Source organism: Manacus candei, unplaced genomic scaffold (genome assembly GCF_025592945.1).
Source record: "Manacus candei isolate 608988 ecotype Guabito, Panama unplaced genomic scaffold, ASM2559294v1 h1tg000069l, whole genome shotgun sequence".
Taxonomy (NCBI): Eukaryota; Metazoa; Chordata; class Aves; order Passeriformes; family Pipridae; genus Manacus; species Manacus candei.
The window spans coordinates 70,663-131,610 of NW_026138117.1; the positions used below are offsets into that span (position 1 = coordinate 70,663).

At 40.8% G+C, this 60,948-nt stretch overlaps 2 protein-coding genes across 7 annotated transcripts; both read right to left on the minus strand.

Annotated features, from left to right (window-relative positions):
* Positions 1-20,880: 20,880 nt before the first annotated feature.
* ASMT (acetylserotonin O-methyltransferase) lies at positions 20,881-37,688 on the minus strand. 3 transcript variants are annotated; one of them, XM_051806847.1, is made up of 8 exons: positions 35,091-37,688; positions 33,588-33,762; positions 32,300-32,429; positions 31,397-31,465; positions 30,750-30,868; positions 29,879-30,019; positions 28,595-28,717; positions 20,881-21,278 (listed from the first exon to the last, which is right to left on the minus strand). In XM_051806847.1, exons 1-8 carry the CDS (start codon positions 35,160-35,162, stop codon positions 21,067-21,069), a joined length of 1,041 nt encoding a protein of 346 aa, XP_051662807.1. In that variant the 5' UTR covers positions 35,163-37,688; the 3' UTR covers positions 20,881-21,066. The 3 variants fall into 3 exon arrangements, with proteins under 3 accessions (XP_051662807.1, XP_051662806.1, XP_051662808.1); XM_051806846.1 differs by lacking the exon at positions 20,881-21,278 and adding an exon at positions 27,243-27,819 and having other exon boundaries at positions 35,091-37,685; XM_051806848.1 differs by lacking the exons at positions 20,881-21,278; positions 29,879-30,019 and adding an exon at positions 27,243-27,819 and having other exon boundaries at positions 35,091-37,687.
* Positions 37,689-45,654: 7,966 nt separating this feature from the next.
* On the minus strand, positions 45,655-53,690 carry AKAP17A (A-kinase anchoring protein 17A). Of its 4 annotated transcripts, none has more exons than XM_051806972.1 (6): positions 53,578-53,690; positions 53,173-53,248; positions 52,030-52,772; positions 49,893-50,041; positions 49,029-49,269; positions 45,655-47,542 (listed from the first exon to the last, which is right to left on the minus strand). In XM_051806972.1, exons 3-6 carry the CDS (start codon positions 52,702-52,704, stop codon positions 46,646-46,648), a joined length of 1,962 nt encoding a protein of 653 aa, XP_051662932.1. In that variant the 5' UTR covers positions 52,705-52,772; positions 53,173-53,248; positions 53,578-53,690; the 3' UTR covers positions 45,655-46,645. The 4 variants fall into 4 exon arrangements, with proteins under 4 accessions (XP_051662932.1, XP_051662930.1, XP_051662931.1 ...); XM_051806970.1 differs by having other exon boundaries at positions 53,113-53,248; XM_051806971.1 differs by having other exon boundaries at positions 53,220-53,248; positions 53,578-53,636.
* Positions 53,691-60,948: the final 7,258 nt, after the last annotated feature.

Below are 60,948 nucleotides of genomic sequence, written 5' to 3' on the forward strand. Positions count from 1 at the left end.
CAGATAGGCAGCCTTTTTTTCTTATAACCCGTTCAAAAGAGTAGTTTCATGCAATGGCATGCAACCTCACTGTGAAGCAAAGTCAGAACAGACCAGCATCCTGTTTTTACTAGCCAGTTCTTTACTGTTTCTGAAGGTGGTTGAACTTTTTCCAATAAACACTCATTTGAGGAGAGCTTATATTTAAGTAAAAGGTTTTTTTACATCACATTTTTCCAGGAAAATGAAAATCAATGAAAATTGAATTTGTCATCTTGATCTCTCACATCATATTTTTTCAGTAATAGTAAAGTACTAGAGAAACAGACAAACAAGGTGAAGGGCAGAAATCGGTGTGGAAAACAAAACTCATCTTCTGTAAAATCTCAGCTAAAATTTTGACTGTGTGAGCAGTCATTTTCCAGACCTGTGGAATAAAAGAGTTGAATATTCACAACAATTTTTCCTTATTTTTTTACTAGATCCAAGATTTAGATTCTCTGGACCTTTGGCAAAAAATGAGTTAATTCTCGTTTGCGTATAAGCAGTTTCAACTATAATTAGGTGTATCCCTCAGCCTTTTTAAATGCAAATCATATTTGTTATAAAAGAAAAACTCATTCTGCAGTCAAAATAGCCTGAAAGACAGGCCAGGTATTATTACAAAATTACTTCATTTTCACTGGAAATGGTTATGCCTGGAAAGTCAAGAATAGATTTTGTCAAGAAAATCAGTCTATTCCTAGGTCTGTGAGAAAGATATATATTTCCCTTTTTAAAAATCTTTTCAAAAGTCATGTGATGCTGGTAAATGATTTAGAAGCAAAACATGGTAAAGTCAAACCAAACTGGCAACTGCAGAACATTTGTGTGCCCCGAAAAGTGGAGAAGGGCGTTGATTTCCCCAAGTCAGCTACTGACCTGGAAGGAGGTTAATGCAGTCCATGAGATGTGCTGCATGAATGAATAAGCTATCCCAAGAAGTCGGGTGAATTAGGCATGGTCAGCACTGTGCTAACTTGTCTACCCTTGAGACTGGTGCTGGCACCTGCAGAGCATTGTCCTGCAGAGTGCAGATGCATTATATAGCTTGCAGCTGTCTTGGGAATGCTACACAATGCTTTTATGTATATGCCAACCAACCTCAGAGCTGCCCAGCTTTCAAAATACATATATTCAGCCATTTCACTTGAATTTTAGAACTCTGATGTGATACCACAACTCTAGTAAATCCTAGTTCACTCAAAATTACATGTACATTCCTGGTTTTTAACATACCTTTCAGTAAATACCTCACTGGAAAAATGGATGTTAAACCAGAAAGGCACAGGCCAAAACCTACAGATTTTATATCTCGATGGAAATATTTTAACCAACTCTGTGTTCCTCCTGACATATGCATGTCTGTGGTGAGTCTGGCTGAGCCCGAATTTACTTCCCCGTAGTAGCTCTGCATTGGTAGCTAGAGGAGTGTTGATAACAAACCCATGTTTTGGCTACTGCTGGGCACAGCACTGTAACACTCCCTCTTCAATCGAGGGCGAGGTTCTGGGAGGGGACACAAGTAGGCCAGCTGACCCACACTGACCAAGGGGACGTTCCAAACCATATGACATCAAAGATAGGAAAGCTGAGGCAGGGAGCTGAACTGGAGGCACTCATTGTCTGTGATGGTGCCTGCTGACAACCATTACGTGTGCCGGAGCCCTGCTTCTCGGAGAAGTGGCCGACCATCGCTGCTCATGGGAAGTAGAGATTAACTGCTGGCTTCTGCTTGGTGAACGTACACGCTGCTTTTGCTTTCTTTTTTTGCACAGATATGAACTGCCTTATCACAACCCACGATTTGTGTTGTTTTCTTTTCCCACCTTACTCTCTCCCCTGTCTGGCTGGGAAGGAGAAGGATAGAGCGGCTGGGTGGGCAGCTGGCGTTCAGCCAATGTGAACCCACCAAAATGTCTCAGCAATATTCATACTTTTTCTTAAATTTTATGTTTTGACTAAGAAGAATACCATAGCATTTGCCTTCGGAAACGTCAGAATATATTTGACACAGAGAGCAGCAGCTCCAGCCCACCCAAGTGTTCCTCACTCTCCTTTCCTTAACACAACCCTCACAGGGCCAAACAAGAAAAATAAATTTACATAAGGATCTATTAAGTGTATTCTCTACCAACTACTGTGTCTGCAGCTTCTATAAGTGACAGTCTCAATAAGCAATGTGAAACTCTGCAACTACAAAAATGTGAAAGCAATTGTAATACATCGAAATGGAGGTATTCTGTCAGGTTTCACATAGGCCAGGCTGCTATGCAGTGTCCTTAACCAAGAGGACATTATCCACTGATGTACTTGGGATATCAGTGGGTTTCCCCCTCGGTTTATTTACAGACTGTTATAGTGAGGAACTGAGGGTGCACACGCAATTTCTCTTCAGCAGCCAGTCTCCTTCATAAGCCAGAAGGACTGCAAGGAGTTTCTGGGGTAACTGTTGAGTCCTCCTGAAGCTACCTTTCACATTTATTTCGGTGAATCTGTATACCCACTCTAGCATATCAATTCAGTTTTCTAGGCTATGTAAAGTCTCTTCCTAAGAAAGAATGGATCTGGAGCGTTTTTCCTATCTACTTTTTCTACTTGCTAAATTGTAGCAGCTCCTTATATCCTGCAGGGTGACATAATTTTGCATGATCCTGATCTTGTCCCTTGAGACTTAGAAATACATCTTTTGCATTTGTCCAGTTGTTTTCCTCAAGACACCAAGACCTTATTGTTGGAAGGGACCCACAAGGATCATCAAGTCCAGCTCCTGGTCCTGCACAGGACCATCCCCAAGAGTCACACCATTTGCCCGAGAGTATTGTCCAAACACTTCTTGAACTCTGTCAGGGTTGGTGTTTTGACCACTTCCCTGAAAAGCCTGTTCCAGTGCCTAAATGGATGAGAGAGTGACAGCAGTACACACAAAAAGATCTGATGGAATGAAGAGAAAATCCTCTATTTTCTCTTTTCTCCCTGTTGCCTGTACATTTTCCTTAAAATTGAAGTGCTTTGTGCCTCCTCTTACTAGTATGGCATAAAATAGAGTACAGGTCTGAGATACAGAGCTATTTCAAACCTCTGAGCTTGAAAGTTCAGTTCATTCTTGTCTGTTTTGAAAACCATATTTTTCAAGAAAGACGGAAAATGTTCCATTCTTATGATAAAGACGGGAATCAAGAGAAATATCTGCTACCATCCTCTGAGCTTTCCTTGTCTGATGAAATAGCATAAGCCACAGAGTGTATGAACAAATTCAGAAAGATAAACTATTCTTCACTCTTTTATCACAGACTATCCTCTGGCTTTAGCATATGGCCAGGATATCACACAGAACAACAGTTTCTTATTATAGATTAGGAAGAGCACTGAGCCAACTGCAGTTTCAAATCCATCTGCCCATGCAAAAATAGTTTCTCACTGGGATCTTCCTTCTAATGCTGAATTATTTCTGCCCACAAACCCCTTCTTCCCAAATGACTTAGGAAACAATGCCCTTTTAAAAAATATGATTAAAAGGAGTGGAGAGCTCCCCCTACCCGTGTCCCTACAGTGGCCTGTCATTAAGCACGAGGCTCACAGTCCTCCAAGGTCCTGTCAGGATAACTTTATAATGCTTATTGCCATTGTGTTGATTCCATATTCTGTGGATATCCACATGCAGTCTTTCTCCTGCAATCAGACTTTTCAGAGCATACTGTAGTATCCATGCAGAGCCCCTCTGTAGTCTGTGCATTCAGCATCATTGCAAAAATCTCTGGCCTTCCCTGCATCTGCATCCACTGGGCCATTTCCTAGTTTTCCATTGGTCCCTATCCAAGATTTCTGTTTTTAAGGGAAAAAAATGTGCTAGCTTTTTTTGGGTGCTGTTTTCTTTTCCCCAATCTGACTACTTTTTAACTCTGCGGGGTTTTTTTCCAATTTTCCTGTTAATCTTTCCAGTCTTCTGATTTTCCTGTCCCAAATTCTTTTTTTTACATAATAATATATGTATTGTTATGTATTTTCAGTCTTGTTTAATCGTTATCAGCTCAACACTAACTATATTTGCTTGCAACAGAAACAAGACTTCTGCAATTTGTCCTCAGTTGAAACATTTCTTCTTTAAATTGTCTGATGCAAATATTACCCATAGTTGAAATATTACCCATCTATTACACCATAGATGAGGGTGTGGGATTAAGCAGTTTAACACAAGTGCTTTCTCTGTTGCATTTTGAATTCAATACTGCAGATCAGGCACTGCACTGCAGCATGCTTCCCAAAACTCACAGGAGCCCAGCTCTCATCTCCCTTGTTTTAGCTGTGTATTGGTTTAACTCCACTCAAATCTATGATGTTATACCAACAGAAAGTTAGGATGACACACTGGAGAGTCAATTCTGTATTAATTTAATTTTTATAAAGCCAAATCTTTTTCTGATTCTGTTCAAAACATTCAGAATTGTTTCTTGCTATTCTGCCAAATGATTTGCTTCATTTTGGAACCTGCTGCTGAAGTACCTTGTATACAGCTCAGCCCCTTCTGTGCTCTTGTTGCGTTTTAGTAAAATGCCTATTGTACATCACTTCCAGAATGGATAAAAACCTTTTGGACAGGCAGAAATGAAGCTGTATAAATGGCTGAAGTGGTTGTACAAAGTTTCTTACTCATAGGTGAGGAACTAGTAGGAAATTGAGGTGGAAATCCAATACTACATTAACAAGATAACAGCCTATGTAAATCATAGCTATGTAAATCACACATTTACACAAGAATATCTATTACAGAATCCTCAGACTTTCAAAAAAAAGTTAGAAATTAATCGATGGCTCAGAGTGCTCACAGTGCTTTTTGGTAAGTAAATCATTGTCTAGATACACATTATAGATACATCAAAGAAGAACGAGATTTATGTTTTCCATTACCTGTTGAAAGGGTCCATTAGATGTTCTTGGTCACCAGAAGGAAAACTTGTAAATAAAGGTAAATTGCTGCAGACCGTAACTAAAGATATCAAACATTTAACTCTTCACTGAGTAAAAAACTTGTAGGATGTCCAGGCCCAGAGAATGGTGGTGAATGGTGTTACATCCAGCTGGTGGCCAGTCACCAGTGGTTTTCCCCAGGGCTTAGTATTAGGGCCAGTCCTGTTTAATATCTTTGTCAATGATCTGGACAAGGGGATCGAGTGCACCCTCAGTCAGTTTGCAGATGTCACTAAGTTGAGAAGGAGTGTTGATCTGCTTGAGGGTAGGAACCTGTGCAGAGCAATCTGGACAGACTGGATTGATGGGCCAAGGACAGTGGTATTAGGTTCAACAAGGTAAAGTGCCACGTCCTGCCCTTAGGTCACAACAACCCCATGCAATGCTATGGGCTTGGGGCAGAGTGGCTGGAAAGTGGCCCAGCAGAAAAGGACCTGGGGCTGCTGTTGACAGCTGGCTGAACATGAGCCAGCAGTGTGCCCAGGTGGCCAAGAAGGCAAATGGCATCCTGGCCTGTATCAGAACTAATGTGGCCAGCAGGACAAGCCATGTATTCAGTGCTGGCGAGGCTGCACTTCGAGTACTGTGTCCAGTTCTGGGCCCCTCACTACAAGAAAGACATTGAGATGCTGGAGAGAGTCCAGAGCAATGGAGATGGTGAATGGTCTGGAGCACAAGTCTTATAAGGAGTGATTGAGGAAGTTAAGAGTGGTTAACCCAGAGAAAAGGAGGCTCAGGGGGAACTTTAACTTTCCCTGGAACTACCTGAAAAGAGATTGTAGTCAGGTGGGCGTCAGTCTCTTCTCCAAGGTAACAAGTGAGAGGACAAGAGGAAATGCCCTCAAGTTGCACCAGGGCAGGTTTCGATTGGATATTAGGAAAAATTTCTTCACCAAAATGGTTGCCATGCAACAGGTTGCCCAGGGAAAGTTGAGTCACCACCCCTGGAGGTATTTAAAAAATGTGCAGATGTGGCACTTGGGGACGTGGCTTAGTGCTGGACTTGGCAGTGATGGGTTAATGGTTGGCCTTGATGATCTTAAAGGTCTTTTCTAACCTAAGCAATTCTTTGATTTTTATTCTGGCTTGTTTGGTTTTTTTCTTTAGGGCTTTTAACTTAAATTTGAAAATGACATTTCACTGAAAAGTTGTAACTAAAACAATTATTAAATATTCTCCATGTTGGGGACATGTCCTGAGATAATTGACAAGGCATGATGCAAGGCCATGAATGATGTAGAGGAGTTTCCATGTACTCTGGGGTGTTGTTTTTCCATTCAGATTTAATGTGTTGGTCTCAGCCTCTCTTATATTGGCCTATGTAATTAACAGACATTTTACAAAGAGATGAGAATGGAAGACATTTTCCTCTGTCTTCTATTCCTCTCCATAAGAACTGAAATGTGGAGGGTTTATGGTGACAACTTGAATCTAAAATACACTCTAAAAAAAGGCATCAAACAAAAATGTCCCAAGTTTCCCAACTTCCCCTCAAAACAGCTGAAAACATAATAATTTTAGCCCCACTTCCCAAAGAAATGAGGATAAACAATCATGTGTCCTATGTGCTGGATGTCAGATAACCCTTTCACCTACTAAGTACTGACTGCAGTTACCCATGGTAAAAAAAATTATTTAGGGGAAAAAGCCAGAGAGACATTTTATTCTTACAAATGTAAGAAAATAGGCAGTCATTAGATTGGTGGTGGTGATATTCAGTGCATCAGTATTAAGACAAACATTTCTTATTTTTTTTTACTGTGAGAATTTACATAACATAAAGAGTGGAAAATTTTCCACTGAGAATCTTCCACAGTAAAACCAGCAGAAAATATACTTAGGTATGTACATTCATGGCGAACACCAGACTGAACTCAAGAGCAAAAGTGGGTTCTGATGGACACAGCAAGGAAGAGACTGGATCACTGTCATGCAGGTGATTAGCTATATTGCTACTGGATTCAACTGGAAGAAGCTTTCAGAAGGCTTCAGTTTCATGACTTATCAAGTACTGCAGTCTCCCAGGCTACACTTAGTGAGTTTTAAGTGAGAGATCAGGAAAGCCATTTGTTTAGGAAAATCAAGGTAAAAAAAAAAAAAGAGAAAATAGGTAAATGTTTTTGCCTTAAAACTTGTGTACAGAGTATACAGAACCATCCTCTACAAATGCAGTTTACCCCAGTTGACAATACTACAACCATTTTGACCAGCCTTTCAGTGTTTTCTATAAAATTCATTCAATTAAACACTCTTTCCCACTTTTCTAGCCAACCAGTAATTTCTAAGATACTCATCTTTCGCCTTTGTGATTAAATCCAGTCATTAATGAAAGATTTGCCAGAATAAGAAGTGAACAATTACTGATCTGGACAAAAGTTAACAAAAAAATTCCTTAAAGAACTAGAGTAAAGTACAGGGGAATTGTAACTATCAGCCTTCTGAAAAATAAAGATCATAGAATCATAGAATCAACCAGGTTGAAAAAGACCTCTGAGATCATCAAGTCCAACCCTTGATCCAACACTACTGTGGTTACTAGACCATGCATGGCACTAAGGGCCACATCCAGCCTCATCTTAGAAACCTCCAGGGATGCTGAATCCACCATCTCCCTGGGCAGCCCATTCCAATGGTTGATTACTCTCTCTGTAAAATATTTCTTCCTAATATCAATCTAAACCTCCCCTAGCAGAGATTAAGACCATGTCTTGTCCTACTACTGGTTGCTTGGGAGAAGAGACTGACACCCACCTGGCTACAACCTCCTTTCAGGGAGTTGTAGAGAGTGATGAGGTCTTCCCTGAGCCTCCTTTTCTCTAGCCTAAACAACTCCAGCTCCATCAGTGTCTCCTCATAGGACTTATGCTTGAGTGCCTTCACCAGCCTTGTTGCTCTTCTCTGGACCTGCTCCAGCACCTCAATATCCTTCCTGAACTGGACACAGTACTCGAGGTGTGGCCTCACCAGCGCTGCGTACAGGGGAAGAATCACTTCCCTGGACCTGTTGGCCACACTGTTCCTGATACAGGCCAGGATGCCATTGGCCTTCTTGGCCACCTGGGCACACTGCTGGCTCATGTTCAGCTTCCTGTCAATCCAAACTCTCAGGTCCCTTTCTGCCTGGCAGCTCTCCAGCCACTTTGTCCCCAGCCTGTAGTGCTGCAGGCTACATACAGCAAGATATGCACTCTTGCCCATTTTTAATGGGAGGTCTGAAAGAGTGATACAAAGATCAAGGTTTTCATCTAGGTTCTTATATTCCCTGTATGCTTGCTTTCCTTCATTTTCCTTCTTTTGGTACATCTTCTCTGTGTGAGGCCGCTCCCCCCTCGCCTCACTGGCTGCAGCGCTGGCACTGCTTCAGGGGAGCCCTCCACTCTAGTATCTTCCCAGCCTGATTCCAGCTGTTTCATCTTTCTCTTCCTCTTTGTGTCTCCAAGTATTCATAATACCTCTTACTCCCGGGGCTATCTGCATGTTCTGGTTGCTTGGAAACCATTCCTGAATGGCTACATAGGATTTAAGAGAACTTGTCTTCGATAATTCTCCCACCTCCTTTCTCATAGTGGAATACTGTTCTAAGCACCGCAAGTAATTCTTTTTACTTTCATTCTCATTATCTTTAATGTGGTTTTTAGTTTGTTCTCTGTTTTTAAGTGCACCGTGCTTTCTTTTTTTTTCCTTTCCTTTTCTTTCATCTTTATCCTCCAATGTAACTTTTAGTGCCACGATTCTGTAATATCCTTATAATGCAACACAACTGAAAAAGTCATCACAGCCAGAGCCCTGGAAGCAGGATTTGTCTGGAGGTACAATGCAAAATCACAAAGAAAGTCTACTCCTGAAAATGTCATAGGAGCTGCTCCCTTCATCCGTGCTAATGTGATGCTGCTGTCAAATGAGGAGGAACTGCAGGGCCCTCCCAGGCTCTTGTGAGGCTAGGAAAAAGAAGTGTGATGAGGTCTTACCTGATTAACACCTGCAGAAAGATCAAAGGCTAAAATAGGTAGCAGAGACAAAATGAGGGCAGAAAAAAGGAAAAAAGGCTCTTTGTCTTCATAACTATTTAAATGGCCAGAGCATAACTCACAAATAGCACTGTAGCTACACTTTATTTTTTATGAACACGTATGTTTTCTGCATATTGATTTTCAATATTCTGATATGGAATAACTAGCGTTATATGTTCAGCATGAGATTTTCTAATATACCATATTAACTGTGTGGACAGAGCTAATGTTTTCAAAAAGACAATGTTTCCTTCACTTTTTGGAACTCTTGAATCTATACTCACATTTCCTATAATTCTCTGAGTCAAATATAAAATTCTTTTGTAGTACTAATAGGTGTCTGAGTCTTACAGATATTCTATCTGATTGTCTAAAAAATTGTATGAAAAAGAATACAATAATTCGCTGTGAATGACTAGCTATTTTGATTGAACTAACATGTCCTAGGTAACTAGGATCACAGATAAACTCTTTGATAGTTGAGTAAATAACTGCCCATTTAAAATGGTTGTGGAAATGTTTCCAGTTAAGACCCGGGAATAGGCAAGTGACTATTCATTTGTCACTTGTGCGCCTTACTTATCATCCTAGCCTGGAGTCTGACCTTCCTGGCACAGGTCATTCCCTGGCACTCTGTAATTATAAGTGTTGAAGTGTTTGCAGACCAACAGATTAGAGTGAAGGTACCTGAAAATATATGGTTGTACTGTGGGCTAGTGCAAGTCAGGGTTAGAACTCCCTTTCTTTAATGAACACCAAATTAGAGCAATACAGTTAATTAATTTTCTTAGTGATGTTCCAGAAACGAAACTGCTGTGTCAGCTGTAGCTTCAAGAGCTCAGAAATCAGTTTTAGATAATTTTAAAAAAATTAGTTAGAAAAATGAAGCTGTTGGTGCTAAAGCCAGAAGTATGTTTGGCACCTCTCAGTATGACTGCAGAGACTATATCTCTGCCTGGAGGCAGCTATTGCTTCAAGTGAAGACGCAGCACATTAAACAGTCATGAAGAGTCTCCCAGACTTCACTTGTGTCACCATGTTTTCCTTCCTGCAAGATATGCATCCATAACCTACAAGAAAATTAGAAAGAATGTGACTCTTCTGTCCTTCCCCTGGTAAGTCATGTATGTCTTGCGCTGCAGCAGAAGATCAGACTAGCCCCTGATACAGGAGGAATGCCCTTTTCCCTGCCATCTGAACCTAAAAATCTCAGAAGCTCTGAAGAGTCCTTATTTCTAACACTCCTCAAGTGATTTTATTGCTGCATCACACCCCTGTCTTGAAAGTGATGTTTTTAATGTTAAATATATAATACAGTCAAAGTTTGCTATGCAGCATAAATTCAGTCTTTTAAATTTGTTCATAAGCACCAGTTTAAAATCAGTGAACTCTTCAACAGCTCTGCGAAGATTCAATGATCGCCATGTTGTTTTGGCCTAGTCCTGTGATCCTCTTATTTCTCTTACTTTGCCCACTAACATTTTGAAGAGCAGCTGAATGATTGCATCTTAGTGTCCCATATGCCGTGGAAGGAGGGAGAGGGAGGGAAAACCATTTATTTTGCTGTCTTTATTCCCATGAGAACCACTAATCACGTGGGAGTAGAACAACAAGTTCTGCTAGGCACACAGAATCTGCTTATGAGACATCTCTGCATGCTCTCGAGGTTTCATTAGCTTTAAGTGGATTTTTTCCACTCCTCCAGATTATTGTTATTTCAAATACAAATTTATTCAAACCAGGGAAAGACACATCTCCTCAAGTATGCCAGCTTCAAACTCAAGCACAAAATGCACTGTATGTATTTTTTTAAACAGTTCAATGATTAAATATGCATCATTTACAATAATGGGTTTATGGCAAACTCGTACTTTCCTGCTGTAGGGAATGCTAATAATTAATGTGATTTCTGTCATCTTCCTAAGACACCACTGAACCTGAAATTATTACAGAGAAATAATTTTTCTATATGGGCTGTCTTGCAATAATAACCAGTTTGTTATATGATCATCTAGAGAGAATGCAATTGTAACACAATAGCTACACCCAATGGCAACCTCATTCACTGCTATTTTTCTAAACAAAAATGCTAGGATTTTCTTAAAGGGGACTTATCAAACAAGGTCAAACATAAATACTTAGGCCAGTTTTAACAGTTGCTTTTTCATGAAGATAAGTTTATTTTTAAATGGCAACACATTGAGTAATCTTTCATAATTCAATATTTTCTTGCAATTTATCTTTTAATGATTTTTCCTATTGCAAAGTTAGAAAATGTTCACGGAAGTAAAAAATTTCCATTTTACTTTCATGAGAATGAAAAAGCATACTACAAAATTGCTCTGTAGATACAGAATTATACATCTTGAGTAAAAGTACATTTGAGAGCTTTTCTACCAATTGAACTGGTTTAAAAAAAAATAAATAAATTGAAGAAAATAATATTTTGAAGTTTTAGAGTCAGCAGTACATGGGAAACAATTTTGACATCATGAAATGAGTGTCACAGTAAGAACTGAGAAATAAGAAATAAAGAAATGGACTTGCAACCAATGCTTCTGGTGAAAAGCAGAGACCTCCATACTACAACTTTTTTAAATTTTATTTTTTCATCATGGCTACTTTAAGTTTCATGGATCAATTTTTGCTTCAGAAAAAGTGGCAAAGTCTCAATTTTCAGTTATTTTTCATTACTGAGAATTTAGGGGTAATTCCTATAAAATTTAATAGATGAAACATAAGAATTTGCATATTTCCTTACAATACCTGAACTTGTACAGTTTATAGATGTATTTTTCAGTCATTTTCTGCACTGATAGAAAAGAAAAGTGATTCATGAGCTGCATCATGCTTTCAGACTTACAACATACCATGAAACTCAATGGGTAGCTGATTCCAGTCACCTGCTACCCTGAGCAGTTCTGTTGCATGATATGTTGCTTATACATTCACAAAACAAATCATCAACAATGATGCTCCTTCTACACATATAGCAAGAGTTAATCCTCCTCTGGAGCAGCAAAGACTCCAAGATATTAAAAAATATAAAGGCAGAGAAGGTGCAAGGAGATCTTAGGTATGAGATCAGTGATGGAAGGGGAGGGAAGAACTCTATCCATAAGAAACATCTGCATCCACTGAAGCAAACTTCCATCCCCAGCACAAAGTTCAAATTTGGGTATTGCCTTCACTGCATAGCCATCATCCAAAACTTAAAAATCACTATACTACCACTTTCAACATTAGTAGGTGGGTAAAAAAATCTACAAAAGCTGATTTACTTCTCCAGTTCCACTGCTCTAGGAAGAACCCTGTCAGATGACAAGAAACCCAAAATGACACAGAATGAATGGGCACAAGTCATCACTCAAATACACTGACATGTTTTATAAGCTTCACCTGGATAGGCTTAGAGAGGCAGCAAAGCCTCTGCTAGAAATATGTGGATATTTTCCTCTGAAAATACCTTCATCAGTGTAAAGAAAACCTTCATCATTGACTATGGAAACGAGACACTCTCACTGACACAAGGCATTCTCTCAAGTCTGTCTTACAGAGGATCTTTCCGCACACAGCTTACCATGTTTGTCCAAAGGCTGGCACTGCTATTTGGCTTCACAGGTAGAAGTTCAACCCAGCTGAAAATTCATCATGCAGAAAACTTAAATCCAAAGTTAATTGCTTATTAGCTGAAATGCTCTTAGTGAGAATCTGGTTTATTGTACTATTCAACCATATGTAAGAGCCACATCACATTCCTCAATCAAAGTTCTGCTAAAACTAGTTATATTGATTGCAGTTTGCTTAAAGGACAGTTAAAGGCTGCTGGGAGGATGCCGGTGTGTCTATTGCTGGAATATATGCATTAAAAGACCAATGACAGGCAAAATACAGCTGAAAGACTCCAAATATAAAAAGGTGTCACCATAAATCTCTGTTGGAGCATGGAAATGATAGTGTAAACAGAGTTTTTATTTCCCTGCAGATGGCAAACCACTTGTTACACAGGAAGATCCCTGCAAAGGAGGGTTTTCCTTAAGATTTATCACCAGCAGAAACCTTGCCAAGCGTGGCTGCTCCTCACACAACAGTGTCCTCATAAGCAAAAGAAGCAATTTGGTTCTGTTAAGCATGTATGTATTCCCCATGTGGGGAACAGGTCTTCTTCACAGTGTTTGTCATTTATCAAGAAAAATGGGAAGAGTGTCTGATGAGACTGATGACACCTCAATGCCTCTGTCTTAAACACGGAGCACCCAGGGGTTACCCTGTCACTGATCTGGCCAGCACAACTTTGCTTCAGGCTCTTTCAGATTCTAAATACTGGAATTCCTGCAGAAAAAAAATATAAGAAAAAAACAATAAGCATCTTTTTAAAGGAGAGGTGGGAGAGTTTTAATTTATGTTCATCCATCCAAGCTGATATTTATCTTCCCTGTAAAGATGCTGATGCCTTAACAGCAGAATAACTTCAGCATCCAAAAGAACAGAAAGGACTCTGAGCTCACTCTGTAGAAGTTTCCCGGCAAAGACACCATTGTGGTAAGTCCATGTCGCTGTCCTTTTCCTGCTATCATGAGTTAACTTACAGAAGCACTGCACTTAAGCAATCAGGTCTGTTAAATCAAAATGCCCTATTCTTGCACTTACTGAAGACTGACTCTAAGACAGGAATTCTTTGACTTATCAAGCTTCAATATCAGTTTATATACATAGCTGTAGCATATTGCCTATGACTAGTCTATTTGCTGACTCAGGGAACAAAGCAGCAACATGAGCAAATGGCAGTCCACAGGCACACCGTGGTATTACCTCCTTTTCTGCCTTTACTTGCTTGCACACCTCCAGGTTCATCCTAAGAATCCAAGGTACCCTCTTTCAGTTTTCTTACATGCCTTTTTACTCACAGTGTAAAGGTCTTCAGGACTGAGACCACATCTTGAGATCAAACACTTTCTCTTAAGTTGCAGCAAACCATGGGCATGCAGGGTGTTTTACAAGCACCTGAAGTGACAGCTCCATATCTTAAATATCAGATGTCTTACAGTGTGCTTCACACAACGAGGACCACAAAAGGCAATGGCAGGGTTGGAAAGGGTATAAGAAGATGGGAATTACAAGTGTGGAAGACACTTGGGATGGTCTTGATGGGCTTGATGTTGTGTGTCCACTATGGGAAGGAAGTGTGTGGGAGACCTTGCAGGCACACATGTAGGGGATTATTTTTTTTCCCCTACATATAACATAGGCTGATTTTTGTAGTGCTCCTCAGTCAAGAGTAAATTAACCTTTCCTTTGCAAAAACTGCATAGGGTTCACATTTAGCCATTTAATTCATTCACTTAAAAGGGTAATTAATTCACAGATACCACCACATCCTTCAGGGTACTTTTTAGCATGAAACTAATATTACTGGTACCATCAAATAAGCAAAATAATTTCTCTGAACTGTTTTACTTTTAAGGTGGTGGTGGAGAAATTGACAAAGACCTGAGTCAGCCCCAAAAGTCCCTTCTGGCTGTTAGATCAGCCTCATTCCATTATTTGTGTTCGTGCCTGGCTGCTGCAGGATGTAACACCTTGCTTTGTCTGGAAAATGAGCAAGCATTCAGAACACATTACTCACAGACTGCAGCTCCTGGTAAAGTCACCTTCATGCCACATAACTCACAGGTAGGGAACACTGCACAGGGATTGCAGGCTAAGAGGGAACTCGCTGAAAGCACTTGCCCCAACTCCTGCAATATTCTGCTGATAACTACGAGGCGAGATCCTACTCAGGCATAAGTGGGTCACGAACAGGCCCTGTTACTTGTTAGGATAAGAAAGGCCATTACAGTCTTGTGATTTAATTTTATGCCTATCACAGAATATGAAAATGGACAACTTTTCCCTCCTGAGACCTGCTCTTCCTGTGACAAAGGGAGAAGGCTGTAAGTGCAGATTCCTTCTGTACCTGATTCATTTGATCTCTTCTGACTATAATGAGAGCCCAGTAAGATTAGCCCCACTGGGGGCTAAAAGCGTTAATAGCTTTTCTAAAGACTTCTTAAGCATGTTTTGTTGTTCATTACAGTGAGCTCAACAACTCACTGAAGTGAACATCCATTTCAGAACAGCATTTGTTCTTAAATTAAATGCACTACAGATAAGATCATTTGATGTCTCTGGATCAGCCAGACATCCTTACTTCACTTTCTAGTCCTTGTAGGAAAATAGGACATGTAAAATTTTTGGAACATTGGAAAAATGGTACCTGGAGTGCCATGAACATAAAGAACCATTTTCAGAGGTTCAAATGAGATGAACCTCCACCTCAAACAATGATGAGTATACCACTGCTTCTCTGCTTTCATTATCCCTTAAATTTTATTTTCCTTTTTTTTACCTGGTTGGGGAGGGTTTTGGATAGTCAGAGAATCACAAACAAGTAAAATACCTTTCAATAAAAGAGAGAGATAGAGAGGCTTCTTGCCTGTGTATCTGTGCAGAGACGCTCATAAACATGAAAAGCATGTCCTAGAGTTTCATAAATGTGGAAGTTTAAAATGTCAATACACTTTTAAAATAAATCTTATGATTTGCAGGCCTTCCTAATCTTTGAGCAGTTAAGGTTGACAGCACTGTAAATAACAGCTTCTGGCCAAAAACAAAAAGCAAATTTTAAAATTGAATGCAGAATGACACTAAAAATAAAGATGATCTGAAACTTCTGTCAAAAAGTTCATAAACAAGGTAATCCATTCAGGAGAAATGTCTGCTTACACCATAAAACAGTCTTTCAGATCCACAAGGCAAATTAGGAAAGAATAGCAACACATTTCCACTATCTGCCCTGGTGGAAGGAAAAGAGAAATACAAGACTTTGTCAACAGATCCAAAAGAAACTCCAGCCTTGTAGTCTGTACATCAGCTAAAAGACAAGAATTTAAGTCTGGGCTGAGTCTTCAACAAAGTCATCAAGCCATTATCATGACCAAAAACCTCTTGCAGGCAAGTTCTCTTTGCAGCCAATCATTCCCATTGACAGCCCATTTTCAGACCCACTCCACCGGGAGCTGTAGGCTCTTCTTCTCTCAGCCCAAACATTATCCCTAGCCCAAACCCTAAATGAACTGAGTAGACTACCCCGTTTCAAACCCATACTTCCACTCCCTATCCGCTTTTTATTACACCATCTTTGTGCAGATAGGATGTATTTCTTCCATGAAGGAGCTGGGAAAGCAAACTGCAGCATGTCCAGGCTCAGCTCTGTATTTCAATTGCCCCATGATACTTACTTGTCATTGGCCTGGCCTTATCTGGCACTAGACTCCTTCACGATGCTTATACTGCCACCCTCAGCAGATCCTGTGTGACTCCTTCTTGTATTGTCTTACCTTCCAAGGTTCAAGCTCCAGGTGTGTAGGATCAGTTCTAGAAAGTCCCTGATGTACATCCAGGTGCTCAGAGAATTAGATGCTTCAGTCAAGGTTTTAAGACAATGGGACTAGCTTTAAGGTTCATTTACATAAATATAAATAGCTCATCCTGAGAAGGTAGGCACGGGGGAAGTGTTTTCAAACTCACACTTTGAAAGTCATTAATTACTTTCACCAAAATCTTGCTTTAGAAGAATAAAAGATTTTTTTTCTCTTTTATTTAGCATTGGCTTGTTATTCATTAGCATGTGCCTAGACTGCATTTTCAGGACTTTTCCCTGGAATAACGTAATTAAAAGATATTTAGAAATTAAGCAAAGTTTGTAATCACTCTACAAGCCTGAAATTTAACATGGTCATCATATGCACAGAATAAAAATGTGTCTTCCTAATATGTGCATTCATTTACAACTCACAATGAAGGATCAGAAATGAAAGAAATGGAGAAGATATTTTATTTTCAGATGCAAAACATTGATCTTTCAGAAGTTTACTTTAACTGGCAATACCAAACCATGACCTTGAATCCCAATGGAATTTTCTTTTAAATTGGTATACTGGTTGTGTTTGGGATGGGGTTGATTTTCTTCATAGCATCCTGTATGGTGCTATATTTTGGCTCTGTGATTTAAATGGTGTTTCAGTTATTTCTGAGCAGTGTTTGCACAGCCTCAAGGCTGCCTCTATTTCCCACTTTGCTCTCCCAGTGAGTAGGCTGGACAGCTGACCCAGATTGACCAACATGATGTTGCATGACACATAATGTCATGCTCAGAAATAAAAACTGAGGGGTGGATGGTTTAGGGAAGCTAGTCATTGCTTGGAAACTGGGTGGGAATCAATCTTGTCGTGGGAGGCAGTAAGTGACTGCCTTTACATTACTAGTTTGTTTTTTTGTTTCCTCTTACATTACCTTATTAAACTCAACTCATGAGTTTTCTCACTTTTTGTCTTCATTTTCTCTCTACTGTCTCACTGTGGGGCCAAATAAGCAAGCAGCTCAGTTGTGCTTAGTTGCTAGCCAAGGTCAAACCACCATAGTTGGGATCAATTTAGTGGCTTCGTAGTCTCCACCTCCAATTATGCTTTTTGCTTTCAAAATATGTCAGAAATTGTCCAAAAGTAAAAAAGTTCTGGTTTCTATATGTTTGTGATGCTGTTGGATGCAGAACCTGACCTCAGCTACTGTGGGAGACAAAGTCTTACACACAAAGCGTGGACTCGGGCACAAGGTGAATCCAAAGACATGAGCAAATGATGTTCACTGTCTGCTAATCACAGGCTACTATGGGTACAAAAAGTTGAAGAAAAACTTGTAAAAGATTCCAGTTGTATCACATGGGCAACTGTCTACATGATGCTGGCCAAGTGGGCAGTGAGAAACTGCCAGAGTGGTGGCTGTGGTCACAGGGAGGCTGATGAGAGAGGCCAGACCCCACAGAGGAGTTGGGGCAGCTGTGCCTGGTGAAGCAGCCCCTCAGGAAAGCCAACAGAGGCCCAGGGATCTCAGGAATAGGCACAGGAGGGCACCAGTCCCTGCAGGGAGGTAGCAAAGGCACGTCCTGCACGAAGAGACAGAAGTGAGGGCCATGAGAACTGCAAGGACGATGGGAAAGCTTTTCAAGCTGATGGCTGCCACAGGTTCCCCACTCAGCCTGGGCTAGGCAGTGATCCACACCAGGACAGGTCATGACCCAAGCACCCAAGGCCGAGGAGAGCAGTGAGCCATTGATGTCTCTCAGTGTCAGAATGGGACCCTGGGGTCCCCATGTTGTGGTTTGTCCCCCACCAGGCAGCACTGGCTGAGACCCATCAACCCCATGGTGTAACCTGTCTCTGCCCTTGCAAGGATGCTCTTATTCTCAGAGTAATGAGAAGAAATTAAATGTAAAGGCCTTGTACCACAATGTTGGTTTTCCTGTGGTACTGTAAAAGGGCATTACAGTCCAGCTCTGTCAGATGGGCAAAACCTTCTATGGAGAACGGCCCTGTGTCTGCTCCACAGTGTGGAAGGACGGGCTCACATTGTCGATGCCATCACTGCACACAAAGAAGGCTTTGCTCCTTCTTGCACACATGAGAGCTGCGTGACAAAAACGGGTTTGCATTTATTGAGAGCTGGGTGCAGAGAGTCTTTAGCCACTTTTACCTTGACCCCCAACACCTAAACCATGTAATTTACATGGCATTTTGTCTGTGACTGCAAATGATCGAGCAGAACTCGCTTCTCTCCCCTTAATCATGGCAGATGCCTCTTAGCAAACAAGCACAGCAACAGCAACATCTAGTGGCAAGTGAGATGGTGGCTACAGCAGATCAGAAAACAATTAGCGGAGTAAGCCAGGCACAAATGTTCGAGGTTAGAAAGTAGCAACAGATAACTTTTTCTGTAATAAATTTTATTTCAAAGTTTGATCATGTTTACACATATATATAATATATAGAAAATATATATCTCAAATATAAACTAGTCTTAACTCTTCCTTTGCTTCACATGCCTAACACTCATTACTTCACATACGAATTGATTTGATGACAATATGTTTGTATCCTACTTAGAATGCTTTGATTTTAAACATGCAGAAGTATAACAGGAGAATTTCAAGGGAGATTATACATATAATTATGGTTTTGTTACGTACTCAGGCAATGAACAGTATGATGCTTTAGGCATGACAGAAACATTAGATGTATAATAAGACACTCAGGGTTCCTGCAAGGACAGGATTCTGCTTTGTTTTTCCTACACGAGGTGCAAAACAGTACTTTTTTCCCCTCTTTTTTGCTTCTGGCACTGGTCCTGTGTTTAGTGTGTTGGACATCCATTTTTCAAGACAGATGATTTTTTTGTTAAAACATGCACTTGACCTATATCTCCACTGTACTGAGTCTAGCTGGGATGGAGTTAGCTAAGTTTCCTCACAGCACTCGATACAGTGCTCTGGTTTAGATCTGTGACCAAACCAGTGTTGATAACACAGGGGTGTTATGTCTATGGCTGAGCAGTACTTGCACAGCATCAGAGCCTTCCCTATTTCATATTTTGACTCTGCATCAAGTAGGCTGGAGGTGGGCAAGGAGCTGGGAGAGGACATAGCAGGTAGAGCTGACCCAAACTGACCACAGGGATATCCCATACCATGAAACTTCATGCTCAGTGGTAAAAACTATGGGTAGTCTTTCCAAGGCAGCTGCTGCTCAGAAAGTTGCTGGGCATCAGTCTGCTGGTGGGAAGTGGTGAGTGATTGCCTTTGTACCCCTTGGATTGTTTTTTGTTTGTTTGTTTGTTTTGGGGGATTATTTGTTTGGGGTTTTTTTCCTACCTCTTTCTTTCACTTGTTAAACTGTATTTGTCATGATCCAGAAGGTCTTTCTTGCCTTTTCTCATTCAGTTCTCTCTCTCACACTGCTGGGGGCAGGGAGGGAGCATGCAGTGGGTCTGTTGCTTGATTGCTGGCCAGAGTCAACTCATCACAACCAAGTATACTTTACTTCATACAGTGTTCTAAATATGCACATTACACTTTGTCCAGAACTACCAAGAGTGATAGCCCATATATTGCTGCAATATTGCTGTGAAGTTCTATTTTCAGAAGTTAAGCTGTATTCTAAAGGAAATACAGTATCATTCTTCATATCAGCTTACTCTGGACCTTTCTGGTGTCTTGGCATCTCCATGAATACTAGACACTGCCTTGCCCTTGAATTGATCACTTACAACCAAAGTTTCCATCCCCTAAAATTACAACAACAAAATTCAGCCTGGACTTCTTCCTCCAAGTCCATTCCTCATCCATGAAACTCTTTCCATGAAGCACATTTTCCACAGATGAGATAATCCACAGTAAAAGATCACCTTGTGCCTCTGTTCAGTTTCTATTAAGAGAAAAACTGTATTCAGAAGCAAGTTTCCTCTTGAAATCAACAGTCAACAGTTATATGTTGACTGTTCATATCCAGAAATCCAGTGCTTAAATCTGAAGGAGAATATGCAAGGAGCATGTTTACTCCTCTAATAACAAATCATATTGCTAACCTTGTCCAGGTCTTGTGTAAATGTTGCTCTATACCTGGTACCAATGTGTGTCACAGACTGTAGCAAAGGAAGGAGAAATATTTCATTTGCTGGGTTGGTTTTTTTTTTTTAAATTTCCTATATCAATGATAATTGTCTCTCCCTTCACTCCTATATTTTAGGACAGAATTACAGGTTCAAAAGTGACTCATCAACAAGGAATTAGAATTTTCTCTGTGCTATATCAGTCCTCAGGAAATTCGAAGAAACTGGGCACTCATTATAGTGAGGAGTTTTATTTTCCAGGAAGCAAACAGAGTACAAATTAAAATTTGTCTTTGTCAAGTACTGTGTTAAACTTGGAAAAAATAGTGGTAAAACCTGAAGCAGAGACTGTGAACAGATAAGAAAGTATAAGCTCTTCTTGGTACATTTCTTTCATGGACAATTTCTTATGGAGTAGGTGTTAATTTATTTTTCCCACACTCAGACATGCAATCCCTATGAGCTCAACAGTCAGTGATTCTACTGACAGTGCATCAGCTTAAGAAAGTGTTGACTGCCTTAACTAAAAATCAAGTGGATGGCTTATTTCATTTTTCCACTTATGTATGCAAGACAGAAGAAGAGAGAATTATTTCCTTCCTAGAACAGCATCATAGAGTTTTCCAATCCTCTTGACTTGGATCACTCCAAAGCCAGCTGCCTCAAGGAGCTTGCTGTACTCTGCTGCTGTTCTCTCTTTTCCTTCTGTCTGGACCAACATATTCATTGAATACAGTTGGGTTTCTAAAGGCCCACTTTTATCTTCATTCAGAAGCGATTCAACCAGCAGCACTCCACCACCTGATTGAATGAAGAGCAATGAAGAACATGCTGAGCTCTGAGAAGCTGAGCTATTTTTGAGCTGTTACTAGGACAGATCCTAACCTTTAGTTTCAGGAAGAAGCAGTCTCTACATTGAGTCATATTTCAGCATCACAGAAGACAATGAAAGAACAAAAGCATTGGACCATGTCTCTGCTTGGCTATGTAGGTATTGACATAACAAGACTGAAGGGGATGCTGTGGCTGGGACAGAAGTTTCCTCCAGCCGAAATCCACAGGAGTTTACTGATTTTGCTGAGAACTTGGCTCTGTAGGCAGTGCTTTTGAAGCTCTGAGGGTTCAATGTAATGCTTAATGGGACTTTTACTATGATATACGTCTCTAAGGACACAGTGTTATGGCACATATCTGATATTCCTTGTCAGAGCAGTTATTTTAAAATAAAATACCACAAAATATTTAAGTGTTAATCCTTCTTAGAAAAATGCCTTTTAAGGAGTCCACATAAAGAAGGTACAAACATTGGTAGAAGCATTATCTAACCACTCTATTAGATTTTATTATCTTGAATAAAAATAAGCTAAAAGAGATGGCAGTTGAACCTGCAGCACAAAGACACTGCAGAGTCTCTTCCCTTGGAGGTGGGAACACCTCTGAACCTCATCCGAGGTGTGCATGGAGCCCTCACAGCCAGACATGCAGACACAGTGTTGATGACAACAAAGAGACAAAGGCTAATGAGAGGTAAGTGAATGACATCACCTCCAGCCTAGTGGTAACAGTCTTAGTGGCCTCTGGGATCCAAACACTGGGAATCTAATCACGACTGTGGTATTTATAGTGTGAGAGGAGTCACTGCAGACTAGCCTTCCTTGGCTTCCTCTTTCCACGGTTAGAAAGCTGGCAAATTAGAAGCAGAGCCACTAAACCAGGAGTCGAGAAAGCAGTGATGAAACCCTCAAGGGAGCCATATGGCTCTCGTGAATCCTGACAGCACTGGGACAGCAGTGTAAGAGGTTGCAGAGAGTCTCTCAACCTAATGGAACTGACTGAAGAGCAGAAGGGAAAGTCTGGCACCAGAAAACATATCAAGCAAGGCAGGAAAAAATGACAAAGCTTCCATGTACGCAAGGGGATAAGCCCCTACTCACACAAATGAGACTGTAGAGAAAAACACTGCACTTCCCAAAGCTCTCACTACCTTCACATTTCTTTTTAACCCACCTATGACAGTAAAATTCTCCCTTTATTGCTGACAAGATTATGAGATATATCCTGCTTTCCAATGCTGTACCTGTCATACATTATAGGAGTTATTTTTTCTTCTCATAGCATGTAGAGAACTTTTCAGAGCCTTGTTAAAGAAGATCTACTGTCAGTCAAATCCCAGGTCACAGACCTGCCTGAAAGGGGAAAAGATCAAATACGGTAAGAATACGTGTAGCACATTTACTCTATACTGACTTCTGACCAGCCATGAATTTCAGCATTTCTTTTCAGCATTAGTTTAATTTGAAAACATTCATTTTTATATCCTTCTTATATTATAGAGCCCAAAGCTGCACATAGTACTTGAAGTGAGACTGCACTTATGCTGGGTATAGTGGGCCAACCACTTCCTTTAACAGCTTAGTTACACTGTGCTTAATACATCCAATGAGACAATTGTCCATTTTGGACACCATGGCAAACTGTTGGTTCATACAGAGCTTACCATTACCCAAAACTCCCAAGATCCCTTTCTTCAGGGCTGCACTCAAGCCTCTTGTACTGCAGTCTACAAGTAATCCAGGATTACACCATCCCAGGTGCAGGATCTGGAATTTGTTCTTCTTAAATTACCTATGGTTGGTGATTGCCCAGTTCACTAATCTGTCAAGATGTCTCTGTAAATCCTCTCTACCCTCAAGGGAATCAATGCTTCCTCCTAATTTAATATCATCAGCTACCTCATTTCGTACCACTGGTAAATGACTTGGTAACATCCATGAGAGAGAAGACACTTTTACCTTCAGTAAGAACGTGGTTGAGATTGCTTTTCAAAAACATGACAAGAATGTGAATTTTGAAATCGCTGTAGATTGTTAATGAGGAAAATTAAAACTGAAATTGAATAGAGGAATTTTATGCAAATGCACATACACACAGGAAAACAGCATCAGCAAACATTAAGGAAATTGAAACTGCTCCCTGTCTGCCTTAATGATATGCTGTCTGGAAGAGAGTCATTATAAGACACTCTGTATTCACAGTCCCTTCCATCCGAAGGGACATAATATACAAATGTTATCAAACTCAGCTGTCTGCATGGTAAATTAGGAAAGGGAAGAAATAGTTGAAAAATCTTGTTCTTCGCGTGGTATAACAAGGGGAAAAAAAGGCAATTGAAGTCAGCTCTCTGTTTCTCAAACTCCAGAAATGAAAAGTGGGAAGAAATCTCACCACTGAAGAACCTTCCACATTTGAGGTAGGCAGACAAAAAACCCTCAGATGTAAACCTCTATGTTTTTAAAACATCATGAGGCGGCAACATCTACTTGTCCAAGCTTCCAAAGGTCAGAGGGGTCTCAATAAATGTTAGGTCCATCCTGAGGGCTAGATCTGCCCTAGTTGTTTGCTTTTGGTTTGTTTTTTTTTCCCCTTAGACTTTTATCACGCCTATTTCAAGTCCAAAGTCGGTTTAGTATTAGGATGCTTTATTGTGAACTATTTGCCTCTAGGGAAGAATGCCCTTGAGCATTTCAGTCTTAGACATCTATACAAGACTGAGTTATATGTCTTACCTTTAAGACTAAATATCCACTGCTGTATTGCACAATGATTTGAGGATAGTCAAGGTCTTCTGTGGAACCCATCTTCTTTCTGGACTGAGACACAGATTCTCTGGCCCTCTTAATTTAAATAAGCTTCTTTCCACAAAGCACAAAGCATGCCAGCTGATCCACTTAATCTTATTGCTTGTGAAAAACACACTGGTTACAAAATGTGTTAGATGAGTTATATGGCTTTGATGTGTTTTTCTATCAGATATTTTTCTTCCATCATCAAGTATAAGTCTTAAGAAGCCGTGTGAATTAAAGCTTGTATTGTCAGTTTTTCAGTCAGTTAAGACACTGGTACTTCAGAAGCACTCAAAAGCTTGTAACAAAGAAAACAGGAATCAGCACAGAAGAGCATCGAGGACCTGAACTCAGTGCGATGCACCAGAGTTCATAAACCAAAGCGGAGTCTTACCTGGGACTTGTTCAAAAGCAGCTCTACTCTACTGATCTGGCTTTTGATGCGGGAAGGTTTTGCAAAAATGAAACAGAAGGTAGCAAGGGATAGAGCTTAATAAAAAGAACATCTCTATTGATCAGGCATGCAGCTTGGCCAGAGAGGTGTCGAGCAGCAGCTTGCAAAACATGATCAATACATTTTATCTCACCTTTTTTCTATTTCACTGGGATGGTTCTTCCCCTACCTTGATTCTTCAATTTTCCTGCCTTTGGTCCTTTCTCTAAGTATTCCAAGTTTACCACAAGCCCCACAGTAATTCCCACAACCCCACTTTAACTTCACATGTTTTCTCTCTCTCTTAAGCCCTTTAATAATTTCATTTCTGCCCTTCTTCTCAGTTAAAAATGTCTGGCTAAACCTCTTCAGGGCTTTTTGGGCTTCCTCCAGTGGTCCTCTACAGAGGGGTCAGGGAGTTCTGATATTTGGCACTGTGCTTCTCAGTGCCTGTTTGCTAGCTTTTGTACATAGGTGTGGTTTCTTACTGCTCCTGTTTCTTAACTTTGTCTGTTAGGCTGATTACCTTAACCATTTGTCTTAAAAAAGATGTCCCTACATTATGGACATCTACATATCCTTAACATTCAAAATGTTCTACTATATACAACTCAGAAACAGTACCTCTTTTCTGATTTCTAATATCACAGGGTCTCCTGTGTTACCAGAATACTAGGTCTGAATATGCAAAAGTTAGAGTAAACGTCAAATTGTACAACAGTGTGTGACTCCTCATCCTGGACAACATAGCCCAGAATCCATTCAGCTTGCATTTTACAATACACCATTACTCTGAAGGAAAGGCCTGGACAACAAGTTTCAAGAACACAGCTACATTCATAAGGGACGTCTTCCCCTACTATCCCTGCCTCAAGGATAGTGCACAATCTCAGTTTCTCTGTAGTGTCTTCCATCTGCATGTGCACTAAACGAAAGCTTGAAAACTTCATTCACTTGCCCAAATTTAGACCACCATTTAGTGAACAAACTACAGCTTTTTCAGTTCCTCAGATCCATTCTAAAGACAGTTCTATGGAAAAGAAATCTCAAAACATTTTCACTTTGACTTTTACCAAATAAAGTAGGAAACATGGACATCACTAGCACTTTCTTTTACCATACAATTCCTGGGACTTCTAGCCTTTATGTGACAATGGTGATTCACAAAACTGCAGGGAAGAGTTGGTCTGAGGATGAAATATCCTTGATTAGGCACTTGCCTGGCAAGTAGAGATTGCTGGCAAGGGTAACTGTGGTGCTACTACACCATTATCTGTCCACATTGTCCTACAAACAGCCTAGTTCCAAGGACAGCACTGAGCATCCTATCCAGAGTAGGCTGAGTTCACTTTGCAGCTGCCACAGGACATATGTCATTAGCTTAGCTAAAGATAAAAATAGAGTTCCAGGCAGGCAGACTTAGTCCTGAAAAGTTTTAACCTACAGCTATGGCAAGGCATTTGCTTGAGCTAATCTACAAATTCATTGTGAGGCAGCAAGAGATGTATAGAGAGGATAAGGCATGTGAGGGGATACCAGGTCAAACGGATTTCCTTTGCTGTGATTAAAGATAGAATGTTGCATGCAACTTCAAATTAGCCTCAAGAACACAGTACCATATAAAGTATAAAAATATAGAGGCACATTTCCTTTTAACGATAATCAAAAATACTCACACATGTACAAATACAAGGACCAGTGGTTTCCATTCTGCACACCCAGTTCTGAACAAATGCAAGCACTGAATAGTTTGGGTTCATCACTGTTTTACATTCTCCTTAGAGGCATCTCTGCAATGGGATCACACACGGACAGCTGAACTAGGCTGTTAGACAAGTCTACATGTATCCAAATTCAGTCTTACATTGTTTCTATCCACCTGTTGAAGTTATCTGAAGTGGATCATGTCTGATTTCAATTTGTACTCCTGGGCCCTCTGGTATTCTGGGCCCTCTGGTACTATTTACTTTGCTTGCATGCAGCAAAGCACTTGTTTCAGGTCCTTCTCACAGTGTTTGTTATTTAGAAGGAAAAGAACCCAAAAAACCAACATTCCAATCATACATGCTGTCCCACCGTGTCTCTGTAATTGTGATAAGATTGAAACCTTATTTCTGCATATGTATGTGTATTGAGGCTACTTTCTCCCAGTGCTCTACCTACAATGATAGTAGTGGGAGGCTCCTTTAGATGCCTACTGAGAAAACTGTCTCAAGCTTCTCTACTATCCAGCTTAATGGGCAAACACAATCAGTGCTCAAGAAGCAACTGCAGAGAATGACTTTCTGTTGCCTTCTCTAAATGTTTCTCACTTTGGTAATCTCTTATTCTGCTTCCAAGAACTGCAGGGATAATGGTGGTCTGTGCTTGATCAAATGATTTAAAGGAATAGCAGGAGGCATGCAGTAAGGACTTCCCAAGTGCATAACAGAGTGACTTTGTTGCACCATCCTCCGGGCAACCCTGTAAAGAGAATCCCAGGGGTTCAAACAACCACTAAGGTACAAAATTGTTTTTCATAAATGAAATCAAAATCTAGAGGAAATTGAAAATTAATATCATTATTTCATGCCAAACTCCTCAACACTTAGACAGGATTTCTCATAGGACTCTGAAAAGACTAACCACAAGAAGACATAAATTTGGTTTGGTTTTATTATATAAATTCCTTAGGAATAAAAATTCAGGTAAGAGAGTTCTGTACAGGAATCAGTTTTATTTTGCAGGAATTCAAGTACAAGTTCAGCTCTACTTTTGTCAGATACAGTGTTAAAATCAGAGAGAATGATAAAATCTGAAGCAGACACACTGCACATTTCTTTTGTGGGTTTTCTCTTGTGGAACAGATGTTGATTTCTTTCTCTCTCTTCCAGATCCAAAGGCAAGCCTGGTCAGGCTGCCAGACTTGCAGTACGTGCACATTCAAGTTTTGTCATTAGTGATTCTTCTGTCAATATATCAGCTTACAAAAAAGTTGGCTGCCATAACTAAAAGCTGCATTGATGATTCTCCTCTAAGAGAATAGCATATTTCCCCGCTTATTCTGTCTTGTTAAGTACATAAAAGGTGTACTATTATTTCCTTCCTAGAACAGCATCATAGAGTTTTCCAGTCCTCTTGACTTGGATCACTCCAAAGCCAGCTGCCTCAAGGAGCTTGCTGTACTCTGCTGCTGTTCTCTCTTTTCCTTCTGTCTGGACCAACATATTCATTGAATACAGTTGGGTTTCTAAAGGCCCACTTTTATCTTCATTCAGAAGTGATTCAACCAGCAGCACTCCACCACCTGATTGAATGAAGAGCAATGAAGAACATGCTGAGCTCTGAGAAGCTGAGCTATTTTTGAGCTGTTACTAGGACAGATCCTAACCTTTAGTTTCAGGAAGAAGCAGCCTCTACATTGAGTCATATTTCAGCATCACAGAAGACAATGAAAGAACAAAAGCATTGGACCATGTCTCTGCTTGGCTGTGTAGGTACTGACATAACAAGACTGAAGGGGATGCTATGGCTGGGACAGAAGCTTCCTCCAGCTGAAATCCACAGGAGTTTACTGATTTTGTTGAGAACTTGGCTCTGTAGGTAGTGCTTTTGAAGCTCTAAGGGTTCAGTGTAATGCTTAATGGGACTTTTACTCACTCCGCAGGAGTTAGCAGCTTCTTTTCTCTCCTTCTCAGGCTGCCCAAGGTCTTTTAGTGGATTCCTGCGTTATCTCAGAGCCTCTGGCTGAGCCGCTGTTTCAGGGCCTCTAACTGAAACACCTGTTTGGTTCCCTACAATGCATACACCTATCTAAACAATACCCAAAATCCTCAATTCTTACACCTTAATGTTTTGAAAGAGGAGTCCCTGTAGAGGAGACAAAAACTGGAAGCCAGACAAAGAGGTCTTAGACCTGGCCCTATTTGGCTCAGTTTCACATGGATGGCTTAGGAAAGCAAAAGACCAAACCAAGAAGCCCCTGCACTGAAACTCTGCCACCCCAATTGAGAATTAAGACTGGTGTGCTTTCCATTACTGATAGGCGAGAGTCTCTCTGCTCTTTACAAGCTCACACCTACCAGGTTTGCAAGCTTTGTAGACTTTTGTCAGCAGTTGTTTGCATTTGTCATCATCCCAATCATGCAGTATCTTGGATAAAATATACAGTTCAGCTTCAGGAATTGAATCATTAAAGAAGTCTCCTGTAAAGTAAGAACCCATAAGTAAATATTTTCAGTTCTGTCCAGTTCTGGGCTTGCCATGTCTATCACACATATCAAACAACAATGGAATTACCAGCTGGAGTGCAATGTTGCACTGCATAGGGAATTTTACTCTTGTTCAGCCTCAAGATATGAAACATTTAAAAGCAGCAGCTCACCCTGAAACAGCCTTTGAGGCAAAGGAAAGCATTTGAGTTTAGGTTTTCTCCAGTGATATAAATTCAGATTCATAAAGCACTAAGGAACATGTTTTCATGATTTCTGTCATGAAAAAAAGGAAAGAATATTCCCTTATCTAAGAAAATTTTCAAAGACCTTCAGTAATCAGAGAGTCATCTCATAAATACATAAGTAAGAATACACACCTCTCACCTCCTAGCACTAGCTTCATTATCATGCCTTTTATTTAGCACCTGGTGTACTGCATTCAGATTTTTCTCTCAGCATTTTACTTTACCATTTCTTCTCCCTTTTTGTTGCATCTTTGTTTTTATACACTCCTTTCTTTCCTCAAGGCTTCTTTTCTCTCTCTGAGCATCAAGCAACATTAAGCCATTCCAACACTTCGAAGGCTTTTGTAAACATTAAAAATAATATCTCCCTACACGCATTTTCATCATAGACGAGAATGAAAAATGAGACGATGAAGGACCAATGGACTGGGCAAGAGGAATATGAGCTAGCTCATTCACTTTTATGGTCTGAAATGTCTTAGGACTTGAAAGTAATTATGATGAGACAAGGAAAACCCCTTGCTCAGAGCAGGCCTGGCATCCCTCACATCTGCCAAAAGGTTTTCACAGGAGGAAAGGGAAGTGTAAGGAAAACTTATAACAAGGCATGGCAGATTTCAAAACTGCAAGATGCTTTTGTTTTTTAATGTACCCTCATACTGAAAAAAAAATCAAATAGTTATGTTCAGGAATAAAGAGCTTCTGTGTTGCTGAACAACTGAGTTGTGCCTCTGATAGCTACAGATGCTTATCTGGGACAGCTGCAGACCTGGGCTGGGGAGGTTGCAGCCTGGGACACTCAGCCCCCATAAGGGGCAGCTGGAGACATGAGCCTCCTGTGTGTTACCTCTGAGCAGGGCCTTGAGAGCAACAGCTGTGGCAACACTACGCCACTGTCCACACCCACCTTCATGGAATGCGATCTGACGCTCCTCAGGGAAAATAAATTGCTCTTTGACCACTTGCACAACTTTTGGTAGATCATAAATTGTGACTGTGGAATTGGGATACAAAGAAACGCACTCCCGGGCCAAAGCTCCTCCGCCTCCTTTGGGGAGAGCAAAAGAAAGTCAGCACTGACACAAAACCAACCTGTTCAGCAACACCCCCATGAAACCACGCAGGCAATGGTGGATTCAGCCTCGTGGAATCTGACAATGTACATTGCTCCCCACGTGTTGCTGAAAGGGAAGATGGAGGGATGGCAGAGGCCACTGGTGCCTTTTGTTCTGGGTCAGCCCCACCCCTTACAGCTCTCACACACCCTCCCAGCCAGACCCAGTTCTGGGTGCTGGAAAGTGAAAAATGATAAACAGCCACTAAACCGGGTGCTGGGGAAGTGATGGAGGTGGATCCTGACCCATCCCATGAATCCTGGCAGCACTGAGCAGTGCTTGGACAGCAGGGTGCTGCAGGACAACAGGCTGTAGGCAGTATATCAATGACAGTGACTGAAGAGGAGGAGGGAAAGAGCCTGGCACTGGAAGAATGTATCAAGCAAGGCATGAAAAATTGTCAAAGCTGCCACATACACAAGGGAATGGCTGACTGCTCACATAACTGAGACTCTGTAGAGAAAAGCATTCAGCTTCCTTGCTCTCATCACTCTCACATTTCTGTCTTTAACCCAACCAAATCAGTAAAATGTTCCTTTTATTGCTGAAATACATCCTGCTTTCCATTGTTTTGCCCATCATATAACATAGAAGCTATCTTTCTTTTCAAAGCTTGTAAAAGACAGTTTAGAGGCTAGTTAAAGAAGTTCTACTGACACTAACCTCCCAGGTCATAGATCTGTGTGAAAGAAGAAAGGTCAAATGCAGCAAGAACATCTCTGCCACATATACTCCATACTGAGTTCTGGCCAGCCATGAATTTTAACATTTCTTCTTCTGATCTAGTAATAAAAAAAAATAGCACATAGAGAAGGTTACTTACTACATTCTTGATGATTCTTATCATATAACTTATTAAGAGTTTTAACATAAATACTAATCTCTGCTTTTATCGACATGAAATATGTTCTCTTTGCACATAAACCTTCATTGAATTGTACTGTATCAGGAGTGTACAGCTATGAATTCATGCATTTAAATAGGGAATCAAGACTAGTGAAATCTACCATTTAACATGTATTTTGCTTCTAATTCTCAGGCTTCCAAGGGATTTTTTTTTCCTTCAACTACCATTGCCTCTGTCAGAGATTTGGGATATGTTTCTCAGATTAGGAAATTATATACTTCTATTCGAAATATCGGACAGTGTCTTGGTAATTGATACTGTTGAGAAAGGAAAACATTGCATGACAGTTCTGATGAGAGGGATTTTCCTGTCAATATATTTAATTATCCTGAGTCATAATTAAAAACATTATTTTTATCTACAATAAGAAAAATAAAATTTCTATAAATATACTAATAGTTACCTGTACATTGCTCCAAAAGGATCTTGAGATGAAATCCCAAAAGTTCTTTCATATTGGTTTCTTCCTTCTCTAAAATAGCAGACAAAAATGCATATGAGCGTGGATATCTTTTCTTTTACCCCAAATACACCTCAGGGCTGTAGTTTCAGCTAGAGCATCACTGTGGAAGGTGCTCAGCTTTGTACAGAATATATGTCAGTCTGTTTGCACTGACTCTAGAGGCACCCTCACTTACCGTGCCAAAACATGCTGATATATTTCTCAACCTTTCACAAGAATGATTGGTTCTTTTCGAGGTCACATTGGGGTGACATTTTGAACAACCTGATCTAGTGAGTGGTATCCCTGTCCATGGTAGGAAAGTTGGAAGGAGATGTTCTTTAGAGTCCTTTCCAACGTAAAACATGCTAGGAATCTGTAATTTATAGGAACACAACTCAGGTAAAGGTACAAGACTGGTGCAATCATCACCATCATACACACCATTTTTGGTCATCAGTTGCATGGACTGGAACAAGTAAAACTTCAGACACATATTAAACCACTCCTATAAACCTTTGCAACAGAAGCATCCTTAGCCATCATTACTCATCATTTACTTTGGTGATACATCCTCGGGTAAGAACCACTGTAATGATAAAGTGTTTTCCTGAAGGTGAAATAGACAGAAATCTGATTTCTAAATCATCTCTATAATCAGAGGGAAAAGGAAAACAAGAACACACACAAATGGAAAACAAGGGGGGGGGAAGAACACATATCAGCCGTGTTAACAGCTGAAATTACCTGCTGGTTTTAACTTCTGAGAACAAGCCAGCATCTTCATTGAGCCCTTTCCCAGAAACACACCACTCAGAGCAGCCAGGCAGGCTGCAACATACATCACACAACACTCCTCCTTACCTCACAGCTTCAGTCAGGTGCTGCCAGCACAAGTAGACTGTATTGGAATAATACATCATCATATGATACTGAGACTTTGGGCTTGATTTTGTAAGGTAGATGTTGGAAATTTCTGTGTTTCTGTAGAGGGCTAAAGGGTGAAATGAATATATTTACTAACATGTGTGATATATCACCTTGCCAAGTCTATTGTACAGCATGGTATTTATTGCCAGAAGACACAACCACATTACTTCTACAATCAAATCCTTCAACTGCAATGAGCAGTGGGTGAGGTCTGCTGAAATTTGTGTTGCCCCATTTAGCCTGAGTAAACAGTATCTCCCTATACTCAACTGCAGAACCAAACATTTCTTTCCAGAAGTGCAAAAAGAATACCTTACAAGTGCCGTTATCTACCTACAGGCTTCTGTGCTCAGAGGAAGATTTCAGTGTGCTCTATCTAAATAAGAACTCTTTGCATAGAAGTCTTTTTCTGATCATCAAGGTCAGCAATTGGGAGACAAGTCCCCAAAACAGCATGCCAGCTACACCTATCTTCTCTCAGTTCAAAAGGGCAGGACCTTCTGCAGACAGAAGAATGCCTAAAGGGCTCACAGAAATCTCCCGTTTCCTCCAATGCATCTGTGACAGCATCACTCACCCACAGGACTGGGATACCAAAGGAATATAAAAGACAGATCCTGCTCTCCCTAAACTCACTGGGCAACAGCTATAAGCCCTAACCAAGAGCATGGCAACACAAGCTAGAGCAGGGGACACAATTTTTAAGACTTTGGATAGCCCTGACCAGCAGGCTGGTGGCCAGACAACCCTTCTGTTCAAGTGGAATCAATGATTCTCATGCAAGCACAAACTTATGTTACCTCTCAGTTTTGATCAAAATAGTTTATACAATGGTAAATACTCAAAGAAACCCAAAACCTGTTGCCCATCCACCCTGGGATTTTGTTTTAAAGTTTAAAATCACACCCATACCTCAGAGATTTCTTGAGACCAGCTCTGTATAGATCCTGAATATTGCCTCCAAGGTCACATGAGGCTCTTGCACAAAGAAGTTTAGGGATATAGAGCCCTTCACCTGGATTTTACCTTACACTTGTGATTATGCTGACATTTGTCACTTCTCTTCCAGCTGAAGTGTGAATCCCAAGTGATTTCCTCCTTCTTCCAGCTACATTAACTTACCTAATATTAGGTATCATCTTTGCCTACACATCTTACCTCATTTAAAAACCATCAGAGGTTTAAGTCTTTTAGTTTATTCCCCTTCCTCTGCCTTTATTACCTCCTTCTTGTGTCACCTCTACTGCCAAGAGCTTCAGTCCCACACAGGCCTCCAGCAGTCTTTCCATCCCAGTGATGCTGGTACCCAAGCATGAAGCAATGGAATCTGAAGACAGAGGTTCTCCTGACTCCAGCAGAAGATCAAACACCCCCAGCTCACAGGCAGTGAACATAACCTGGGGGTAAGGAAAGGTGGGACTGAGGGATCAGGTGAAATCAGTAAAGCCTACTGAATTTCTCAAACTGCATTATTGGAGAAAATATACACAAAATAATATTTTTTCCATGTAAAATTTTATTTCATACAAATAAGTCCAGTTATTAAAATGTAGTTGATCTGAGCACCAATATAACATACAGGGCATGCAATGCACTTTTTGTTCTTTTTTTTTCTTTTTGGGTGAAGCCAGTCAATGCTTTTGGCTCACATAAGTCCACATTTAGAGAGGAGGTTTTGGGTGTAAATATTCCTTCCTCTTCCCTAGTTTTGGAGCACATTTTCACAGTATCTCTTGCTTTTTGCCTGGAAAGAACAAGGGTAAGACTGGATGGTGGTGGTTGTTCTCTGTTTATGTTTTTGTTCTTTGACTAAGGATCTAATGCATGCTCCACTGAACCGTGGAGTGGGGAATATCCCACTCTATGGACCCTGTTTTCAGGGACTGATGTGAAGGTGGTCTCCCAGAAGTAGGGAGTCTCCTCTCAGCCAGAAGAACTGCTTCATTTAGGCCAGGAAAATCACCCTGTCTTTCCATAGAGAAAGTGTGAAACTTCTCCAGCAACAACCTGCAACTTTCAGACAGACATAGCTACTATACATAAGAAAAGCACCCTTCTTAAGCTGTACACAGTCAACTTTACAAGTATTACTCTGGTCACACAAACACTCCTGAGACAACAACAAAGGCATTAACTCAGTTGACTGCCTGTATATACGATTTGATCTACAATGATACCTTATGCAAAGAAGCTCTTTTTACTCTGAGTAAAGCATGGCTTAATCAAAGATGAGATCGTTTCTCAAAAACATAGTACTACGTTAATTTGGAAAGCATTGGGTGCTCCTCTTTCTCAGAAAGTAAAGTAATTTTTCATTATCTGTTTTTCCTCTCTTCACTGTCAGCTCCATCTTTTAGGAGCATTAAGATGCAATGGTATTTGCACAACCCAAGGAGCATTCCTTCTCTTGCTGTGCTGGCCATAGGTGCAGAAAGGAACAATAAGAAAAGTAACTAAATAGTACATTAAGGAAAAAATTTGTCCATTTCACTATATATTATAATTTTATGCCCATGTGCTTACACACAGAGAAAGGCAAATAACATATGGAGAATGGAATTACTAGTTCTACCTTTGTGCCGTAATAAAATGCTGGTTGGAAAAACAGTCATTATACCAGGCACTTTCTTTCACTTTTTCCAAAGATTTACATTCAGGACCTAAAGTGAAATCCTTGAATATTTCTGTCAGCATTCTCTTTCTAAGACTGAGTTATATTTCTTACCTTTGAGACTAAAAATCCATTGCTGTATTGCACAATGATTTGAGGATAGTCAAGGTCTTCTGTGGAACCCATCTTCTTTCTGGACTGAGACACAGATTCTCTGGTCCTCTTAATTTAAATAAGCTTCTTTCCACAAAGCACAAAGCATGCCAGCTGATCCACTTAATCTTATTGCTTGTGAAAAACACACTGGTTACAAAACACGTTAGTTGAGTTATTTGGCTTTGATGGGTCTTTCTACCCAGTTCAGCTGTTTCTTTGGATCTTCCATCATCAAGTATAAGTCTAAAGAAGCCATGTGGATTAAAGCTTGTATCATGGTTCATCAGTGAGTTAAGATGCTGGTACTTGAGAAGCACTTGAAAGCTTGTAATAAGCAAAACAGGAATCAGCACAGAAAAGCATCAAGAACCAGAACTCAGCACAATGCACCAGAGTCCATAAACAAAGTCTTACTCATGACTTGAAACTTGCTGTGAAAGGCACAGGTGCAGGGGACCCTGGGGCTGGCAGTAGGGTAGACCCCACCCCTAAGTGTAAAAGCAGCCAGTCCAAAGAGAAGCTGGAAGAATCTGTTTGCTGCTTTGTTGCTGTGACTAGTTTGCTCTGACAGTGATCACTCAGGTGAGGCCTATGAGGAATTAAGTCTACTCTTGTTACTTTTCTGTATTTTCCAGGTCCCTCCCCCCATAACAGCTTAGAAATCAATACCTGTTTGATAGCAACACCACAGCAGGGGTGACCTACTTGTGCTTTGCTGTGTTTTGGCAGAGCAGGGTGCTGAGGGATGACAAAACATTTTCCAGCTGGCTGCTGCAGTCTTCCTCACCTTCTCTGCAAAACTAACCATGGGCATGCAGAAGGCCCTTGGGAAGAAACAATGAAATGACTGCCAAGTGCAAGATGTGGTGTAGACTTCAACTTCATGCAGGACATACCTCATAGGTATTTCATCAGAAAATTAAACCCCTGGATTATTTTTCTGAGATCTTTCTGTCCTGCTGTCCATCTCTCCAGCTTGTAAATGCCTGAAGTCTTGGCCATCTTGACTTTTTGGGCAGACGTTGCAACTATCAGGTGAGAAAGGAGCCTTTCCATCAAGGAAAAGACTTACAGTTTTTACATCATATATTTAGAGATCCTTCAGGCAACAAAGCTAAATGAGACTTGACTTAGCTAATACAGTGATGGCAAAATGTTACAAACCAGCATTTTTTCAGTGCTGGCTTTCTCCATGCTTCAGTGTTTAACGGGCTAAACTTCAGCAATACAGAAGATGTAGCTCGTCATTTTTTGTGCATCAGCTTAGTATACAGTTAAAGAGTGCACTTCATGACTTCATCCCAACGCAACTTTTTCATATTATCTTCCTTTCCTAGGAAATAGGCCTGTGTTTATATAATGAAGCTGAAGGTTAGTCCTGTGCTTCTCTTTTGAACCTGCCTCATTCTAGAAGAAAAAGGCCAGTATAAAGTTGTCACACATTCTTTCTGACCATTTTGTGAATGCAGTGAAACGTTTTCAACTGAAAGATTCCACCATATATTCCTTCTGTGAATCTGAATTTTTCATTCAGATCCTTGCATTTTAGCCAAAAGAGGTTCTATTTCTTTTAGCCAGTGGTGAAGTAGCAACTTACTTGGAGAGTTAGTTGTTAAAGTTAGCCAAGAAGATGTCAGCCTTTTTCCCCTCTGTACACAGAAACAGTACCCGTTCCTCCAGCTTTAACACCTCAGGGTCTTCTGTGTTACCAGAGTAGTAGGTCCAAACATACAAGAGTTACAGCAAACACCAATCTGTAGAAACATGTAGAGCTCCTCATCCTGGTCAACACAGCCTATAAATATAGGGCTGTTTTCTTGCTAGTGCACCAGACTTCACTGTTCAGTACAGCTTAGACACTAATATTCTGTGTATTTTGTACTGCGGAGATCACAACACACCTCTCTGCCAGAGTGACAGGGAATCTGTGCAGCTTGCATTTAACAAGACACCAAAGGTTTCAAGAACACAGGTACATTCATAATGAACACTTTCCCCTTCTATCCCTACCTCAAGGAGAGCACAGGAGCTCAGTTATTATTTAGGAACTGCCATCTGCATATGCAAAAAGCTAATCTGAAGAGTTCATTCACTTGGACAAATCTAGACCCTCTCTTGGTGAACACGCTACAGATTTTTTAGTTCCTCAGATTCATTCCAAAGACAGTTCTGCAGGAAAAGAAACTTTAAAAATTTCTCATTAAGTCTCCACCTGTATGAGTAACCAAGTCAACTTATTTCCCTCAACAGCTTTCCCTCTCCTCCAATGAAAATAGAGAAATAAATAGTGTGATTATTCACACATCACTAGCCAAAGATAAACATTGTTAGCCAAAAAGATTAGAAAGTTGTAGGAAAATAAAAACAAAAATTCTCTGCTAAAGTCATATTCTGCCTGATACTGAGAAACAAAATGCAATGCTTGCAATTCCATGCAAGCCAAGAAATTTCCCACTCCTGCGATCATAACAACTATTCAACCCCAGACTATCAACCATACTGGAAGCAAAACTTCCCCACACATTTCTCTTCTGCTGAGCTAAACAAAACAAGTCTAAGAAGAGTTAGATGCTGTTCACTAGCTTACAGATCACTTTCCTCAAATGACTCAGCCACAGAGGGTAATCACATATTTCAGTGACATTTAGTACAGTTGCATTACAGATTCATAAGTACAAAAGTGCTCAACCCTTGATTCTTGTTGTTTTGACTAAATAACAGACTATTATGTGCACTGTTGCAGACTAGCACACCTTAACTGGCCATAAACACATTCACTTAAGGCAAAGTTATAGGGTACAAGGGTCTCCAGTAAAAAAATGACCACCCAATTAACTAAACTCACTTGAAGTTCTTTCTCACTTATGGCTAAATCTCTCTGTTGAGAACACCAGTCATAATCATCTAATGGGATTACTACTGGTAGTGAGATGTAGGGGTGGAGGGTTGCAAATAACCCACACCAGACTGATGCAAAGCCACATGCAGTGTGTTCTGTTTCCAAGTAAATTATCAGCGAGGCTTAAATTTTAAGCTCCTTTTAAGCTACAAATGCATTCATGAAGATGGAATTGTAATGGCTTGCTTTCTCTGAAAACTCCATGTGCAGGTTAAAGCCGTTACTTTACCTCTACAGTTCTATTTTGGTGACACATTTTCCTTTGCCTAACTAACTCACTACAGACAAATGCTACACAAAAAGAAAACCCAACAACATATCATTTTGGCATAACATTTGAAAGTAAGAAATTATCTATGAAAAAAGGACAACTGTGCCTCTCTATCATTATTAAGCTTCTAAGTATGCCCAGATTATAAGAGATGGCTTGGAAATACATTAAGATGATACAGTTTGTGGCCTTTTTTGAAACAATTCTAAAAAGCCAAGATGCTTAGTTTCATACTTTTTATTTGAAATGCAAAGTCTAGTTTTAACAAAATGCTCATATTCTTCTTTGCAACTTCTAATTCTTCTCACATTTTACAATAGATGTATTTTCCTAGTAGTATAACTCTCTCTTCTATCATTTTTTGACACCAATTAATTTCATTCTTTTCCTGTTTACATCACATATACTACTTGCAAATACTTGGAGTGGGCAGGAAATCCTCTATTTTAGCTCATTTTTTAAGCAAACACTCTCTTCTATTCAGTTTCACTTTCAGTAAAAACTCTGGCTGAGAATGTCTTTTAAAGTCCATCTTAAGCAATCCAGAGTTTAACTTGCAATAATCTCTCAAACTGCAAATAATCTCTCAACAAATAATTCAACCTAATAGTCATTGAGATCTCTGTCAGAGGAAGGCGGCAGTATAGAAGAGGCATAGACTCCCTGGGGATAACCAAGTTCACTAGGAAAAAATGGTAGATGCTTTAAAGAGAGAGAGAGATGCAAAAAGAAAACTAAGATGGATAGCAGCTAAGGTAGGCTCTGATTTCAGAAACTACTTGTGCTCTATCAAGCATCACAAAGGAAAACTCTGGACAAGCGATTGCCTTGCACAGGCCATTTTAGAGGCTCAGCTTTCCTCGAGATGAGCCAAACACCTGCATGCTCATGGGAAATGGTGAATGAATTCCTTATTTTGCCTTGTTTGTGTGCGTAGCTTTTGCTTTACTTTAAACTGTTTTTTATCTCAACCCACGAGTTTTCTCACTTTTACCCTCCCAATTCTCTCCCCCACCCCACCAGGGGGGAATGAGTGAGCAGCTGTGTGGAGTTGCTGGCTGAGGTTAAACCATGGCAGCAAGCCATGTGCAATTGCAGGGAAAATCTAGTCTGAAGGTGATTAATTCTTTTTCAGACACTTTGTTGGCAGTGTTTGGGAGTGACATATTACTTCATATTGTCCTACAAATAGTCCAATTTCATGGACAGCACCCCTGTATGTCCCATCCAGAGCAGGAAGAGCTCACTTTACAAGTGCCATAGTGCACATGCAGCCAGATTAGGTATCAGTTAGAGAGCAATTCCAATCGGCCTTAGCCCTTCAAAAGTTTTATAACATATTACTATGGCAAAGCATTAGCTTGAGCTAATCTGTGATTTTTTTTTTATTTTTTTATTTTTTCTGTGAGGCAGCAGATGTACTTGGGGGTGCAGAGGGAATCAGATCGAATTAATTTTCTGTGCCAACTAATGGTATTAAAGAAGAAAGGATGGTGGTGCGTACCACTTCTAACAAGCCTCAAGAACCCCATATTAGATTAAGTAGAAAAAAAAAAATTAAAAATGGAGGCACACTTCTTTTTAACAACAATACTTGTACATGTAGGAACATAGGTTACTCCATGATTCTCTTCTGTGCACCCAGTTCTGAAGAATCAACTGCAACTAAACCGCTGCTTTATAGAAACACTAGAGACAACTCTGCAAATTTATCGTGAAGCAGAAAAAACACATTCTGCAAATAACATGTTCATGAGGTTGGGGAAGGGCCAGATCCACAGAATGCAACGTAAGCTTAATGAAATAGGTGTTGCATCCGGAATAACCAAACCTCAAAGGCAGGATACCAGTTCAAAACACAGATATATATTTCATCTTTAGTATAATAAAGACAAATTTGCTTTGTATAGTAATACAAGACATGAGTGGTCAATTTTTCCCACCCATTTACAAATTAAGGAATTTGCCAAACTACTAGGCTGAATTACTGTCTTATATAAAATCTAACAACATCTCTACCTCTGCTGTCAAATATGAGCAGCCACAATAGTCTGTTACGTGATACCATACATGTTCAAGAACTGCTCTAAAGCTGACACTAGTGTGATGACCAGGTGTTACAATTTGCTTAAATGTTGCAGAAAGAACTTCAGATTCGAATATTCCCTTTGAGCAAAATTAAAACTTACACAAGATATCTGCTGATGCCGAAACTGATTTTATTGATTGCTAAGAGATGCAAAGAGAAAGAGGAAAAAATAAGAAAAGTTGGAAAATGCTAAGATTACTTCTAGAAGCAGAGAAAAGATACCGCCAAAACTACCTTTCCGCTGAGCTGGCCTGTGGGGGGCGGGGGGTAGAAGCTGTTTCTGCCTTTTTTTTTCTCTGTCTCTGCCGCTTTTCGATGTTATCTCTTTACTTCGGGGGTGGGGGGGGGGGGTGGGGGGTGTCTTAACAGCTTTAGTTCTCTGGAATGCAGCCAGGATGAGTTGTTTCGCCACTCAAGCCGAGAGCTGTGTCCCAGGCTGGCCGTGCAAGGGTCCCGGTTCAGCCGCACCTTTCAGCCCTCAGAAATATGGTCAGGGTGGAGGGATAAGATATAACTCGCGTATGTCGCACGGTGATTCTCAATCCTCTCCAGGCCGGCAGGGTTCCAGTCTCCGGTGATAGGTGGGCAGTATGCAGTGGCAGAAGAAAGGTGAGCGGAGAGGTGGGGATAGATTCTCGGCCGCAGTAGCCAATTCTCTCTCCCACGCCTCTATCCCCTAGTTTTCCCAAATTTTTCCTCTACTTTTATAGTGTTCAAAGGAGGTTGTATGTGATTTCTTGGCACATAGCCCTATTCAGATGTTTGAAGAGATATGATAACCATAAACAATAGCAGGATCTTTTGGCAGGAAAACTCCAGCAGGAAGCTCTAGTGAGAACTTCTGGTAGAAAGCTGACAGAATTTTTGGTACGAAGTTTTGACAGGCAGAAACAATGGCAAAACATTATTTTTGGCATTTCTGTGTTATCTGTCTGTTACACCAGGTAGTCCTGATCAATAATCAATTCTCATTAGTTTGTGTTTATAGCCTCGTGGCACTGAATCCTGCTCTCACAATTTTGGAAGCAACTGCAAAAATTCCCATTTTATCTGTCAGTTTTAAGGATGACGCTTCCAGATAACTTATCATATGTTTTTTATATGCATAGCTAATTATGCCTATGTCCTTATTCTAGGTCACTGAATAGATTACAAAGGTAGAGCCAATTAGAAAAAGATTATGGATATGGTCACAGCTTTGGTAATCATTTGTTACTAATATCAATTACTTCCAGCAATTTGACTCAAACGTTATGAAAATTACTTTCCCAGAGCAGACAGTAAGCAGATGGAAAGCATCACAATAATCATACTAAAGGGCTTTGCCTTGCTTTTGTGGAGAAGCTCTAGCTTGAATAAGCTGCTTCCTGAGTCACCTAGTGCAGGCTGAGGCCAGGAGACAAAAAGAAAATTGCAGGCCAAAAGTCTGTTAAATACAGAGGCTCACTGGCCCTCACACAGATACAGGAGGAGACATTTTTCTTTAAGGACAAGAATAGGAATATGTGGTAACACTGTCCATAGCAGGAACTTAGATGTCTTACCCTTTTGAGACTCATGTTCTTCTTTGCTTCACAAGGGCTGGAGGAAAACCACTCCTGGTTGCCACTGCCAATAGCCACAGTGAGACAACCATGTGCAAAAAGTGCATGCATCAGCTCCTGCACAGCACAGGGAGGCTCAGGAGCTTTGGCCCACAAACCTCTTACCCTCCAGCTCAGACCTTGCTCAAAGCAGTCTGTGATGAAGTCATGCTCCCTTGTATCGTTAGATGATTAATACACTCCAGAACCCTACACAACCTCAAAAGCAAGGAGGTTTCCCACTCGATCCTATTCTCCTGGCACCTCTGCAAGGACAAAAGGGATACATGGTGACAGATGTGAAATCTCTCCTGGCGCTGAGTGCAACAGGAGAGGTGCATCCTCACAACTTAGAAAACTCTCCTCCTGCCTCCTCATGTGATTTAAGACTCAAGAAAGGAGGCAGAACACTGAAAGAAACCCTGGGAACTTCTTGGGACCCAGTATGTGGAATAGGGCTCAGGTCTCTTCCACAGCTGCCAAGGCTTTCCAGCAGGCGTGAACATACTGCTGGAGCATGAAGTTGCCCAATCCATGGCTTAATGGAATATACACCTTGTATTTATACTACAACAGTCAATGCTTATGGGGGAAATAAGTTAAGAGTTAAGAGTGAACCTAGGCCTTCCCCAGCAACAAATCCTGATTTTAAAGTAAGCTTAAAGTTGACAGGTATGGCTGCCTGACACAGGGCAAGAAGCTGTGAACTATTTGAGTTCTTGGCTTTGCAATGGCATAGGAAGACCTCCAGATTTTGAAAGCAGGACACAAAAAAAAAATTAAGTCAAATGCATGGGATAAACTTAACACTTTCAGAGGAATGACAAGTACTGAAGTCTTCTACCATCATCAAGGATTTGACTACCCTATACCCTTGGGGCTGCCATCCATTCAGTCAAGATCAACACTGATATTCAGGCTTCAACTTTTCAAACAATAGTCAATGGAGAAGTAACAAAGACTTACAGTTACAAGAAGAAACACCAACTAATTTTATCTCCTTTTAGACAGGTCCTGAAAGTCAGTCGAGCAAATCCAAGCAATCAGGTAAGATTTATGCAATTAGCACCTAAACATGTTGTGACCCACCCCAGAATGCAGAAGGTAACCCACATTCTTATTAATAAATCCCTTGGGGTGGATTAGAGTGAAACGACACCAAAAAAATTGGTATATATGTGGGGTTTATTTTAGAACAACTTTGTTTCAAAGGTAAACAGATATGTTGCCATTTTGGGTATTATCATCTGTATCTGTCATGTATAGCAATATGGCAAAAAAATAACCTTTAGGGAAAATGCATAAGGGAGAGAAAGGGAAAGTTAGGATAAGGGTAAGGGAGAGTAAGGAAAAGAAAGGATAAGAGTGGAAAAATATATATAGTCACCACCCACTGGATTCAGTGATGGAACTTGGTAGTTGTAGAAGCGATGGTCTTGATCTGCTGGGGGTGGGGAAGGGAAGCCCACACACTCGAAGTTATGAGTTATTACATATTTCCAGAACAACTTGTACCTCCCCAGGGTGGGGAGTTTTACCATGGAATAGTGTCACAGGCCGTGCCACAAGCCACTTTCTAACAGCAAGTTCTTCTAACATATCCCTTTCTTGGAGTGTGTATGAGGAAACTCCTCCCTTGGGTCAGGACGCCCCTCGAGGTTACTCTTCAAGCCTGATTCCCCCATGGTTGTTCGTAACATTAATCTCTACCTGCTTGGCTTTTTTGCTTGAACATAATTGCTTTGATACAGTACACTATATTACACTATACTACTGTACTAGTAGTTTTAGCTTCTGTACTGTGTAGTAAATAATTCTGATTAAGATATTCTTGTCTAATCATTTATTACAATAAATAATTTATTTTTATATAAATATATTTGGTTTCCCATCCTTAATCCTGTGGGACAAAGTTGTACAAAGATTCATAATTCCTTAGACTTAAACCATTGACAAAGTCTGGGGCTAAGATTGGATGCAGCTGCACCTAGGCTCCTCTCTGAGGAGTTTAGAAAGCAAGGGAGTCCTTTCTGCACCTTGTGACTCGATGGGAGGGCTTCTCTAGTAAACTGTATCTGAAGCTCCCACTCTACCCATGACACCTGGACTAGTGGAAGGTGTTCTAGTCCATGGCAGGGGGAGTGGGAACTAGACAATCTTTAAGGTCTTGCATTGTTGGGGGTCCAACCCAAATCTTTCTAAGATTCTGTAATTTTCTTAGGCCTCAGAAATTGCCCTAAATGTTAAGGGAGCTTATGGAATTATTCATTTCAGGGTGGGATATAAAAATTAATCTTGGCATCTTCTCTGGAGCAAAATAACCTATCAAGTACAGCCTTTTTTTTATCAACTAACTATCTGTTGGATTCTTCTAGTATGACTCAAACACTTTTTGGTAACTGCTACTGCTTTAACTGTTTCCACTCCCTGGAAACAACACTGCATTCATAGCTTTATAACTTACTGAAAATAGCACTATAAACTGACATTTCCCTGATTATCTCCCTGACATTATCAAGACCTCCACCCAAGATATCAATCTGGGCAAGCTTGGTGCTGTGCCCATTTCCCCAGGGAGCCTGTTCCAGTGCCCAACCACCCTCTGGGTGAAGAATCTTTTCCTAAAATCTAACCTAAACCCTTCCTTGACACAACTTCAGGCCATTCCCTCAGGTCCTGTCACTGTTCAACAGAGAGATCAGTGCCTGCCCCTCCAGTTCCCCTCACGAGGAAGTTGTAGATTGTGATGACGTTTCCCCTCATCCTCTTCTCCAGGCTGAATAGATGAAGTGACCTCAGCTGCTCCTCGTACGACTTCCCCTCAAGGCCCTTCATCATCTTCATAGCCGTCCTTTGGACAGTCTCTTTTGCTTGTGCTGTGGTGCCCAAAACTGCATGCAGCCCTCAAGCTGAGGCCACACCAGTGCAGAGTAGAGGAGGACAATCAACTCCCTCAACTCAGGAGGTGTCCCTCCATCGGCTGGTGATGCTTTGCCTGATGCCCCCCTGGACACAGTTGGTCCTCCTGGCTGCGAGGGCACTGCTGACTCATGTTCAACTTCACATCGACCACCCCCAGATCTCTTTCTGCAGGGCCACTCTCCAGCATCTCATTCCCCAGTATGTACACACAATCAGGGTTGCCCAATCCCAGGTGCAGAATCCAGCACTTGTCATTGCTAAACTTCATATAGTTGGTGATTGCCCAGCCCTCTGATTTGACTGAAGGCCTCTCAGTCTTCAAGGGACACAACAGTTCCTCACAATTTAGTGTTGTAAATGTCTACCTTTTCTGTTCGCAGCTAGTAACTACAAAGATTTCAGCAATATGGTCTAGCAAAAAACAAATCCCACATGAATTCACTGAAAGTAACATAGAAACTCAGTCAGCCAGGGATCCAGCTGAGCTGCAGCACACGGTGCTCCTCTGACACTCAAGGAAATGGACACACTTCGATTTCATGCATCAGTGTGAGGAAAATGGCATCTGAAGGCTGTAGATATGGAGCACGTCCTGCTGAATTAACAGCTGACATAGCTGTAACATAACAGGGTAATAAAGAAGAGCAGCTGACCTTCATTATTCAAATGTGTTGAGTGATGTTTTCAACAAACAGGTTCTTCTTATACAGCGCTTCTGCAGATTTTAATATACTGACATAGGAAAACAGCAACTTCGGTTCACTGGAAAGTTTTCTTTTTAATTTTACCATAAAAATGCAAAATAAACTCTTTCACTGTAATGTTATAGCTTTTAATATTCCTGAGCTGCATTTTAGAAGCAAAAGTATTCTTAAATGGATTTAACAAGAGACACTGCAGCCTTACTTTTAACACGACAAGTAAAAATAATTTAGCAAGAAGGCCCCTTTTTCAAGATAACGTATAGCTCTTTATATACCTGAAAAAATGCTTCAAGTAGCTCTATGCCACCTGAAGTAATTACAAAGCCAAATGTCAACAAAATATTGGAACAACTTTCAACGATTTTACCACTGCTTCTTACTTCCTACACCAGTGCGTCTCTCTTACATGGAAAGTACAATTATACAAAGGCATTACATGTCAGAATTGTTTGGGCCACAAAGCTTGGCATCATAAAGACATACGAAGGAATCATAGCAATTTAAAAGGTATCCTGCATATCTTTATAGTCAGTTTTAAGAAAAATATGAAAGTCTTGCAATCCACCTCAATCAGTAAAAACTCTACTTTGTTAAACATGTTTTCATTGATTAAACCAGAAAACACTTTAAATCAAATCTGTATGTAATAGCTTGTCACCTCTGTAGTTCCTATAACTGGCATCCATGTATTTTTCAAGCCAAATTAGGTGATACAGAGATAAAAACTTAACACACTAAAATTAAGCTTTAGAAAACTGAAAGTGAAGAAAATAGACCGGCTTTTAGCACAAGCACAGGTGGTTATACCTACATTGTGGTAGAAACATAGAAAGAGACAACAAAGGTCATAAAAATCAGGCATCTATGTTCTTGATTTCAGGGACTAGATGAAACCTAAGCATTGGTGAAACAAACGTGTTTTCTATAGCAGTCACACCGATGAGGTCTGGTTTACAACTTTCTGGCCCTTTTGTCCAATCACAGCCTTTCAAAGGAGTCAAGGCCTCCACTACCCACTCCAAGTACTCCTTCGCTTACTCCGTGATCACCTCCGGTGCCTTCGTCTCCTGCTCACACTTCTGCGACTACGACTTCTTTCCCTTCTGTCTCGTCTACGTTCCCTACTGCGACTTCTCCTGTACCGTGAACGCCTGGGGCTTACACTTCTCCGACGAGGACTATGGCTTCGTCGAGGGCTGTAACTTCTGCTAGAGCGCCTGTAATACCTCCTTTCTTTCCTGCGCTTCTCATCCCGGTAACTCACATCTCTTCTGTGTCTGCTGCTCTCTCGTTTACCCTTACTGTCATCACTATTTATGCTACTACAGGAACGGCTCTTTCTTCTCCTTGGCTCTGTGCTACGTTTGTCCTGCTCACAGTGTGAGCCCTTCCTGTGTGTATTCTGGTCACAGCTAGAGAGGCTCTTCTGGTCCTGGTTATTGGTGGGAACACATGACAGTACCCCTGAACCTCTTTTCTCAGAACACCTCTCAGAGTTTGTAGTATGAAGATTCTGACCTTCTTCGATGGGAACTTTGTTATGAATGTTGCCATTTAAGTACTTGCATTGAGTGTTTACACTTTCAGGGGATGCTACTTCTATTTGAGAGACGGAAGCCAGTTTGCCAGTAACGGCCTGTCCTGAGGTAGAAGTGATGCAGCTGGATGACACAGTGTGTGAAACACCACTAGGGTTTTTCAGTATGTCAGAATGAGATGCTTCAGGTTCTTCTTTGTTTTGATTAACTGCATTCATTTTCTTGCTCAGAAGATTATTCAGTAGTTTCTCCCTCAGTTCCTTTTCTTTCCTCTGCAACCCCAGTGCTCTCTCTTTTTCCTCTTCCACACGTTTAAGCTCAGCCTCCTGGAGCCTCCGTCTCTCCTCTAGCTGCTGAAGACAAATCTTTTCTTCATTCTGTTCTTGCTCCAAAAGCTTTACTGTCTAAAACAGTCAAAAGGAAGATAAGAATAAACAAAAAACCATTTATATACCTGCTCATGCTTCCAAGTTGTACCATAACAGAAAAGAAGTAATATGGCAGGAAAATAAAATCTAACAAACAGAACTTAACCATCCCAAAATAAAATGATGTTTCCTTAAGGGAAAAAAACCCCAAACCAATCAACCAACAAAACCCACTAACACACAACTTTTTGAGGTGAAACATTATTGGTTCACGATTCTTGAGTGTTAATTGCTCCTAGCTGTTTCACACAGCAAAAACAAAGCTTGGTCTGTATGCCTCCTTAATATAACAACAGTAACAAGAGCTAGGACAATGTGAAATCTGCAATATTGAAATACATTTATCAGGGCCAACACTTGAAGGTTTCAGCCAAATTTAAAAATAAAAAATAATCAGTCAAATATAAAATATCTTAAATTTCACTGAGAAGACTTTCTCTTAGATGATTGCAATCTGCAGTTTGTAGATGACTTTACAATGAATTCATAAAAACCAGCAGAAATATTACGTATTTACGTATATAAAACAGACAAATATTACGTAGAAACTGATTCCCATGTTGTCAACTTTAGAAACTCATGATACTGAAAAAGACAGTTTAAACATTTTTTTATACTGAGCCAGCCAAAGAGCTTAGTGTAGACCTTAGAATTCTCCAAGTGACAGAAACATACTCCCTGTTTCATCAGGCAACCTTTCTATTCTGCAGCTACAAAGTTTAAAAGCCTGCCAAAAGCATTTCTCCCTTCTTCTACTATATAACTGGTCTGTACATAGCACTCTATGAATTCAAAAACACTCCTGAGGCACACCGGCATGAAGGAAAAAAACCCTGCTTTGCCACACAGCTTTCATTTCTGCAGAAAATACTTAGCATACATTACACCCTAACATGACTTTATCCAAGTCTTAAGCTTCACTGTTTCAGTGAAAAAATAACAACACTGCTAGAGGCAGGACCTAACATTTAAATCCTTTGCTGACAGTTCTTTTTCTACAGAAAAATAATTCTGTACATTTTCAAATATCAACTAATGAAAGTTTATTCTTTGAAATTGCAAAGAACAGTTAACAGAATTGCTGAAAGCCAGATGGGTAACAGCATCAAAACTGGAACTAAAAAAAAAAGGAGTTTTGCATCTTATCTTCCACCTTTAGTTCACTTTATCAAGCTCACACATTCTTTTACTGGACTTGAGAGCAAGCCTGCCAATTACTTTTCAGGTAAAAAATGTTATTAAGAACTACAGTTTCAAGTTCACTCTTCCATTATCCTACACGTGCATAATTTTCCAAGGGAGAAATACTGTTTCACTGTGCTTTTCTGATTTTTTGTCTAAGGAATAGCATCCAGAGAGGTAGTAAACCTGTTGTTTAATGAACAATGCTCCCCACCCCTCTCAAGTCAGGCTTTGTTCTGCTGCTTTCTTCATTAGCTTCTGAAATAAATATTGAAGTTACCTTTACTCTGCTTAGCAGTTCTGCAATTAATCTAATGGACTGCAGATTTCTCTGAGCTAGCAGGAGCTTCCTTTCTTCTAGCTTTATCTTCTCTTGCAGTTTTTTCTGTTCTTCAGCTTGAAGCTTTTCAAGCTGCTTTTTGTTTCGTCGAACTTCACGATCTTTCTGTTTCTGTTCTCTCTTGCGCAACTTCTCTTCTCTTTTTCTTTCTCTCTCATACTCTTCAAGCTCTCTCTGCTTCCTAAAAAGAGATGAATATTTTTACCTTATCTAGGCCAGTTACAATTTTAGATTCCTATGTAAAAATACCTTTTATACTTTAAGTAAATTTCTTTTTAAGTAACTCTTATTGATTACTGAAGAACAAAAGTAGAAAACTGAACATTTTAACCATTATTTGCGAGAGCAAGCAGTCATCAGCCTGCCATTTTTTAAAAACAAAGACAAAATATGGCTACAAACCTATTCGACCAGAGACAATAACCATGCATCAGGCAACCGGGCAGAGAATTATCATGATGAGAAGTAAAATACCAAGCCAAGTAATGTGTGCAGGGGTGGTGGTTTTTATTTCAGTCATTAGGACAAAATGGTAGCTTATGCTAAAGGCCAAGGGTTTCTGAGATCGGGTGTCTAACAGCACAATTTTTGGGAAATTGAGTATTTTGCAGGTTTAGAGTTTTGAAATGAACGTAAGTATAAGTTATAACCTAAATAACCCCATTCAGAGTGAAGTGTTTCACTTGAGCTACAGGAAACTTCTGCTTAGTTATCTTCTATCTTTTGACACTGATATGAAGCAGTAACAATGGTTTTGATATGCCTGATAGTTAAAAATATAACTAAGCAAAAAGCAATAAATACCTTTCTTCCTCTTTTTGTTTTTCCTCAGCTTCTTTCTCTTTACGCTTTTGTTCTTCCCGCTGTTTTTCAAGCTCTTGAAGCTTTTGCCTTTCAAGTTGACGTTTCTTAATTGATGCATCACTGAGGTGTTTTGTTGAGTCAAAAGAAACCTTTACAGGATACAATTGAAAACAAAGAGACAGAATTAAAAATCCCTGACAACCTACCAATTTTAACCTAGACCTCAGTGTAAGTACAATCAGCAATACAAACCCTTTTTTAAAAGAAAGAGAACTTCCCTATGCACCCAGAGCAAGCACCAGCTACTGTAACCAGGTAACTAGGTATTAAATGACTGTGCACTAGCAAGATCAGATATCAATTTACACTTCTGTGTCCCACAAGGAACATAAACCCCAATTGTGGCTTAGGCTGTGGCTGCCCAATGTTTTCAACATGTCAGAACAGACACATACAGAACTCTTAATATATGCACGCTGTTAGGGACTGTACAGCAGAAATTGGTCTAAACACAGGCCCATTTCTGTTTAAAACTGATTCTTAAATTTAGCAAATGAAACAGTTCTACAACATTCAGCACCTGGTTTAAGCAAGTGCCTTCCCACCAGTTCTAACACCAAGATTCCCAAACTGAGGTACACCGGACTGAGGATCCCAAGGAAGATACGCATATCTGATCAATGAGACCTCAAAACCAGTAAACTTCCAGGACACATGAACACACCTTGGCCATGCCCAGTTGCATGTTGGAACAGGACACCAGAAGACACCACAGCCCTGGTGTCCTTATCTCTCATTCTGTGTGGAGCCAGGTGTCTCTAAAACATTCCATGGTCATGAACCATGGGGAAGAGAACAAGGGGCACACGCTCTGCAGTTTAATTCACCCAGGCTCTACGTAAAATGATGTTTCACTAACAGGCTGAAAGGACAGATAGGTGGAAACACACAAGGTGTTGTGACCTTGTATGACAGATATCTGCCCTGACAGGGCAGCTGCCAGGAAGACATGCTTCCTCTTGCACAGCCAAACTAAATTTGGGAACCCTGATCCTCTGTGTGCAAGTGACAGTTTGAATTTCACTGGGCCAAGCCAGAGTTTTTATGCTGCAACTGACAAGCTTTGATAACAAGATAAAATATTACAGCATTTTACTTACACTGACTAAACTTGCATAAATATTTGCATGTTTCCACATTACACACAGGAATACTCTAGTTTTTTTTCTGAAATGCAATTTCTGGTTTGATGAATGACTATTGGGCACACTGAAACATACTGGCAAACACTCAGCCAACACGTAAATGCTCAAACCACTTCCAGAGTAAGTTTTCTTAAGGCCACGCTTTCATAGATACTACATCTGAACTGACTCTCTTGATCTCTCCTATCATAGCTGTAATTTCTAAGACAAATAGGTTACAAAAAATAGTACTAGAAAACACAGTACATAAATATTATAAATTAAGGCTAGTGCATTCACATGAAACTGTGGTAGAGATCACCACTCCTATTTAAATTTTTGTGGAACCCTTCTGTATGTGAGGTACACTAATGATTAACTGTGTATTCCCCAGGCCATACAAGCCATTAAACTCCACAGTTCTGACACTTGTCTGGTAGAGCTCATTGTCAATACAGGGACCAAATACAGAGGCTATGAAATTCCCACCCCTCTCCAAATTCCAATTTGTAGTGAACACAAGAAAGAACTATGCACTTTAAAGTCAACCTTTTGGTGAAATCTGTCTGAACTTGTTCAGAATTAGAATTCCAAGTGAAATCACAAAATTTATAAACACACGTTATTTTCTAAAACTATTTAGAAAGTGATGTTTGTAAACCTGATCCTTCCATCAGCAGTTCTCATTTCTGGAACTGTCTTGTTAAGGAAAAAGCAAAACTCCACTCACTTTGCTCACACAGTCTAACAACACATTCTTCTGCCAACATTTTCTATTTAAAATTGTATTAGGGCTGTTCCATGAAGCTATGTGAGTGCTGCCAATGTCGCCTGTTGTCATCACTACAGTACACAGAGGTAGGCTTCAAGCACTATGAAAATAACATTTATTTGTATTTGGTCTTTCATATGGGTTCCCACAAAAAAAAAAAAAAAAGCTTGCAGTCTCTCACCTTGATATTGCAAGCCACTGCTTTGCCATCATCACCTTTGTACATGAGCTTCATCCCTCGCAGAGCGTTCATGGCCTCGATGAAACCCGCGTACTCCCGGTACTGGACATAAGCTTCGAAATTTAAATGGCCTCCAAAACTGAAAGTGTGGAAATTTCTGCCAGTCATTTCTTCTCTGTAAGGGTCCAGCATAGGTATGTCCACGTTACGGATTTCTCCAAATTTCTGGAAAACTTTTATCAGGACTTCTTCGCTTGGCTTTTCCGAGCCCGTCTCCTTCGCTGCAAACCACTTGCAAGGTAAGCCCTCCAAGTGAATGGTGTCCGGCCTTTCCCCGGGCAAAGTTTCGTTCATGTCCTTTGCATCACGGAAAAATGAGTCCCAGTCATGTCTGGTAGGAAAGTCAATCTTATACTCTGCAGCACGCACTTTCAAAATGTCAGAGAAGCCACTCAACTTTATTGTTTTGCCATCAAGGCATGCCAGGAAAGATTTAACCAAACTTTTGTTCTCAACCTCTCCTTCAAACCGAATGAAATCCATTGTACTTTTAGAAATCCGTAGAGTGGAAAACTGGTGAGTTTGCACCATCCCTTTCAATCTTTCCATCACTTCCCAGTTCGAAATGGATTTTCCCGGTTGCTTCAGCTGAGGAAGGGCCACACTGATGGTCATTTTTGTAATGGGCTTAAGGTATAACCCACAGGGAGCACAGAGCTCTACAGCTTCTGATGTATCATGAACTATTGTTGCAGCAGCCATAACAAAGAAAAAGCATAGGATAAAAAAATAAAAGATGCAAGTTTAAGTTGCAGGCCAACAGTAGTCAAATAAAATAGCCCTTATCCATAAATAATTTAATTCTTTGGTGATTTAACCATTCCCAAGTTAAAACGATGTCTCTTAATACAGGAGTGAACTAGATAACTAAAACCGAGTAGTACAAACATCTTAAACTACTTTATAACCGCTAGAGCCTATAAGTAATTAAACCTCTGTAAGGCCTCAGAATAGAAAGCAAGAAGCTGATGACAATCTTAGGAATACATGAGGTTGGTATGTGATGGCTCAGTAAGCAGCTACCCTTTCTCAGAAGGGAGGGAAGGGACTGGCGGCGCGATGTCACACCGCTCCCAAGTTTACTTAACAACCAGGGAACCCCAGCAGGCTGGCGCCGAGGCAGATCTCACGTTCTCCGGAAGGAAGATCTGGAAAGTGTCTGCAACGAGAGAAAAGCGCTCTTTTGATTTAAGAGCCCGAAGCCGCACCGCCCCGTCCCTGCTGGCAGCGCCGAGTGGCCCCCGCAGGACAGGGCGGGGGAGCGCCGCGAGTCCCTCCGCAGGCAGTGGCCCCCCCCGGCCGCATGGCCCGCCGGCACCTGCCCCGGAGCGGCTCCGCGGGAAGGCCGCCCGCCGGTCCCAGGGTCACCCGCACGCCCCGCCGCCTCCTCCTCGGCGCGCTCCCTGGCAGTGGAGCCCAGCTCCGCCTCCCTCTCTCCGTTCCTCCGTCCGTGTCCCGCTCCCAGACAGAACCCCCCTCCCGCCTCACCCGCAGCCGCCGGGACGCGTCACACCGCGCGCGCCGCCGGGATCGACATCGCTTCCGCTTCCGCCTCCTCGCGACCCGGTGCCGCAGCGGCCGGGCGGGGCGGGGCGGCCGCGCTCTATGGTAGCGCCTCGCCAAGGCGGGAGGCGCCGCCTGGCGGCGGGGCGGGAGAGCAGCGGGTCACAGAGGAAGTGTTTCCGCCCTGTTGTGGGTGAATGCCCGGCCCGCGTTTCGGGCTGTGCCACAGGGACACACACTGCACAGCGTGGTTAGCGGCACGCACCCAGCGTGTGTGGACAGCTGTGTTTCCTAGTACGGCAGTTTCCCCTTTTCACAGATTCACAGGTTGGAATGAGGTTGGAAACCACTGAGTCCAACCCATGACTGAACACCACCATGTCAACTAGACCATGGCACTAGTGCCACGTCCAGTCTTTCCTTAAACAGTTCTAAGGACGGTGACTTTCTGGACAGTCCATTCCCATATCTAATTGCTGGTTTTGTGAAGAAATTCTTCCTAATGTCCAGCCTAAACCTCCCTTGGCACAGCTTGCAAATGTGTCCTTTTGTCCTGCTTGCTTGGGGGAAAAGACCAACCCCCACCTGGCTACAACCTCCTTTCAGGTGGTTGTAGCGAGTGATGAGGTCTCCCCTGAGCCTCCTCCTCTCCAGGCTAAGCAGCCCCTCAGCTGCACTCCACAGGACATGCTTTCCCTCTGTCAGCCTGGGACACCGAGGGCACAGCCACCCTGCCCAAGGCCACCTCATCTTGAAGGCAGAGCAGGGGTGACTGGGGTCACTGGTGACTGAGGGAGATGGGCTCTGCCTTGCTGCTTACCACGTCTTTCCAATACTTTTGCTGTGTTTGAAAACAAACCCAGACTCTGTATTTGTGAAAGAGAAACAAAAATCGACAGTACATAATGTAGTTCAATAGCAGGAGTGACTAGTGCTGTTTGAGGTACTGTCAGATATCCAAGATATCCATACAAGGGTCTGGAAAATATGCCATGTGACCAACAAGGAGATTTGACTATTCTGTCAGATGGAAGTTGTGCTAGATAACATGCAGCATCCCCAGTGGCAGGGAGCATGTGAGTGAGACAACTGAATTGAGCCTCCTAGATCATCTTAGGGGCATGGTGTCTGGGTCCTACTGGGCTTTCAGCTGCCACATTAGGAGGGTGTGAGTCTTCTCAAATCCTGGGTTGAACCTACTGCTGCACCTCAGCTGCCATCTCCAGTTCCCTAGACTCCTTAGACTCCTACAGCAGGAAGGTGAATCCTGGTTACACCTTGGCAGCAAACTTGAGACTTCTGCACAACCACTTGTTTGGCATCAAAGATTACCTTTTTTTCTACAGATTTGATGCAGAGTTAAAAGGAGTTTCTATGAGAATAGCAAAGCAATATTTTGATCCTCAAGTACAGTTCTTAAATGATCTTATACTATTTTGCAGTTAACTCATCGGACCTTGTCACTGCAGCTTTATAATCATCAGATTTCTCATACTTGGGCTCACAGCAAGTGAAAGATGCAGAAGTTGCCACATACGTACTGACTTCATTACCTCCAGATGTGTGTGCCCATGTTCTCAGAGAACCCAAGTTTCAACCCTGTGGCTGTAGTTGCATGCCCCCACCTACTTCTTTCAATTTCCTGCTGCTTATCCCTACCCCTTGAGCTGTTCCTACTACTGCTGTCAGGCTCCTAGCCTCATCCAGTGGCTCAACCACTACAGCACCTTCCTGCCCCTGCTCCAGCATTTTAAAACAGGCACCAGGCTCCACCTGGGATAAACTCCCACCCCTTGAGAAACTATGATGGCAGTAACCTTCAGCAGCAGGCTGGGTGGAAATAATGACTTTAAAGAGTCATTGACTTCAGTGCAGGAGGTCACCATCAATCCAGCAGCTGCAGTGAGACCACAGCTGTTGCGCAGAAGTGCTATTTCACATTGCAGATGCTGGTAACTGCTGGTCCTACTCTCTTTTATGGTTAAGTAGTAGTATAAACACGGAATCAGGAACTACAGCTACCATGACACTGTTAGAAACAGTGTGTGGTTTGTGGTCTGAGAGCCCCTGCGTAGTATGTGGCCTTCTGCTACAAACTTCCACTTGGGAGCGCACAAAGCTGACCTGAGTAGGTTCTGGAGAATTTCAGTAGCAGCACAACGAGACACTGCATATGGCAACAATTTTGAATCCCGTGCATGATAGCCCTACCCTCTGAGACTCTGCCAGAAATCAGTATTCTGTATTTTAAACTCAAAGACTAGGACAATGCTCTGAAAAGTTACAAAATACCAGAACTGAGGTTACCTGTGACATGACATCAGCCACAACCTTGAGAGCTATCATAGATTATTTTTTCCAATGTGCTGGAAAGAACTGTTACAAGCATTACATTTAATAATATTGTAAGATAAGAAGAAGTAGTGATAATGTACGTAACTTTTAAAAGATGTAGTCAAGCATCAATACTACAGTGCAGCAAGTGTAAACAGTGTATCTGCTGAAATGCAGTCTTTTGCCTTCGGCAGATGTGTTATTTTTTCACTGTAGTGAGATACCTAAATACGTAAATGAAATGTGTCCCTTTGGCTTTCAGAGTCTGAAGTCAACATCAGTAAAAAAAGGATATCACACCTACAGGGAAGAAGGATAAACCAGCAAAGTAAACATCAGCATCCAAGTGCAACTGTGTATGCAAATCTGTTTTTTTTACTGTAAGACATTGACTCTCCCCAATTCTGTCAAATACATTGTGCTAATGACCTAAAAAAACCTTCTAGTATGTCTAAAAGCTTGTACCTTTTTTCTGACTTCAAACAGATAGTCTTATAGAAGATCTCACTTCTACCTATAAACTTTCTCATCTGTATCCTCAGTAGTTAAAACACCAAATCCCAGAAAATCTCACTAGAGGGAGCGCTTGTTATTTACGTTTATGTAACAGATCTATTCATAAACACAATTAAAATAGGCTATAAACAGCAGATACTAGATTTTGTATTCATGTCATAATACTGACCATTCTTCCTTTCTTGGAAGAGGATATAATTCTCCCAACTATGCATGGTCCTATCTGTTTACTTCTTCTGCTCTTCCTGAAATGCACTACTTTCTCAACCTTAATGGTCATTTGCGGTAATGCACACGAGATGTTATGTATTTACGTAAAATAAAACAACAACCCAGTATAGTTCCATTTTCCTTCCTTTCATCTTCTTTCCTCTCCAAAAAGGAACCAAAGAATATTAAAAACCTACTTTTAGTTTAAAACTTATCTGTGTCTGTTGGGGAATGATTTGTCTCCCACACCTATCCAAATCTTTTCTACTATATAATGTCCAGAAATATTCCTGGTACATATCTTCTTAGAAACAGTGTATGTGGCACCCTATGGTTTCTTTGGATGTGATTTTTGTTTTCTGTTGTCATTGAACAGGGGACATCTCTTTATTCTCTCCCACACCGAGGGAAAATTGAATGATTCACTTCACAGTTGAACAGTTTATGAATGGTATTTGGAAATGGAAGCAGCAGCACAGAAGAATCTCTCAGATGAAGAGATTGTGTAACTGTTGAAGAGACATTGCAATGTTCATTTCAGACTCTAAATAGCCTCTTCCCACAAAGCAAAATTAATCCCTGAAGTGGGTAGGAACAGAGGAATGAACCTAAAATGTATTGGTTTATTTCTCATAGTAAGAAATGGCTCCACAAATAATTTCATTTCCTTTCATTAGTTCTACTCTTTTTTGTTTGGAGGTTTATTGTTGGGTTTTTTTAATTTAACTGAGATCTGTCTGTCAGTGAAGTGTGTGGGTGTGACATATTTTTTGCCTCAGAAAGAATGTATAACATTGGAAGTAGTACCTGTGCTGATATGGGGCAATTTCAATTAACTAGAATTAATAATTACTTCCTGTGGCTGGTTCTCATTAGGCCTAATTATTGTATTCTGTTTAAAGCAATAGATTATGACAACATACAGAGACAGTTTCACTCTCTCTAACTTAGCCTTTTGGCAGAGAATTACTCTTGTTTGCACAGAGTAGGAGCACACAATGCAGAGCAGATAAATTTCTAATAATTTATCTCTGTGAAAGGGCTCACTGCCATCTATCATACACTGAACAGAAATGGCAAAATTTCTGCATTTTGCTTTCACTGAGGCAGAATTAGCATCTGTTGTGGTTTATGAACTGTCTGGTCAAACCATAATGTGGTGTAGCCTAGAAAACAAACAAACAAAAATAGATTTAATTGCAAAAACACATTGTACTATGCTCATTAGCAAGATGTGTGTTTTAAATAGCTTTAGTACCATGCTATCAGATGCATTATTGATAATTGCACTTTTTATACAGGCAACCATGAGATGCTTTCACTTAGTGACAGATTTCAATAGTTATCACTTAAAATAAATCAAAGTCTAAAAGATCTGGAGTTTTTTCTACTTGTTTTTCCCTTACCCATTTAGGGGGAAATATTTGAATGTGATTCAAATTAACACTAGAAAATTAAGTATTTCCCCCATAGTATTACACATTACAGGTTGATACCAATCATAAAAGCATCTCATGTTTCAATGTACACTTTTTAAATCCAAAAATTTTCTTAGTAATTTATGGAGTGAAAAGCAAAAGCTGATGGCTTTTCTGATGCAGAAAAGAGCAATGGGTTAATACCACTAACCTTCCTCAGTAGTATATTTCTCTTGACAAATTCCACAAGATTTAATACGAGTGCAACTGTTGACACCCCAAAGACTCTTTTTAAAAGAGGTGAAACTGCATTATTACCAACTATACATTTCTGAAAAAGACAAGATCTTTTAAGGACCAAGATCACATCTGTAGGTTCAGCTTTCTCTCCCCACTTATGTTTCACTTAATCCAGAAAGACCAGAGATATTTTGACAGATCTGGCATAAGTGGCTATGGCATCAATTCCATGTTTCAGCAGCAATGTCTGTAGCACAGCCTTGCTTCCCAACATACTCATGGGAGATGTCAGGGGAATCTGTGGTAGAATGCTGTGCTGAGTTTTTGCTATATTTGCTTTTTGCCCCTAGCAATACTTCTTCCTCATTTCCCAAGGTCTGATTGTGAAATCTGATAAGCTAAACAAAGGAAGGATGACCAAGCCTGGTCACATTTGATTTGCTCATAACTCTGCTCTTTTCATGCACACAGGTACTGCCAATATGTCTCAGAATGTGCTGCCAGGGCTCATCCATTTTAAGCTTTACATCTTAAAAAATGTCTTCTAGTAATTTCTATTACAGGTAGTGGGTTTATACTGAGATGCAGACTAAGACAGTTGAAATAATCATCAGATCACCCAAATCACTGACAAAGTTGAATCAAGGTTTGTTTCTGGACCACAATATATATATATATACTTCTGTATCTTTCACTATGTATCAGTCTATATATGCAAACACACCTACACGTATATATACAAACTGATGTCCCCCTAAGCTCTTTCTGCAGCTGGCAGAGACACTCAGGTTTGTGTCGGGAAAGTCCTCAGGTGGTCTGGTGATTCTGTGCTAGAGAATGACAAGTCACCCTACTATTAAGTTGTAAATACCCTCCTGCCTTCTCTTCCCAGATATGAAAAAAGCTTTGGTAGTCAGAATGGAATTTGAAAGTCATGTAGGTACCACATATTGGACAGCAATCAACTTCCAGCCAGAGACTGAAAGCTTCCAAAAAGATTAGGTATTTGAGCAGATATTCAGGTACTGTTACCTGATGTGTTATCAGGAAGTGCTAGAAAATGTAAAAGTAGGAGAAATAAAGCTAATAAGTCTGGTTTAGTAACATCAACTTCAGGTTACTTCAGTGGTTTGTCTTGAGCTGCACCACAAAAAATTTTGACACATCATCTATGTAGGATTTACTTATTCTGTCAATGTCTAGACACTCACATAAATTCTGGGAGTTTCCAGTATTCTGGCTGCCAGACCCACAACATCACTACAGGTGAGCTATTTTTCCTAACAGTGGAACAAATAAATTTCCTAACAAATAAATTTTTTTCATTAGTTTTCTCTTTCTTCCCTATTCTACTTGCAGTAGTATTATTGTCATGATAGGAAGAGGAAACAAAAGGAGAAGGAAGTTTGCCATATATTTCATGTCTTTGGTCAGGAATTATCTTTAATATAATGACAGTCCTGTTTTAAGGATAAAGTGACAGTTTTCTGCAAGTGGGGATAGAATGCAATGATTCTTGTTAAGCAATTTTATTTATAAAAATAATAATTCTAACTTAACAGTGTATTTTCAACTACTTGTACTATAGCTTAATTGTTGTCTTACTTATAATTTGGTATGAAATAACCATATGAAGCAAGCTTTGCACCAAAGAAAGGGAAAAGTTATTTAGGTTAGTGCAAGGGGACTTAATTGTGAGTCACAGGGTATGATTTAGAAAGGGAAAATGTCATGACTGGAAGATCCTTTGACCTATATAAAGAGGAAGGCTTCATAACAGCCAGATTGTTTTGTTTGAGAGACTGTGTGGGAAATAAATTTGTCTGGGAAAAGCTGAAAAGCCAAAAACCTTTTTGTCTTTAGCTTCAACTGCCCACTTTACCCTTTGCTGGTAAAATAGGTGGTATGAAAAATGAATATCTCTACTAGGTTTCAGTGATATTTTTCTGGCTTCACAAGCTTGCTGGTATTCCAGAGCACTTGTTACCTTTTTTAGAAAGCCTTTGCTTATTGAGCTAAGGGATGGAATTTTTTAATGTTTCTTTCCTTCTGGCCTTGCACCTGGGTCAGGGCAATTCCAAGCACAAATACAGCCTGTGCAGAGAATTGACTGAGAGTAGTCCTGAGGAGACAGACTTGATGGCGTAGGTGTATGAGCATCTGAACCTGACCTAGCAATGTGCACTTGCAGCCCAGAAAGCCAGTTGTATCCTTGGCTGCATCAAAAGCAGCGTGGACAGGAGTCAAGGGGAGGGGATTCTGCTCTGCTACTCGGCTCTCATGGCACCCCACCCAGAGTGCTGCGTCCAGTTCTGGAGCTCTCAGCACAGGAAAGACATGAACCTATTGGAATGGGTCCAAAGGTACACCATGAGGATGATCAGAGGGCTGGAGCACCTCTCCTATGAAGGCAGACTGAAAGAGTTGGGGCTGTTCTGCCGGGAGAAGAGAAGGCTCTGGGGAGACCTTATAGCACCTTCCGGTACCTAAAGGGTGCCTACAAGAAAGCTGGAGAGGGACTTTTTACAAGAACATGTAGTGATAGGACAAGGGGGAATAGCTTTAAAGTGAAAGAAAATACATTTAGATTAGATACAAGGAAGAAATTCTTAACTATGAGGGTAGTAAGGCATGAGAG

What these genes read in the sequence shown, in the direction of transcription:
- ASMT (XM_051806847.1), bottom strand. Translation starts at nt 35,162, where the DNA reads ATGGGTTCCACAGAAGACCTTGACTATCCTCAAATCATTGTGCAATAC. An exon ending in TCAGATCGCATTCCATGAAG is followed by an intron (nt 28,718 to 29,878) that starts GTGGGTGTGGAC and finishes CTTACTTTACAG; the next exon opens with GAGACTTCTTTAATGATTCA. An exon ending in CTACAAAGCTTGCAAACCTG is followed by an intron (nt 21,279 to 28,594) that starts GTAGGTGTGAGC and finishes TCATTCAATCAG; the next exon opens with GTGGTGGAGTGCTGCTGGTT.
- AKAP17A (XM_051806969.1), bottom strand. Translation starts at nt 52,791, where the DNA reads ATGGCTGCTGCAACAATAGTTCATGATACATCAGAAGCTGTAGAGCTC. An exon ending in CAGTGGCTTGCAATATCAAG is followed by an intron (nt 50,042 to 52,029) that starts GTGAGAGACTGC and finishes TATCCTGTAAAG; the next exon opens with GTTTCTTTTGACTCAACAAA. An exon ending in AACTGCTAAGCAGAGTAAAG is followed by an intron (nt 47,543 to 49,028) that starts GTAACTTCAATA and finishes TGACTGTTTTAG; the next exon opens with ACAGTAAAGCTTTTGGAGCA.